Raw genomic sequence first — 68340 nt, 5'->3', positions numbered from 1 at the left:
ATTTGGTCAAAAAAATTGAATTCGTAACATCTTCTTATGTCCTTTTGCTGCTTTTCTTGATCCCTATGTTAGTGCTAATATTCTATTTTATATTCTAGAATTTCAGCCAAAGTTTCAGAGAAGTTAAATCAAGATATGATTTAAGTTTTGTCTCCAAAGTGGATAAAATAAAAAAGGCTGCTGATTTTTTTATAGAGTATATCTATTCAAAGAATCTATGTTGCTTCTGGGATTGTGAAGTGATGTCTCTGTGCCTCTGCATTGATATGTTTACGGCTCTATCAAAGTCCAGAGTACCAAGTGGCCCATAGAGAAAACATTTGTTCCAGATGAATGATGTCCCTCTAGACTTTCAAAAAGTGTGGGCTGATTACCAAACTTGTGGATCCTAAATTGAGTTGCGACTTCGTGCAGTGAGAAGCGTTATTGATGCTGGAAGTGGCTTCTCTATGCCTGGTACGCAAAGAAGCCAGAGAGTGTGCGTGAATTCAAAAGATGCAGTGCAGAAGTTTAAGTTTCTTATTTTTTCCCAAGAAAAATCAAAGCTTGCGTCGTCTCTATGCATTAATAGAAGTAGTTTATGCACAAGTCTAAGAGGGCGGATACCCAAGAATTACGACACCACGCGTTGACACGCAAAAGTAAGATTCTTTCCTGTAATGAATTTCGCAGCTTATGTATCTCCTTTCTTTATGAAAGGAACTACTTGGTTTGGTTTCTTCCATTTCCGGATGCATTGCAAATGATCCTTTAGTACCACCCTTGTTTATTCACTTTTATATCTTCAAAGTGGGCTATTTCTATTATTAATTGTTATTATCAGCTCCTTAGGTTGCCTTTTACCTCCCTCATGCCATGTTCTTCTTGTCAAGTTTGGCATCCTCACTTTCAATCATCTGGGACATTTTACAGTGTCTATCTAATTCAGTGTTGTAGATATTTAGTGCGCAAAGGGTTGCTTTGGCCTCTATACATGTATGTTATGAACAGCATTTGATTTACATGTCATTAGTTGTTGCAGCTAGTGTACAGTCCTGACACCTGAACATGACTACCTATGTGTTTCTGCTCGTTTTTCGCTCTAAGAAAGGATACTTGTCTAGCTTCTTAAGAAGTTATGTAAGATACATTCTGCTCCATCAGATGGTTATTTCATTTAGTAGTTTCTGCATGTTTGTGTGAGACTATGGATGCAGATGGTTGGATTCATGATTCGCTAAAAAATGCTTGCACAGAGTTGCAATGTAAATTGGATGATGCATATTATTGAGCGATACTACTGCTAATTTGGGTTCCATGTGTATTTCATCCAGCCTGTCTTTCACCTACTCCCTCCATTCCATGAAGCACCTAACATAATGTTTTCCCATTTGTTCCATTATATAGCTCATTTCTCATTTACTCCCGCCCCCCGCCAATAACTGTCCACACTCATTTACTCCTAGATCAACTTGGTTGGCCAGGCACTACAAACAAGAGCTCATCTTGGTTGAAGTGCACAGATTTATATGAGCTGTTTTATGAAATGGAGGGAGTAGATAATTGGAATGCAAATCTATTTTATTGAAAAATGACATTAGTCTGGCATGCATTTTTATTCGCTTCAATGGTGGTAAGTTTGAATTACTAATATGTATGTATAATATTATTCTTTTCTTAATTTCATTACAAGTGTAGCATTTCCTTCCTTGTATTTTTGTAGTTTCCATGACTTTGTGGCATAAATAGAGCACAAAACCATGTCTCTGTTTTTCACCAAAGTTGGAACATGCATCTTATTCATTCAATTGTTCACTAATGGCTCTGTTTTGCGATATCTGGTTGTTGTGATAAGATGACTTCTTCCAGGTGAGCCATCTTCTGCTTGAACTTTCCTTAATGTATTATAGGAGTATCTCTACCATTAAATGCAAAAATCCACCAATAATAGTCACAGAAAATTCCCAGCCTAATATTCAAGTAACAAAGAGGGATTGAAGAAACTGAAACAGTTGGTGAGTTGTCAACTTTGATAGCCCCAGAAAATCCTTTCTTAATCTCACTCCGTGTTAATCACTCCTTATATTAATATTCCCCATCTTACTCCATATATTTACTATTCCCCATAATGTGTACTTTTCCAATACTATCAGACAAACATCACGTGGGACTTTATTTATATCTGTGTAATAATGTATTTTAAGTAGAACAAGATGAAGACCTGACTGTCATCAAATTCAAAGTCACCCCCTTGGAGGACTGCAAGATTGATCAAGTACAATACTAGGTATGATGGAGATGTGTGAAATCAATCATGCAGCAGTTGAGGAAATTGAAGAGAAATGTTGATTGAGACAATTGTCCCACTTGACCATGTTGCAAGTCAGTCCAAGCGATTAAGTCATGATTCTTAACTTATGCTTAAGCTTAACCACTTGCATGTACTTACTGTGTTGTTTAACACTTAAAATGCAACTTGATTATACAAAATTAAAAAATACCATACATGTAAGACATTTATATCCTCTCTCATCATCAAGCAGCAGCAGCAGCAGCTTTGTTTCTCTCAGGATCTTCCCCTGTCAATGCACACAATGGCAGCTTCATTTTGGTTCTTGAACCTCACATTTCTTTTGATCTGTTCCTTTATTATAGCTCCTACCGTAGCAGATGTTGGTCGTGTTAACTACCTGCATAAAGGATCTTCACTATCTGTGAAGCATGCGTCCGATGTCATACAGTCACTGGATGGCACCTTCTCATTTGGGTTCTACAATCTTTCATCCACTGCATTCACTCTGTCAATCTGGTTCACCAATTCAGCTGACAGGACCATCGCCTGGAGTGCAAACCGAGATCGCCCTGTGCATGGGACTGGATCAAAGGTCAAGCTGAACAAGGATGGAAGCATGGTCCTCACGGACTATGATGGCACAGTCGTGTGGCAAATCAACGCGTCGTCTGCAGAGGTCAATCATGCAGAGCTCATGGACTCCGGGAACCTTGTCGTGAAGGATCGAGGTGGCAACATACTGTGGCAAAGTTTCGACCATCCGACTGACACTCTGCTGCCAAATCAGCCAATTACAGCCACTGCAAAGCTGGTATCGACTGATCTCTCACACACACACCCTTCAAGTTACTACGCATTGCGTTTTGATGACCAATATGTCTTGTCACTTGTTTATGATGGGCCAGATATTTCTTTCAACTACTGGCCTAACCCTGACCATAGTAGCTGGATGAACTATAGGATCTCATATAACAGAAGTAGGAGAGCTGTGCTTGATAATATTGGGCAATTTGTAGCTACTGACAATACTACCTTTCGTGCTTCTGATTGGGGTTTGGAGATTAAGAGGAGGCTAACACTAGACTCCGATGGTAATCTTAGGCTTTATAGCCTGAACAAATTGGATAGGAGCTGGTATGTTTCTTGGGTGGCTTTCTCCAAGCCTTGCGATATACATGGCCTATGTGGTTGGAATGGAATATGTGAGTACTCACCAACACCACGCTGCTCTTGTCCTCGTGGCTATATTGTCAGTGATCCAGGTGACTGGAGGAAGGGTTGCAAACCAGTTTTCAACATCACCTGCGGCCATGGTGGCCAGCGTATGATCTTCTTGAGCAATCCTCAGACCGACTTTTGGGGCTGCGATCTGAATTACACCATGTCAACATCCTTGCATAATTGCAAGGAGATGTGCTTGGAGAGTTGTGCCTGTGTAGCTTTTGTGTACAAAACGGATCCAAACGGCTGCTTCCTGAAGTCTGCTCTTTTCAATGGCAAGGCAGTTTCAGGATACCCTGGCAAGGCATATTTCAAGGTTCCTGAGAGCTTTCTGTCTCGGTCACACAAATATGATTCTGATCTTTATCATGGTCATGTTTGTGATGCATCGAAAAAGAAGACCTTAAATTATGAGACTACGCACAACCGTGATGGTAAGGGTACAATGTGGTACTACTACTATTGGTTCCTCGCTGTATTCTTTCTTGTAGAGCTCTGCTTCATTGCTTCTGGCTGGTGGTTCATGTCAACACAACAGTCAGCACGATCAGAGATCTGGGCAGCAGAGGAAGGCTACAGGGTGTTGACAGATCATTTCCGTAGTTTCACCCACAAGGAATTGCGGAGGGCTACTAAGAATTTCAAGGAGAAGCTTGGCCATGGGCGACATGGCTCTGTGTATAAGGGGACTCTACATGACAGCCGTGTAGTCGCAGTCAAGAAGCTCAACGATGTGAAGCAAGGGGAAGACGAGTTTGAGGCCGAAGTGAGCGTAATTGGTAAGATCTACCATATGAACCTGGTGAGAGTAATGGGTGTATGTTCGGAGGGCAAGCACCGTCTGCTGGTCTTTGAGTATGTGGAGAATGATTCACTAGCCATGTCCTTGTTTGGTGACAAAGGGCCAATACAGTGGCATCAGCGGTACAAGGTCGCAGCTGGTGTGGCCAAAGGGCTTGCCTACCTTCACCATGGGTGCATGGATTGGATAATTCACTGCGACCTAAAGCCTGAGAACATATTTCTTGACCTGGACTTCGAGCCCAAAATCAGCGACTTCGGGTTTGCAAAGCTGCTTCAGAGAGGTCAGGCTGATTCCAGCAGCATGTCCAAGGTTCGTGGAACTAGAGGTTATATGGCCCCAGAATGGGTGTCCTCCGTTCCCTTGACTGAAAAGGTGGATGTGTATAGCTACGGGGTTGTGCTGCTGGAGCTAGTCATGGGTTGTCGAGTATCCGAGCTGGCTGTTGATGGCAGCGAGGATGCTGAGTCTGCACTGAGGCAGTTAGAGTGCACAATTAGAGAGAAGATGGAAAGTGACGACTTGACATGGGTTGATGGCTTTGTGGATCCTAGATTGAATGGTGACTTTGTGCATTCGGAGGTGTTGCTGGTGCTGGAGGTGTCTGCTATGTGCTTGGAGAAAGAAAAAGGCCAGAGACCGAGCATGAATCATGTTGTGCAGAAGTTCCTGTCATGTGAATGAATCTGGTAACTTGTTCTCCCTCCGTCTGGAAATAAGTGACTCGGATTTGTCTAGATTACGGAGGAAGTATTTCCTTTGTCCCTAGTTTATCTTACTCCATTTCCCTTATATGTTTGTTTGGTGTGTCTCAGTTTACTGTTTCGGAATCATAAATTTCAGCTCTGGATGCCTGAAAACATCTCTTTGGTATAGCAACTTTTGTTTATTGAACAGTTTGGTAGCACACTTAAGATGCTAATGTAAATTTTGTTGTCAGGAGATCCTTGTGTTTGTTATGTTGGCTACCACTTGATAATATATGCTTGCTGTGGCTTAACCTGTGTCTTGACTCGATTACTCCACTCCTTGCCTTGTCGCTCAACTGACATTTCTGCACGGCATTGTTGACAACACTTTCTCAATGTGCCACAAAATAATGTGGTGGTAAATGATAGTGTGGAATGTGAACGGTTTGTTTATCTTGATAGTTTCTTCACGGTTTTCTCGGTGAAAGAGTCCCTTTGTTGTTTATATTGTTGCACTCTTTTTATGTCTGTAACTACTAAAGTGTTCCAATTTTGGATGCAGCCTCCTCTGTCCTAGCTAGCAGAGTCAAAGTTCTATTGTGAAACCAGCTACCGAGAGGTATTACGTGTAACGTCTCGCGCTCCGCAATGAGCCGGGCCACCTCGTGTTTATAATCACAGAGATTGCACAGTTAACACCCGGATTCTATCGGCAGAGATTGGTGTAGGGAATTACTTATGTCCTGCAACTCATATTAGTATTGCTGTTTTCAGTTTGGTCATTTGTTGTCGGTTCTTTCACTGAATTCACTATACTGAATTTATACACAATGGCTTGATTATGGTCTCGATCTCTGGTAAACAGCAATACTAGTAATATGAGTTGCATGACACAAGTATTCCCTACATCTCCCACTTGACCAAAAACAAATACGAAGTCCCGTGGCAGCATTAGCAACATGCTTGCACAATTCTTGACTGACTTGTTTAGTCTGTGGATCTGCTATCATTTCACTGCCAGGTAAGAACTGAACATTAACTAACTTTTGTCTAATGATTACATCCCTAATAAAATGAAATTATCCTTCAATCTGTTTGCTCTTACTGTGGAATCTGGGATCCTTCATCCTTGGACACCTTGACCGCATCCAGGTTGTCACAATAAATATTAATTGGCTCATTCACACTTTCAATTGCCATTACAGTAGCAAGAAAATCCTTCAAGCAGATAGCTTCCTTGCCAGCTTCAGACAAAGCTGGGCTTCCATGGAAGATAATGCAATGGAGTCTTGTTTCTTACTCTTCCAAGAAATAGCTCCACCGGCCAGTGTAAACAAATAACCAGAGGTTGACTTGCGGTGATCAGGATACCCTTGCCAGCTGCAGATTATCACCATTCAAAACAAGACCATAATCCAGAGTAGTACACACATTTATCTCAAAACATGTTCAATTCCTTCCAGTGCATATCTCCAGGATTCTTTTGATATCTTGTAAGTATTCGTACTGCATGACACAAATCAGGTCCCGTGAACTGCATGGCATGCATCAGTGACCCAAGTGCAGAAGAATATCGGGACACATTTTCCTGCAGTTAAAGGTACGTTTGCCTCCTTGCAGTGTTCCATTGAAAAACGTTTGATTACTGTTTTTTTAATAAGCCTTTTGCGTATGACCCAAAAACTTTTTACTTTTTACCCCATGTCCTTCATCTCAAAAGTAGATTATTTTTTACGGGTAATCTTAAAAGTAGATGAAAGCCAGGTTTTAACTTCCTTTAACATTTCTAGGCAATAACTATGTCATCTACATATAAAGACAATAGAGTAAAGGGAAAATTTCCTCCCACTGACTTAAAAATAAATACAGCCATCCATCCACCATTGAAAAACCATATGATGTATTGCTCAAGGCCATAAATGGACCTTTTAAAGCTTGCATACCTTCCCGGATTTCCCTTTTCAATAAAACCACCAGGTTGCAACATATAAGTTTTCTCTTCTAATAAACCATTTAAAAATGAGGTTTTGACGTTCATTTGATGGAGCTCCAAATCAAAATATGAGGCCAGGGGCACTTAATATGCGAATAGAAGTTAATTTAGCCGCTGGAGAAAATGTATCCACAAAATCAATTTTTTTACGTGCATCATCCCTTAGCAACCAACTGTGCTTTATACTGAACCAATTCCCAAAGCTGATTCCTTACCATTGATTTCAATTCCTCTTGCATAGCTGCCATCCATAAATTGGACTCGACACAAGAAATTGCTTGATTATATGTTCTCGGTTCAACCTCTAAATTGATACTCCCTCCAATCCATAATAAGTGTTGCTGATTTAGTACAACTAAATCAGCACTTATTATGGTCCGGACTCAGAGGGAGTATCTTAGAGTGCACTTCTCCAAGAAAAACATAATAGTCATATAGATAGGATGGTGGCTGTGAATTCCTCTCACTTTTACTGGATTCTCTTTACGGGAGTTTCTACGGTTACACCAGAAGCATTATTTTCCTGTATATCAGCTACAGTATTATTTACACCACTATCAGGAGAGGGTTCTGCTAATAATTCCACTATGCCGCTTAGCACAACGTGGTGTATCCTGATCAAGAAAAACAGCGTCTTTACTCTCACATAATTTCTTACTCTCAGGATCACAGAATCTATAATGATACCCTATAAAAAACCCAGGGGTACTCTTCGGTTGCAGCTTAGTTCTTGGCTGGCTAGGAATCCTTATTTGAGAATTACAGCCCCAAACAGCTAAATGAAGTAATGTTAGTTTCCTATCTTTCCACATATAGTTCATATATAGTGAGTAACTTGGATTGCCTTTGATGGAGAGTGATTCAACAAATAAACAGCTGAATTTATACACAATGACTTGATTGTGGAATCGATCTCTGCTTATGGAATATGCATTATTTAGCACATATATTGCTACAGGAATGAGCAAGGAATAGATGGCTTGCTGTAGTTCATATTTGAGAAGACAGGCTTGAATATTAACTTGTAAACATGATCTCTGGAATCCCAGGAAGAAAGGACCATTGGAAACCTTGTTCAGGTATGATATCTGTCATTTAAACTTGGAGGAATTCAGTTAGGGAATAAAAGACTTATACTGTCACGTATGCCTCATGACACATACGGATAAATGATTTGTACAAACAGTTTTCTGTCTGAGATTGAATCAAGCAACCTTAAAATTATACACCCATGAGTTATAAACACAAACACATAACACAACACAATATGAATAGTATATGTACATGACATGACCCATTCGGCATCTATCTGCATCCAATAACCACGTTATAATTAAATTGGTCTGATGGGAATGATTAATTGAACTGTACTTTGCTTGCAAATGTTTGCCCAAACTTCCATCCACTTGGCACAATCTTGTCAAACAGAATCGTTTGCCCATCTGTGTTGGTTATTCTGAACGAGAGTTGTTTCCCGCTGAGATATGCCAATGAGTACCAGTTTGCACCCCAGTTGCGTGACATGGGCGCCCAATCTTTTGAATCGGAGCTCATAACGTCCATCGATTTTATCGAGCCAGCAGCTCCGACGTTGGTGACAAGCACGAGATTGAAGTAGTCGTGGCCGTTGATTTTAAATCGTACGCCACCCTTCTTCACGCATGGAACCCTAATTAAACGATTTGGTTTTAGATTGACTTTGAGCTAATATTACTTACAAAAGCACAATACAATTTGCATGTGTGTACCTCTGATACATGACCGGAATGATGCCACCTCTGTGGACACCGATCTTCTCCCAGGCCGGCTGCGCCATGTCGAAGTGTGCCCTTGGTGTGTTGCACCATCCGCCGTTGTCATTCGGAAGGGCATTGTTGGGTGGGCAGAAGTTTGTAGTGGTGATTGTCACCGTCACGCCAGGCTTGCACCACCTTGGGTCAATCTTGCGATCACATGCAATCTTATAGCATTGTCCGCACGACGCACCATCGTTGAACAGCACCGTGCTCAGCGCCGCCGACCGGGTCCCGTACCCCTCATCGTACAGGTTGCCATACTCACACGCACCACCTGCATGTGTGCGTTGAAGGTAATTAAACGATGTGCTCTTAGCACGAGAGATGCATCATTAATTAGGTTAGCGTATGAGTTTGTAATAAGTTAGTTACCCATGGTGCCGGAGGCATCAGCTCCACCGTAGAACGTCGCGGTCGCCCTCTGCCAAACGAACGGTGCCGAAGGCGACCCGGCCAAAGCAGTATAGCCCGCTGTGAGCAGCACAATCGCAATCACTTGACCTGGAGCCAGCGCCATATATCTGTCGCTGGATGATCGCCTTCAAAAATATTCACAAACTCCTGAGATGATCAGACGCTGCCGAAAGCTAGATGTCTCGGCTCGTTTGTGTTTCTTCTTTTGTCTGTGTGAAATATTTGCTTCAGTGGAACAGACTGAGAGCAACTTTTACATTTAAACCCTTGTTTGGATCTGTTTGTAATTTATTTAAATGCTGCATGACAATTACATTTGCATCCATGCCATGCGATGTCTATTATTTGTGTCACATGAGTTTTAAACTTGCATCTCAAATTGTGGTTTGAATGCTTGTTGTGTAATTTGGCTAGAAGATTCAAATATGAATCACCCTCCTTTGAGTTTGAATTCTTTTCCCTCTATTCTTCAAATGAGATTCAAATGGGTTTTGTTTTAAACCTTAAACCACATTTGAATAATTCCAAATACTAGTACCATATTTGTATTCTACTACTTCTCAGCTTTTCAAAATGGTATTTGAAATTTGAATCCAAAAGCATTTGCAAAAATAGAAAATAGAAAAGGGAAAAAAAAAACCTTACCTGCTCACTTGGCCCGAGTCGGCCCAGCCGCCTCGGCCCGCCTTCCACCCGCGCGCGCGAGCAGACCGGCCAGCAGCGCAAGCCTCGCGGCCCACTTTCCCCGCGCAGCCCCGCAGCCCAGTCGGCCCAGCCGCCAGCCTTCTTCTTCTGCGCGCGCCCGCTTTCCGTCTCCCCGCAGCGAAAGCGTAAAATCCCGGAATGCGCTTTGTCTCACAGCTCTCTCTTCTACCTCTACTTTTCGTCCTTCCGACCGATGAGCCCCCCGGCCACGTCCTCTTCGATAGCGACAGCCACGCCTTCCCCCTCGCCTACATAAGCTGCGCCGCACCTCCTCCTGCCCGCGCCGCCTCTAGGAAACCCTAGTTAGGGTTTTCTCCTTCCCCTTCTGCGCAGCGCCGTCGCCTCGCTCCTTCGGCCGTGGACGCCGCTGCGTCGTGCCACCGTCTCCGGCTGAACGGCGGCAAGCCGACTGCGTCACCCGAACCGTGTTGTCGCCTGCTTCGTCTACGTGCGAGGAATTGGACGGAGGGCACCTACATCGACGTCTAGATCGTCTTCCCCATCTCCGGCCGCCGCTCATCTCCGGCCAAATTCCGGCGAAACCGCTCGTCTATTCCTCGTCAGCTTCCTCGCACGTCACCGGGGTGAGTTGCTCTTCCTCCTGCCTCTTTCCGCGCCGTTTTTCATGCACCCTAGCGTCGTAGCGCCGCCCGCGCGCCCTTCCGTGCCGCCGGCGAGCTTCGGCTCGTCGCCGCGCCGTCGTCTCCTTAAGGACACTATGGTGGCCTTCGTGCCACCTAGGCTAGTTGTTTCCGCGCGCTTCCGTTTTTCCGAGTTAGGGAGTCCCTCCGCCGCTAGCTTGGTCGCCGGCGTCCATGCTCGCCGTGGCCGCCGCGCGTGCTCCCAGGCCGCCCGCTTGGGATGGGTTAAGAGGGCTTGCGCCCTGGATCTTGTAAGATCCAAATCGCAGCCCGCCTGGCCACCTCGCTCGTTCGTTCGCTCGGTCAAACCGACCCGGGTTCGATCTCCCGTGGGCGCAGGGTAAAAACCCCACCTTTTTACTCTTTGGCCACGTCTGACAGGTGGGTCCTGCTGGTCAGAGACCGCGGCAGCCAGCTCAGCGCGCCCCGCCTCGTTAGCTTGTCCGGGCCCGCTGTCAGCCACACAGGCTAGCTGCGCCCGTGTAGTTTTAGTTCTCTGCGTGTTTTCCTTGTTGTAAAATTCCAGAAATTGTTTTGTCTTGTTTAATTCCTAGAAAATGCATGCTATGTCCTATTTGGGCAAACCATATATGTTTTGGAATAAAAAAAGTGCAAGGAATTTTACTGTGCAGCTAGAATTACATTTTGAGGTTTCAAATTTCAAATATGTCCCAGATTTGAAATTCAAACGTATGAACTTGTTTCGCCTCTAGTTTAAAATTGGTAACTCTTCTATGGTTAGTGTAAACATCAAAGTTGATCCCTGTAACTTTTAGAACACAGTAGCATATTTGGTTAGGCCATTTGTGTATTTTAAAGCTGCTGTTTACCATGATCTAGTCACCTACTAGTTAACTTTGTTGCTAAATGGAATCCTTTCATTCGCATATGGTCGCATCATGTTGTCACATGCCATGTCATGTTGTATTGTGCATTGCACCAATGAATTGTTACTTATTCGCGTATTGTGTGATTTGGATCTTTACGATAGCGACTCCGATTTACTCCGTCGATGATCCGGGTTTTCCCACTTCTTCGGATCCCCTCTCTCGGTGCCCAGCGACCGAGAATCCAGGCAAGCAGCCATTCCTTGAACATATTGATTATACCAATGCCTCTCTCTCATTCTTGCATTAAGTTACGTTCTCGGTTCTTGACACGATGCCTCTAGGACTGCATAGCTTTAGTCAGCTCTACTCAAATGCCGGTTGTCTTGTTCCTTATCCTATTACCATGTCACATGTTTGTTATTGTCCTGGTGGGTCATTAGAAGTCTGCATAGATTGCTAGTCTAGTGTGCTTACTTGGAGTTATACAATTGCTACATCCACGTGCTACTTTTCTGTATTTAATTGCAATTATTTAAATTGTGACCTGTTATTACCTGCACAAGGCAACGATGGGAGGCCGTGCTAACGCATTGGTGTTTTGTTCCATTGGCGCCGACCTAAGGACTGAGTTCTCGTTTTCGCCGACCCAAGAAACTTCGCGCTAACCGCTCGTGGGAGAATATATGGGTTCCCCCTCGGCTTAGTACTCGTTTCATAGCTCTTCCAGGGGCCACATAGTTCGGACGTTCCATTTGGCATATCGCATATACACTGGTGTTGTGTTTGGAGACTTGTTGTCACTTTGCATACATATAGGACTGCGGCACACGTCTGGAGTGGTTATTCTGCGGACACTGAACCACTACCAGCTGTTCCCGCAACTCTTGAGTCCGTACAACGCTTCGGCCGGGCTCTCATTTCGGATTAGACTCGGTTGGGTGGTACCCTGGATTAGTTGTGGGGCTTGGAAACGTCGTGTCGCTCAATCCTGCCGGCACATGTTTTTGCGTGTGTTCCATGCTAGTGGCATCAAGGGTTGGACGAACGTGTACGGGTAAATTGGCACACCCTGCAGGGATAAATCTTTCGGAAAGCCGTGTCCGCGGTCATGGACGACTTGGTTGGTCATTACTTGATCATAGAGAACTCATACCAATTAATCAACTTAACCTCTTAAACTTGAGTAGTAATTAGTCTTAATCATGGATATGCCTACAATTGCTTAAGTGTGAGTGCCTTCGGATCATTTCCTCACAAGAGGTTGAGGGGGTGATAAGAGGTTGTGTTTGATTGGTGTTAGTTATTAGTTTATTACCTCCCTTGGTAGACGCTCCTTATCCTCTATCTAGACGATGTCATTAGTGTGTCTCACCAGATATATCGCTGCTGCATAACCCATCTTTTATCCATCCTTTGAGACTTGTTGCATATCTAGTTTAGATCTCCCGTAAGTCTTGCGAGTACTTTGTACTCAGTTGCTTTGCAACGTTGTTTTTCTCCAGAGTTTCCGGAAGAACATGTGAGTGGTTACTTCGTGGAGTTTGACGACGACAGCTTCGACGTTTAGCCAGAAGATTCCAGAGCAGGGTTCTGTGAACTTGTGGTGGCTCTCCTTTTCAGTTTCAGCCTTTTAGGCAATAATTGTAACTTGTCCGTACTCGAGCCTATTTTGCTTCCGCTGGTGTAATGATGATTGTAGACATGTGTCCGTGAGTTGTAATAATTTGGCATTTTGCTCTATGTATGAGTTTGACTTAATTCTTGTGTCTTAGAGTGATGTAATGATATCATTGTTGTTGCAACCTGCGATGAACACATTGCGTGTATGTTGTGAAGTGTTCATCGTAGGGAGGCACTGGGGCTTGATTTATGCGTGAGTTAACATTTGGGGCTAAATTGCATAAATCCAGTCCGGAGACTCACATTCAGCTAGCTTAAACTTGTGTGATGATCCTGCGTTTGATCGTGTCTGTATATATAGGATAGGCTGTACTTGTGGTCGATCCATAGCTGGAGGTCTTAGCATGGTCATAACGAATGAAGAAGCAGTGGTAACTAGCGGGTAGCTAGCGTGCGCGTGTTCATGGTCGTGCAGCCGCACCATGGCTTACGGGCTACTAATCCGAAGATTACACATGGACGCGCAGACACGGTACGAAAGGGCTAAATTTATATTCTTATCTCCTACTAACTTCTTTATCGATCTTGGCTTGACAGTCTCTCCGTGGCTGACCACGTTAAGAGAGGATATATATATATCTGCTTGGTGCTTTCTGAAGAAAATGAACGGCGCCGCTATTTCCATGTTCTGCTGCTCCACTGTCTACGAAACGGATGAATGTATCCTCAGTTCCTTGAGTCGTACGGCTGATCCTGCAGGTGAACCTGGTCTACGTACTGAATGAATATCGTAGGCATTTAGATTTTTAGCCCACTGTTTTTCCTCGAAATCGTACGGCTGACCCCGCATCAGGCGCCGTGTAATGATTAGTTCAGTGAAAAAACGTTCAGTGGTCATCGTTATCGACGGTGTATATTAATATACTAGTACTTGTTTTTTTTTTCAATTGCTAAAAGGTGCCTGCAGTACTCTGCGCGCGATTCTCTCCGAACTGATAGTTGGTCGTTTCAGTCGTTTCACATGAAGTTTTTTTTTCAGGGACGTTTCACATAAACTTGACTATATAGTCAGTTTTATTTTTAATTGTGGAATAAATTCCAGAAAACCAGTTAGGCCTCCTCTATGAAGAGCGTGTCTAGTCATGGGTTCGCCGGCTGCCATAGCCCAAGATCGAGCCCGCCTGGATCGTCGTCTTCGGCATCGACGGTAACATCCCCAAGCACCTGTACCCGCGCTCGGTCCTGGCCGCTCGTGTCGCTCCAACAACGACTCGGGTGAAACCCTATAGCCGCCGCCACCGTCTCCCTACTCCTCTCCCCTCGCCGCCACAAGAGGATACCATCGCAATGGATCGTGGCTGCGGAGTCTCCTTTTTTCTTTCCCTCGTTGGATCCCTCGTGGTGATGGATACATAGGTGACGGCACAAGACATTGGTGGGGGCGTCCTTCTACAGCAACGGCACAAGCCTACTCGACAATGGAGTTCTTCTACGTCGCCGACGTCAGATGGCTGCAATTTTCATCAGGGACACGACCCAGTTCCTAGAGGGGATGCGTTCCGGGAGGTGGAGGCACAAGCCCACATCGCGGTTGGTGGTATCCGGCCCCCTGCAACAGCAAGGTGCTTCTGCAAAGCGTGACGTCGACGGGGCCCTAGCTGCGGATGCATGGTCCCATGGAAGTCAACAGAGTTTCTGGCGGTGTTTTGAGATGCCACTCGCGCGGAGTCATCTTGTCACATCTGTTGTTGGTGTCAATAGGAAGATGTCCCTTTACTGCCGCTGGAGGTGGATCAATGGTGGTGTGACAATAGCTGGAAGCGGAACGGTGACGATTTCTGCTTTTAGCGTCTCCTCTAGCGGTATCTGGCTAACGAGATGTCGTCAGCCAGTAGAGGGATCAATGGCAGTGATGGCTTCGATGGCAAGCATGGGCGTGTTTCCGTGGAAACACAAGATCTATGATCGGGCATTGTCGACGCGCCTGCATCGTGCCCTTACTGAAGGTGGTGGCTCGAAGTTTAGCTTTGAGGATGAAAATCCTGAGATCGACCTACAGTTGAGTTCATCTTCATTGGCGCACGTGCGATGGACCCTTCTTGAAAGCTTTGCCTAGGAGCTTTGTAATTTCATGTTTTCATCATTTGTGATGGGGATTGTGGCACGATGGCAGAACTACTATCACGAGGCAGACATACTTTTTTTGGAGAATTCCATGTACTTTAGTACAACAGTAGTATTGTATTTGCACGCTGACTCACACCACACGCACCCCCGCCCCCCCCCCCCCCCCCCCGCCCCATACACACACATACACACAACACAAGGGCGTAAGCTAGACTACGGCAACTATAACTAAAGCGCGAGCCTAGTCCGTCTCCAGGCTCAACCCCTGTGGTGGTGGGTACACCACAATACCTTTGATAGCACCGCGCGGGGATTATTGGGGGAAGTACTGCTCCTATTGAACAGTATCCACAGTGGGACACCCGAAAATTCGACTACTAAGAGTCGAACCTGGGTGGGCATCCAGCCACCACCCGGCTCTTGCCCCCCTGCGCTAGTGCAGGTTGTCGAGGCAGACATACTTTGTTTGGTTTCCCTAATTTGGTCAACTTGTTTGACTTCAGTGTCATGCATTGCCCCCGGTGCTTTTAATAATATTTGGGTGTGTGTGTGTCGACTAATGCAGAGGCCGGGGTCTTCCCCTTTTTGAAAAGAAACCGGATCGCCACTCGTCATTGTCTCCCGCAGCGACCTTCTCACACATGTAGTGGAGCGCCATGCGAGGCGGCTGTAGAAGTGATGAGACCATGGCGCCACACACCGTGATAGCGGAGGACCACGGTCCTTCACCAAAGACATTGCCCCATTGGATGGAGTCCTTGATCAACACGTGGCAGATGCACAACCGCAGCAGTGTGTAGCACTGTTGCTGCCCCCGACAAGCTAGAGCCTTTTCCATCTACATGAGACGTCCCTGTCGCCTTCTGCCGAATAGCCTTTTCCAATAGGATCTTCCGGTAGAGGCGAAAGGGGGAAAGGAAGAATAAGGGCTAGTAACGGATGCGGTGTCTAGGGTTTTCGTACGTCTCACCCTTAGAGCGGCAAGAGGGCGGCCCACGGGTTGTCAATATTGGTTCTCCTTAAGCCACAACAATTGGGGCATCTATAACAAGAAACAACGTATACCACACTCTAGACTTCCATTTTGCAGCCATTGAGAGGAAATCAGACACGTGAGGTCCACTTGTCAGCTCATACATGGCAATTATATGCCACGTGTGATAGATTCAGTCATTTATTCAGTACATTAAACCACACTCTAGAAGCTCCCTCACACCTCTAGGTACCTGGTTTGACACATCGCACGGTTCGGATGACTTTGACCATTTGATATCCTTTCAGTTACGAACTTGGATCACACGTCTAAAGGGAGCTATTTTGGTGGACAAACCAAACGATGTCAGTTGATTGTGCCGTGTGCACCGCAAGAACCCATGTACTGTCGTTTGTGGTAAGCATGATGACCCATCGAGCCGATTCTCTTGAGTCAAACTATTGGAATTAATTCGATAGATCTAGTGGAGTTCTCTAACCAGGCTGTGGACAGGCGGGAGCTTACGCCTTCTGGGTGCAATAGGCTAGAGATGGTCACATGGGATATATCCAATCTAGCTGGCTGGCTGACGGCCTGTGGCTAGACTCAAGGATGCATAGACGTCGTCAGGATATTTGGTTTTCTTGGCTTATTTTTGTATCCACTCTATGTGATCCGTGATTTGTGTAACTTAGGATGCTATAACTTTGCAATAAAATGACGTGTGCATCGTTTTGATGCAGAGGCCGGGGAACCTCCCCTTTTCGAACAAAAAAAAAGTGGAGTATCTAAAAAAGATATAGCTATATGAGAAAAGGCCTAGCTGTAGTTTAACTCTTATGTTTCTTGCATCCATATAATTACAAAAAACTAAGATCCTACAAACAAAAAGGATGGGAAGACCAACATGCTTTCATGATCTAGTTTATGATAAACACAAGGGTAAAAAACATGTACTGCCTTATAATTTAGTATTCAGTTTTACCATTTGGGCCTGTAGGATCCCATTCTTAGTGTGAAAACATAACACAGTATTGTGTCAAACGCCTAAAGAGTAACTCATTCATTGTCAATTCCAAAAGCTTTGAATACAAGAAAATTGAAAGTAACTCATCAACAGAATCAATAGTATCTTATTTACACCTTACAAATTTGTACAAACACTACATACCACAAGATGTTAGACACACAGTAGAGTTACAGCTGTAACCGAAGAATTTGTATTTAGCTATATACAAGTAATTAAGCACCACAATATCAGTAAATTCCAAATTATTCAATCTGTGAAAATCAATCGTTGAACTGCACTTTGCTCGCAAATGTTTGCCCAAACTTCCATCCACTTGGCACAATGTTGTTGAATTCAAGTGTTTGCCCATCAGTGTTGGTTAATCTAAACGAGAGCATTTTCCCGCTAAGATAGGCCAGTGAGTGCCAGTTTGCACCCCAGTTGCGTGCCATTGGCGCCCAGTCTTTTGAATCGGAGCTCTTCACATCCATCGATTTTATCGAGCCGACGGCTGCAACATTGGTCACAAGCACAAGATTGAAATAGTCGTGGCCGTTGATCTTAAACCGCACGCCACCCTTCTTCAAGCATGGAACCCTACAATGATTTGATTTTAACTAGATTGACTTTGAGCCATTATTAATTACAAAAGCACAAAATTCAGGATAAAATTGTATGTGTACCTCTGATACATGACCGGGATGATTCCACCTCTATAGATACCGATCTTCTCCCAAGCCGGCTGCGCCATGTCAAAGTGTGGCCGTGGTATGTTGCACCAACCACCATTATCATTTGGAAGGGCGTTGTTGGGTGGACAGAGATTTGTGGCCGTGACTGTCACCGTCACACCAGGTTTACACCAACTTGGGTCTACCTTGCGGTCGCACGCAATTTTGTAACATTGTCCGCATGCCGCTCCGTCGTTGAACAACACCGTGCTCAGCGCCGCCGACCGGGTCCCGTACCCCTCAGAGTACAGGTTGCCGTACCCACACGCACCTCCTGTGGTGTAATAAATAGAACAAATTAATGGCAATTAGCACAGGCAGCAATACAATTGAATTAACGCATGAGTTTATATACAATACGCTAGTTACCCATGGTGCCGGAGGCGTCAGCTCCACCGTAGAAGGTCGCGTGCGCCCTCTGCCAAACGACCGGTGCCTGAGGCGACGATGCGGCTACAGCCAAAGCAGTATACCCCACTGTGAGCAGCACCACCGCTACTACTTGAGCTGGAGCCGGCGCCATATGTTATCTGTCGCTGGATGGCCTTACAAAAGGAATTCACGATCTTCTGAGTCGAGACCCGGCCGAAAGCTAGATGTCTCTGCTCCTGTGTGTGTTTTCTTTTGTCTATGTGGAATATTTGCTTCTGCTGGCTTAATAAAATCTGTGTGATGATCCTATGTAGACCGTACCTGTATATATAGCTGGAGGTCTCTTGGCATGCATGGTCATTACGAATGAAGAAGCAGGTAACAGCCGCACGCCTGCACCATTGCTTACGGGCTAATCCAAAGATTACATGTACGCGCAGACACGTTTGGGCTAAACTTATATTCCTATCTCCTAAGTTCTTTATCGATCTTGGCTTGACATTTTCTCCGTGGCTGACGTTAAGAGAGGATATTTGCTTGGTACTTTCTGAAGAAAATGAACGGCGCCGCGATTTTCCATGTTCTGGTGCTCCATTGTCTACGAAACGGAAGGATGTAGCCTCAATTCCTCAGTTCCTTGAGTCGTACGGCTGATCCTGCAGCGAACCTGGTCTACGTACTGAATCGGACGTACGACGGCCCGCGTCCAGGTCGTCGTGTAATGATTAGGTCAGTGCAAGAGCAATCAGTGGTCAGCAATGATATCAACCGTGTATATACTTTCTATTTCCTCCCTAAAAGATGCCCGCAGTCATGACGCCATTCTCTTGGAAGTTCCAAATGATAACCGGTGGTAGATTTAGAGCATCTTCACTCGTCCCTTCCTATATTTCATCCGGCACATGCTCATATGGGGAGTCGCCGGCGCAACAATTTGTTTGGGGTGGAACCGGCACCCAACCGCATCCCGAAACATCGTTTCCCTAAATTTAGTTTGTCTTACTGATAGTGGTGGCCCTCGCTGCTTTTCAGCTTTAGCCGGTTCCCCGCTAGGCCCCCTGTGAGAAGAGAGTGGATTGGAGGCGCCGGCTAAATTGATGTGCCAGGCCGGCTACTTTTTTTATTTTGGGGGAGCGGACTGGGTCAGTTTTTTGGCGCCGGCGCCCCCATAACCCGTTTGGGGGGCCTTTAGGGGACACGGCTAGAGATGCTCTTGGATGTTCTGGTAAATTTGACTACATGGTCATCTTTTGTTTTTTAAGCTAGTGTGGAGCAAATTTCAAAAATCACAAAACTCACAATCGAGACGCTTTTTTAGTTGCCCACTTGTCAACGTAAGTTTTTTTTCTTCACATAACTCAAATCGGTCATTTTAATTAAGGCATTAATTTGACAACAATTTTTGAAGGAAAAATTTGACAACGTTCATCTGCCAAAACACCGTAAAATTCCCTATGATCGTAGATGCAAAGGATAAACGTAGGATTTTTACAATCCACTTTGACCTCTTTTTGAGAATCCTTTGCATGAGAAACAACCAAATGTGTTCACTGAAGTAATAATACTAGAAATTTGTTATTGCATCTGATTTGACTTAATTTGACCATGCTTATCAAGATTTCTATGTTTTTTTTCTGTTTCTGCGAATCAAAAACCAAATTTATAAAATTCCTGTGTTTACAATTCCCTGTTTTGCGCATACATTTCTATCATGTTCCTATGTTTTCAGAATCGTGTGAATCAAGGAGACCCTGCATGAGTTAAAACCGGAACAGTTTTGTGTAACGGCCTTGACGGAAGACGGATAGGCAACACGCCAACACGCTCTCCTCGCCGACCGCCGCGCGGCGTGTTCTCACCGCCGATCCCGGTGGCGCCGCTCTAGAGAGGCGAGGAGATCTCCTCGCCGCCTCTCATCCTCGAGCATCGCCTTTCCCCCTTTTCCTCGCTGATGCTTGTAGGAAGGCTCTCGACCTACTCTGCTCGCTGATGCTTGTAGTTGTAGGAAGGCTCTCGACCTACTCTGCTCGCCGGGCCGCCGCAGAACGAGCGCACGGCCACCTCGTCGCGGTGCCGCTCTGGTGGAGGTGCGTGGTCTGTTCCTCGTGGATGTGCGACGATCCAGCTTGCACCTCTTGCTAGCACCGCCGTCCGTTGCCATCGACGACGAGGCGCCCGCCGGTCAGTTCATGTCTCACATCCCCTCATTTAATTTGTGCGTGAATTTTTCTGGAATCGGATGCGAAGTTTCATATGAGTTAGTATTCTCATTGATTCATACTCCCCGCCCACTCTATCATTTGATTAATTAAACTCCGGTGCGTGGATAGTTGCTGCCCACCAAGTGTTTGTTGTAATGCCTATACCCGCGGTGGTTTCGAATTTGTGTTCAAATAGTGTCATCTACTTGTTGAATTAGTACGTTGCGATGATAATGATCTAAGCTGTGGTATGTTATTCACTTTTCCAACTAAAAGGGAACTCAAGCTATAGAGGGACATATTAACAACTTGCAAACTTTCTGAAGAGTATTTACGAGTCAACAACATGCACAATTAGAGTTACATCAGTCATCAGTGACCAAATTAAAATATGTTCAGCTATATACAAGTAGTTAAGCACCACAATATCGACATATTCCAACAGAATTATGTGATCTACGACAAATCAATCAGTTGAACTGCAATTTGCTCGCAAATGTTTGCCCAAACTTCCATCCACTTGGCACAATGTTATTGAACTCAAGTGTTTGCCCATCAGTGTTGGTTAGTCTGAACGAGAGCATTTTCCCGCTAAGATACGCCAACGAGTGCCAGTTCGCACCCCAGTTGCGTGCCATAGGCGCCCAATCTTTTGAATCGGAGCTCTTGACATCCATAGATTTTATCGAGCCGATGGCTGCAACATTGGTCACAAGTACAAGATTGAAATAGTCGTGGCCGTTGATCTTAAACCGCACGCCACCCTTCTTCACACATGGAACCCTGCAACGATTTGGTTTTAGATTGACATTGAGCCATTATTTATTAGTTAAAAAAGCACAAAATTGATGATAAATTTGTGATGTACCTCTGATACATGACAGGAATGATGCCGCCCCTATAGACGCCGATCTTCTCCCAGGCCGGTTGCGCCATGTCGAAGTGCGGTCGTGGTATGTTGCACCAACCACCATTGTCATTTGGAAGGGCATTGTTGGGTGGGCAGAGGTTTGTGGCCGTGACTGTCACCGTCACACCCGGTTTACACCACCTTGGGTCCACCTTGCGGTCGCATGCAATTTTATAGCATTGTCCGCATGCCGCGCCGTCGTTGAAGAGCACCGTGCTCAGCGCCGCCGTCCGGGTTCCATACCCCTCAGAGTACAGGTTGCCGTACCCACACGCGCCGCCTGCATAACTTAGTAATTAGTTAATTGACAACATGCTTTTGGCGCAGACGTATAATTGAATTGACCATGAGTTTATACTCCTACTTAATAAGCTAATTACCCATGGTGCCGGAGGCATCAGCTCCACCGTAGAACGTCGCGTGCGCCCTCTGCCAGACGACCGGTGCTTGGGGCGACGATGCGACTACAGCCAAGGCCGTACAGCCCACGGTGAGCAGAACCACCGCAGTAACTTGAGCTGGAGTCGGTGCCATATCTGGCGCTGGAAAGCTAGATCGATGGCCTTGAAAACTAATCTGACGAAAGCTAGAAGTCCTTGCTCGCTAATGTGTTTGTTCTTTTGTCAATGTGGATTTGCTTCTGCTGCCTTTGGTGATCTTGTGATGATTCTGTGCGTGTGTGTGTATATAGCCTTCGCTTGTGATCAATACGTTGCAGGAGGGATGAAGAAGCAGCTAGCGTGCGCATGTGCTTGGTCGTGCAGCCGCACCATAGCTTACGGGCTAATCCGAATATAATTTTTTTTCCGAATATTAAATGTACTTATGGGCGAAATCTATATTCTTATCCCCTTACTTTGTGGATCTTCGCTTGAAATTTTCTCCATGAATGACATTTAGAGAGGATATTTGCTCGGTACTTTTTGAAGAAATGAACGGCGGCGCCCGGGCGCCGTGATTCCCATGTTTGGCTGCTCCATTGTCTACGAAATGAAGCAAAATCTCTTCTCTGTTGCTTGAATCGTACTACGTAGATCTTATCCTGCACTGCACCTGGCCGGTCTACACTGACTGAACCGTAGGCCGGACTACAGGTTCCATCGGCCGGCGTGCGTGTTATGATTAGTTCGTAGAAGCAACCTTGAATTGTCATGCATCAAGGCAGATCCCTCTGTAGTGTTGATGAACTCGACCGTCCGTCTGTATTCAGGGTTATGGGTAACTGGGTTACTGGCAGCTTCATCTATCATGGTAACTGATATAGAAAAGAAAAGTTCTGGTTACAACTTACAAGAGATGTGATACTTCTTAAATTAAAGGTGATCGAGTGGCACCCTCGATTTCTAAATTAAGGGGTTTTAAATCATCTTTCGTGTAAAGCTTTTCATCCAGATTAACACTTTGATCATGCAGCATCTGCATTTGTTTCACCGACGGTATATTCTTATGCTGGACGTAGGGTTTCAGCCGTCAATCTCTCCTCGATGAAAGAGATTTATTTTGTCACAAGCTGAAAGACAAATCACTTGCGTACCATAAAAAAGTTCACACTCTACTCTGAGTAGTTCTTTTACAGTACCCTCAAGAAATCAACGGTGGGATGTTTCCTGTGATATAAAAATATACTAATATCTACAATTCTCAAATAAATGTATATATATAAATATACTAATATGATTCTATACGGTCTAGGCCTCTTAAAATTCAATATAAGACTCTTAAAGTAAGATGTTTTAGGGCTCTTATAATAAGATGTTTTAGCTTTGTGCTAAGTCAAACTTTAAGATTTATATAAAATATGCTAACATTTACAATATCGAATAAATATATAGGCGGAACTAGAGTTGTCGACGACTGGAATCAAAGAAGAGGTCGCTTCGAAGCGAGCCCCAACTACTCAAAGCTGCCACACCTGGCCAAGCCCAAACTAGACTCACTACAGCAAGCATCCTCCGCCGCCAATCGAGGGCTCCAAAGGCAGCGCCTCCAAGGAGGTCACAACGTCCGCAAACGTCGCAGCTGCCCAATCTAGATAAATCAGGTTTGAGGTTTCACTCGGAGACACCTCGATCATGTGGATGGGATGCATTGGGCATGCAAGGCGACGCATTCCAGAAGGGAGCGACGTCCAAGGAAGTCGTCATCGCCCACATCGATGAAGTAGGTGCAAAGTTTTCACCCGCGTCCACCACAAACCCACCAGGAAGCCGACATAGCAACGAGCCGAGGGGCCGAAGAAGCCCGAACAGGGGGCACCGCACCACCATGCTAAGGGCGTCGATCGAACCAACTGCATAGAGCTCGGCGACCGCCGGACCAGGCACCGGAACCAACCATACATCGGATCCGACAACACCAACGACACGTCACTGCCGACCGGGATAGGGTCGCGCTGTGGAACACCCGGCGCACCACTGTAGGAAACAACCCACACCGGATCCGGAGCCGCCCTCTACGGATCTGGCGGCCATTCACGGTTCCCATGCCGCCAGCCGCCAAACCTCTTGGAGCATAGATGTGTCTCCATCGGAGAACGAGCACAACAAATGAAGGCCCCGCCGCCACCGTCCCCACACGGAGATGGGGGCCGGTGGGCCGGGCTTGGCTGACGTCGAGCATGCAGGGGCCCACGTACAGTGGCAGCACGGTTCAGGCAGGTCAAACAACCTTGGTGAAAGGTTTGACGGTGAAGGGGTCCTGCGTGCAGATTTGATTTTCTTCTTATTTCTTGATTTATTTATTTCCGACATTTGTTTTAAACATTTTGAGACCCAGATCAACTCAAATTTAAATATAGGTTTGGAAACATCTTATCTACATACTATAAAAGTTTCTAACCATTTTGAGCACGTATGAAATATCTATTAATATTTGAATTTCATAACGCACTATTGTGTCAAACGCCTAAAGAGTAACTCATGCATTGTCAGTTTCCAAAAGCATTGAAAACAAAAACTGTGAAGGTAACTCAATAAAATCAATAGCATCTTATGTACATCTTACAAATTTATACAGACACAAGTGTACAAACCACAACATGTTAAGCACGCACAACTAGAGTTACAGCAGTGACCAAATTGAAAAAAAAAATGATTAGCTATATACAAGTAGTTAACCACCACAATATCAATATATTCAAACAAATTATGCAATCTACGACAAATCAATGTCAGTTGAACTGCAATTTGCTCGCAAATGTTTGCCCAAACTTCCATCCACTTGGCACAACGTTATTGAATTCAAGTGTTTGTCCATCACTGTTGGTTAATCTGAAAGAGAGCATTTTCCCGCTAAGATATGCCAACGAGTGCCAGTTCGCACCCCAGTTGCGTGCCATAGGAGCCCAATCTTTTGAATCGGAGCTCTTGACGTCCATAGATTTTATCGAGCCGATGGCTGCAACGTTGGTCACAAGTACAAGATTGAAATAGTCGTGGCCGTTGATCTTAAACCGCACGCCACCCTTCTTCACGCATGGAACCCTGCAACGATTTTGGTTTTAGATTGACATTGAGCCATTATTTATTAGTTAAAAAAGCACAAGATTGATGATAAATTTGTGATGTACCTCTGATACATGACAGGAATGATGCCGCCCCTATAGACGCCGATCTTCTCCCAAGCCGGTTGCGCCATGTCAAAGTGCGGGCGTGGTACGTTGCACCAACCACCATTGTCATTTGGAAGGGCATTGTTTGGCGGGCAGAGGTTTGTGGCCGTGACTGTCACCGTCACACCCGGTTTACACCATCTTGGGTCCACCTTGCGGTCGCATGCAATTTTATAGCATTGTCCGCATGCCGCGCCGTCATTGAAGAGCACCGTGCTCAGCGCCGCCGTCCGGGTTCCATACCCCTCAGAGTACAGGTTGCCGTACCCACACGCGCCCGCCTGCATAACATAGTAATTAGTTAATTGGCAACATGCTCTCAGCGTAGACGTAGAATTGAATTAACCATGAGTTATAATTTATAAGCTAGTTACCCATGGTGCCGGAGGCATCAGCTCCACCGTAGAACGTTGCGTGCGCCCTCTGCCAGACGACCGGTGCTTGGGGCGACGATGCGACTACAGCAAGGCAGTACAGCCCACTGTGAGCAGAACCACCGCAGTAACTTGAGCTGGAGTCGGTGCCATATCTGGCGCTGGAATGCTAGATCGATGGGCTTGAAAACTAATCTGACGAATTTGCCAGATGATACGAAAGCTAGAAGTCCTTGCTCGCTAATGTGTTTGTTCTTTTGTCTCTGTGGATTTGCTTCTGCTGCATTTGGTGATCTTATGATGATTGTGTGCGTGTGTATATATAGCCTTCGCTCCTTTGCAGGAGAAATGAAGGAAGCAGCCAGCGTGCGCATGTGCTTGGTCGTGCAGCCGCACCATAGCTTCCGGGCTAATCATCCTAACATTAAATGTACTACGCGCAGACACGTATGGGCTAAATCTGTATTCTTAGGTTATTCTTCTCCCATTGCTTCTTTAAGGATATTTCGCTTGAAATTTTCTCCATGATTGACATTTAGAGAGAATATTTGCTCGGTACTTTCTGAAGAAATGAACGGCGGCGCCGTGATTCCCATGTTTGGGTGCTCCATTGTATACGAAAAGAAGGAAGATCTCCTCTCTGTTGCTTGAATCGTACTACGTAGGTCTTATCCTGCACTGCTCCTGGCCGGTCTACACCGAACCGTAGGCTGAAAACATTGAATTGTCATGCATGAAGGCAGATCCTTCTATAGTGTTGATTAACTGGACCGGCCGTCTGTATGCAGGGTTATGAGTAATTGGTTTACTGGCAGATTCATCGATCATCGTAACTGATGTGAAAATGAAAAGTTCTGGTTAAAAGAGATGATTAAGGTTTTTTTTAATCATTTTTCGTGTAAAGCTTTTCATACAGATCAACACTTTGATCATGCAGCATCTGCATTTTTTCACCAACGGTATATTCTTATGCTGGACCTAGGGTATCAGCCGTCAATCTCTCCTCGGATGAAAGAAATTTATTTGTCACAAGCTGCAAATCACTTGTGTACCGTCAAAAAGCTCACAATCTACTCTGAGGAGTTCTTTTATAGTACCCTCAAGAAATCAACAGTGCGATGTTTCCTCTTATATAAAAATATAGAGTAAAGTTCATTTTAAACCTTAAATTTGTGACCTATTGTTTCATTTACTTTGATGTTTATTTTATTTTATTCCTCATTCTTTATTTACTTTTTATTAAAGTATTTCTTTTTCATTTTTCCTTTCTCAGATTTTAGCAAATGCATAATATATTTTTTAAATACATGGACATCTATATCTATAATCTTTATAAAGTTGATCCTCACTAAGAGTCATTAATGTTTACAAGCTCAACATGCAAGGTGTCCACATCATCAAGTTGATCTCCACTAAGCACAACATGCAAAATGTTCACATCATCAAGTTGGTTTCCAGCAATCGCAAAGTGTCTATCACCATAAATAACATATGATGTAGCCCCAGTAGCAATTCATTTTGATGTGTCTTGACGATTCAACATTTTAGCTCCTAAAATTTTTCACCTTCATGTTGTATATAAATAGTTAACCAGGTACGCATATTTTCATGATATGTATGTCGATTCTTCTGAGAACTTCGAATATTCAGGTTCTTGAAACTTTTCTGTTCGGCTTCCCCGAAGTTATTGATGTTTATGTACATCAAAATTACTTCTACGTTTTGCTGCATATTTCTTATGGATGATAAAGTCGCTTGGCCCGTGGTATTCATATTTCTTTTGCATTTGATCATATTATTAGCATTTGTTCCTAATATCATGTCCAGATGTTCAAATAGAATTGTCCGTCACAACACGCCGGGAATCACCTAGTAATCTATAAAGTTGATTCCCACTAATTGCAATTAATGTTTGCAAGCTTCACATGTAAGGTGTCCATATCATGCACATCATGAGTATGCAAAGTGTCCACATCACCATCCACATCATGTGTTTTAGCCCATAATGTATAAAGTTGATTCCCACTAATTGCAACTAATGTTTGCAAACTTCACATGTAAGGTGTACCCATAATGCATATCATGAGTATGCAAAGTGTCCACATCACTATTCACATCGTGTATTTTAGACCACTAGGAATCCATTTTGTGGTCCCTTCAATGACTTAATATTTTGACACATATAATTTTTTACCATCACATTGTATATAAATAGTTCACCAAGTACACATATTTTCATGATATGTATGTCAACCCTTCTAAGATCTGCAAATATTCAGGTTGACAAAGCTTCACTTTTTGGTTTTCCTGAAGTTGTTAATGTTCAAGCACATCAAAATTACTACTATTGGTTGCTGCATATGTGTTATGAATTATAAAGTCGTTTTGTCCTACAACATTCATATTTTTTTTTGCATTGAATCATATTATTATCATTTGCTGCTAACATCATATTAAGATGTGCATATAGAATTTTCTGCGGCAACGCACGGGGAATCACCTAGTTTCTTAAAGTACATGAACATTTCTTTTCAAAGTCATAAACATCTTTTCAAACACATTTTAGAAATTCACGAACATTTTCGTGCAATAATTATGAACATTTTTTGAAGATATTTACCTAAAAATGTTCGACAATTTATGACTTCATATTTATAAAACAATATTCACTTGTACAAAAAGGTTGAGAACAAAATGACTTCTTCGTGACTAGTAAATAAAAACAAAGAAAGAAAAGAAACAAAATCAAACCTACGACATACTTATCCAAGAAAAGAAAACTGTGTCTTCCCTAATGGGCCGGCCAGCTGGGGAACGACGCGGGAATGGGTTCTCAAATCCCAAGCAATGAGAGAGTGATAAAAGTTTGCGGGTGCTAGCTGCTGACCATGTCCACCCGCCCCACCTGGTCCATGGATCATGGCCCGTGACAGTCAGGCCCAACGCGCAGTTCCCAGATGCATTTCTCGCGCACGGCGCGCGCTCCAAAAAAAAAGAGCACGGCGCGCGCCGTTAACATGCACGCGCTCCGCGAGGCTCAACGGCCACATCTCCCACACGAGCAGTAGAATCGACGAAACAACGCTTGGTTCCCGCTGCGCATTGCCACTTTTGCACGTACGTGTGAGCCGCGGTGTCGATCGGATCGATGTACACAGGAGAGACGCAAAGCAAAGAGGTGCGGAGGTGATCAGTTACTTTGAACCAGGAAAAATTAACGAAAATATAAAGATGTCCACATCTTTGCAAACCATCAACCATGCACGGCATACACGCGCGTTGCTTCACGTTGTAGAGTCAACACCCGCGTGACACGTACTGTTCAAGTCAGGGGGCTGTGGCGCCTCCTGTGATTTACCCCTTTGACTTGCACATTGCGGTTCTTTCAACAAAACGCTACCATGTCACCGACCTAACAGATCAATTCCTTCAAATATATCCTCACAAAACGTAATATACCTTCTTCATACATAAGCTCAATCAGTCCATCTCTAGCTTTATGTACATCACACATATCAGCTAGCCTGGCCGGTGTGTACATGTACGTTCAAGCAGGTAATTAATAAGCTGGTAAATTAAACAACAGACAAAACTCACACACATATATAGCAAACAACTTGGACGTCTAATAAGTAAGTCATTCATCTTCTCAAATCTCACCGTACGCCAACCAACGTTGCCCGATTCACTTGAACTGCAGGTTGCTGGCAAACGTCTGGCCGAACTTCCAGCTAGGCGGCACGACATCAGCAAACACAATCGTCTGCCCATCAGTGATGGTCACCCTGAAAGACAACCCCTGCCCATTGAGATACTTCAGCGAATGCCAGTTCGCGCCCCAGTTATGCGCCATGGGCATCCAGTCGTTGCTCCCGGCCTTGGACCCCTTCACGTCCATGGCCTTGACCGACCCCGCCGCGGCGACATTTGTGAGCAGCACGAGCTCGAAGTAGTCGTGCCCGGCGATCGTAAACCTGACCCCGCCCTTCTTGACGCATGGGACACGCTGGTAGATGACGGGGATGATGCCGCCCCTGTAGACGCCGATCTTCTCCCATGCCGGCTGCGCCATGTCGAAGTGCGGCCTTGGCGGGTTGCACCAGCCGCCCTTGTCGCTGGGCAGGTCCCAGTTGGGCGGGCAGAAGTTTGTGGCCGTGACTGTCACGGACACCCCGGGTTTGCACCAGGAAGGGTCCGTCTTGCGGTCGCAGACGAGCTTGTAGCACTGCCCGCAGGACAGGCCGCGGTCGAACAGGACTGTGCTTAGCGCCGTCGTGCGCGTGCCGTAGCCCTGCGCGTAGAGGTTGCCGTACCCGCAGGCGCCGCCCATGGTGCCCCCGGCGTCGCTGCCGCCGTAGAAGGTCGCGTGCGCCCGAAGCCACCCGCTCGGCTCCAGGGCGCCGCCGCCGGTGGCCATGGACAGAAGCGCGCAGACGAGGGCTAGCACGTAGGAGTAATAAGCTCCAGCCATGGCAATTAACTTAGTGACTAGTGACCAATTGAATGGTGTGATGGATATTGGATACAGATCTCTGTGAGGGAACTTCAAACACATGGTATATATACACAAAGAAAGGCTGGTGTACGCGACTTGAAGATGCGTGTGTGAGTAACACGGCCACAGCCAGAAGTGAATCATCTTTAACTGCCTTTATTTATGTGTATCAACCTTCAACCCTCCTGCTCGATACGGAAAATATTCCACAACTGATCTTTCCCTGGATGTGCATGCATTAAATTGGTTTGTTATCGACACTTCATATATAGGGATACAATGTACTTACACACCGCTGGCAATTCGACTTGCAGTTTCTGTGTATTTGATTGCCACGGAATTGAGTTAAAGGGGGAGGTTTCTTTGGTTGCATGTACAGCCAGAAGAGACGGGGATCGGACGTACGTGGCCATGTTGGTGAGTTTGCATATGCACTCTTGCGGTTGCTAGCTGTTTGGGAAAGGAATCTGCCTAGATATGGATTTCAGTTTGTTTGGTACCGCGCTTCACAAGCAAATGCAGCGGAACTGCGGAAGTTACAGCAGATTGCTATATTGTGATCAGTACTTCCTTGTATGAGTAAGTCACCGCGTCCGGAAGGAAAGGGGCAAAGGGCATTCGATGCCGCTAGCTAGAACGTGTCCGTGGGAGTGACCGAGAATTGGTCCAGAATATTGTAAAAATATACCTTCAATGATATATATAAACTCTTTGTTCATACTGTTTTTCTTGTAACTTCTCGATTGTTTGTCTCAATTTTGTCTACTTTCGGTTGCGAGAGAAGTCTATTTTACCATCCCTAAAACTTGTCATAGGCTTCTCTTGTGTTGCTGACAAGTCCAATTTTAAGATAATTTGAAGTTGCAAATTTGAATTATAAGCCATCCAGGAGTAAACTGGTGAGCGGAGACCAGTGGCCAGAAAATAATAATCAGGCAAGAGCGATATGCAAGGCAGTCCGAAGTCAGATCGGCACAAAGGCAAGTAAAGTGGCATTCAGTTCTCTAATATCTTGTGGTCAGCTTTCTTCTTGCAGTCTTGCAGCACTAAGGTGATGTACACGACAGAACTTGATGATGAATAGCAGATTTTTTTTTTTTTTGCATCACTAGGATAGGATATAAACAACAATTTTCCTTAATATACAACAAGGGCAGGGGGGCAGAGCAACCAGAAACCTTGGAACAAAATGGTTTCTATGCTTGTGGCCATCTAATTTCATGGGGAACCAAAATTGTTCCCCTCTCTGATTTCTAAATACTCCCTCAGAAATATATTCCTCAATGAATTTCTAGAGAAGAGGAAAAATCTAAAATAGGACTTCATGTGAAGGTTGAACTTTTTTTGACTGAAAACTGTAGGGGAAAACCCCTACAGCGTGAAGGTTGAACTTACTCCACATTAACTAATTAAACTTCTACTTTGTCAATTTGGCATCAACGAGTGAGTCTGGTTTCGTTTCAGCATCGTTCGTTTCAGCATCGTTGCAACCAACCGTAGTACTCCCTATTCGACCAGGAGGCCAATACCGAAAAATGGATCTTCCCAATATGTTCTTTGCAGGAAGAGGGCCCCTGAAAAGAAAATGGTGCATTTGAACAGGCTAATTAAGTAAAACTACATACCAAGATAAGCAGTAACAGAAGGAAATCAGCAGACAGAATAATGAAGTTGGCAGCATTACCACACATGGGAGTCATAACTGTTATTTCGGTTATCTCCCATTACAAAAACTGAATTTTCAGGCACTTGCTGCAAGTGTGGAATAAAGATGGTTAGCTAACTGAAAAGAACAACATGACCAAAAAGAAACAACCAGAGTTCATGTTCAAGCATAAGCTTGAATTCACATTCATATACAACATTCATAACATGCATACAACATAAAAAATTGTTTTCAGAGTAAGATATCTTTTCCACAAGGATTGGAACATAAATCAAGCATGATTACTCATGCCGCCTGGGTGCATGATGAAATTCCAATTTCTGAGTGATTTCTGTGCATCACCTTATTTAGAGTTTTCTTTTACAGTTCATCTTATTTAGAGTTGGTCCCACACATGATTTGGCACAATACAGGAATCCTCGTGATGTGTCAATGCTGTCAAATGGCTATGCAGATCAAATGTTCGAAGTGGGTCTTACAACCCTCAATATTCATCAACAAACAGATATACTGCCCCTGCTGGATATGTCAAGTTCGATAAAACAACCCCTATAGGTAATATTCACTATTTTTCCTTTTGCCATAACAGGTCAACGTTTCAACAACGAATTCTAAAATTATCTGGATTTCCATCGCTAACTGTCAAAACCAACGGGCACCAAATTCGGGGTGGTCTTGAGCTGACTTTACTGCCATATGCATAATCTCCTTTTCCCATTAACCCGACTCATGTCAGTGCCTGCCCGGTATAAAATCACTGAAAAACGGGATGACACGAAAAAGTGTCCAAGCTGGCGGAAAGGTGTAACACACTGGCTCAGTACCCCCAGACCAGACTGATAGGATAACAGGTGCTTTCAATAACCATGCCAGACTTCAGGGATCAGGGTTGAAAGTGGAATTCTTTTTAGCCCTAGAAAATATATGGATACTGTTCTTGCGATTTGCGAAACATTTCAGGACAACCACAAATATAGCACTCCAGTAGATAGATGTATAATGCAACCCCTTTTTTTTTTGGAGGGAAACAGTAGATCAATTTTTTTAGGGAAACAGTAGATCAATGATCTACTGCAATTATATTAAAATAAAGTGATATGAAACTGATAATCAAAAATTATCAGGCCAACACACAAACATCTACCTGAACCCCATTCCTGGTGGAAGAAAAGCACACAATGGAGAATGGACCCATACAAAACTGAAGGTAACAAAAGGTAAGAACATGCCCATGACATATCTAGGAGTTTACTCTAGGAACCTTAGCAAAAATTTCTCTGAAAGGTATAAGGTTCCTTCTAACATATCACAAAAAAAGGTCCGTGAGACAAATCAACAGTGTCTCCTAGAAAAATAGTCATAAAAGGATGCCATGATTTATACAGGGATCTCAGGTATCATTCATGGATAGCGTAAGAAATGTCTTACCACTGGGTTCATGTCATAAGAAGGTGGCTCAAGAATGAATTCTTCATTTCTAGCCTCACCATTCACAACTAGTTTTCCTTTATGAACCTGAAGCATCACAGGAAATGAAACATAAGATGTTTTTTTTGGAGAATGTTCTGCTGTTTCCATGAGAACACCAACAAAGAAAACTTACAATAATTAATAATTGCACACAACACTTAAATGTAAACTAAGTTACATTAAAAGAAAATCACTTAAGTGTGGGCATGTCATTCTGTTTACACCTTCGCATCCTTACCTGTGTTCCTTCTGTCTCTCCTAAAGATTGCAGACATGCACCAGTTTTCAATTTTCATGAACTGGATCCTAAACTTGCAGTATACAAAGTCAAGCTCTGCAACATCAAGAGATTTGGCCGGATTGCATTTGTTAGATGCAATATGGCCACTTTGTGATTCTTTGAATTTATTTATTCTAATCATTCTCCTCTCTTAGCATGTTTTGTTCGAATTAGGCTGTGCGAAGATCTGTGTGTTACCAAATACAGTTCTTGATGGTACTTGGGTTTATTTACCACAAGACTTTGATTTCCCTAAATAATCGAGGGTAACCAAATATAGATTTGAATTTATTTTTTACTGCAATACACAAATGGATGTTTTCGCTGGAACACTATAAGCAACTGGTGAATTCAACAGTCAGCCAGCAACTGTTGCCTGTTGATAACATCCTATTGCTAAACAGTTGACTGGAAATATAACTCACTATTTCTTTGTCGTTTAGTCAAAAACTAGTTCAAACTTAAGGAAAAAAAACATACATAGAGGATTTCATGGATAGAAAGCAAAAATGGACTGCATCAGTGACAAGATGCAGGTAAGGAGACAAATGAAAGTTCAATCTGATTCTGAAACTAACCTCAACAATATCTCCCGCCCTGGCAACTACTCTTTTGATGAAAACATCATTATCGGTATAGCCGACCTCCTGAACAGGAAGAGTCACAATTTCATATCAGGAAACAGCATACCATCTGGAAACACTGCACATGAGGACGATATGTAAGTACCTGTAGCACTGGCGGACTTTTGAAGATTACAATATCATTTACACAAGGCTTTCTGAAGTAGTATGTAACCTGAGAAATATTTGCATTGGTGAAACCATGCAATTAAGTGAATACAAAATTTTCTTGGTTTCACACGAATATAAATAAAGCCAACATGGATGAGAACATAATCAATGAAGGCATGAAGGGGTCATAGTGATAGTGGTCAATACAATCAATTACTTGCATATTTAAATAAACTAGATAGCATTATGTGCTGCTCGACAAACCAGAACATCTTGTCGTGGTTTTCAGTATCCCAACATCTTAGTAGCGTGCAACCCCACAGTCTAACCACAAGGAACTGCTACTACTTTGTGGATCATATTTTGATGGTACCGTTGTCACGTCAGACATCAAAACCAGAGGTAGAATCACTGGGATCGCAACATTGACGTTTCCAAACGATATTACCACAAAACTGAAAACATCAGGGTTGGTCTCAATGGTTGCATGCCATTCTGGCTATGCCAATGTGCCGATGTGGTACTAAACATAATCTGTTGCCCCCTTTTCCTTGTCCACCTGTGTAGCAGTCAGCTGATATTTCCTTCTCTTGACTCATAGAAATTTAATGTTGTATTCACGTTGCAGGCCTGCATGTGAATTGGGCTTCATTTATTTCTGTACTAGTATTTATTTTATTCCCTAAAAATAGTTTTTTTATTAAGGGACACTTTGCACTGCTTCACAAACAAATACAATGCTACTAGGTAGTACATTTTCATAGAGAACGTGTATATGTACTTTGTTATCATTTTGATGTAAGTAAAAAATATTTTTGTTCCACATTAAAACGTCTTCCCACAAATTTTTTTGTTTTTGCATACAATACAAATTAAATATGTTTAAAGTAAAAGGCTCATAGTATCCTGATACTACGATGCCATACTGCGAAAAGAAATGATACTGCCTAGTAACCTGATACAGATTAATCTTGCATCCTGTCATGGCGACCACACATTCTTTGTGCTAGGATCAGTTAAAAGCGTGTTGCAATTGAAGAAGATGCTTATTTCAATGCCTTTTGCAGAGATCTTATACATTTATCGCATACTTTTTATAACCAATCAAAATATGGTCAAAGTTTGGTAGTGAGTTACATCCCAGACTAAATAGCCTCATCTCAGAAATTCTATATTGTTGACAGAGGACATGCATACCATATACCAAAGCATGTTAGCTAGCTCAGAGATGATTTGTTCTTATATATTTCATATACACAACTATAATCTTGGCGCTGTCACATAATGATTTTCTTTATCTGATACTTCAAAGGACAACAGAACACTTACAGTAAGGCCTAGTATTTTTTTAAATCACTGGTGCATATTTTCCCTATTATAATTGCATGTGTTTAGATATCATTCCATAATACCAGAAGAAACAAGCCGTTGCCTGCAAGGCTAGTATCCCAATGTGCATTTAGATCTATTTGAGGTTGCAGAAAAGGTTATCTGGTCTGTAGTGTTCTGTTATTTCCTAGCCAGCAGCAAGCAAGTAACTAATCTGTCATTTCAAACACACCACATTTACTACTGCGGCAGCAGCAAGCGCCCTTTCTGGAACAATATAAAGAACCAATTTTTAGAACATAAGACCAAGCAGAGCACAAGTCTGGTTGAACCTTACACTTGGAAACTACTTTCTTGGTGGAGTGTTCAATATTTCAAGGGGCAATACTAAAACTCTAAAAGACTCAGCTTAAGAAATCATTTTTCTTGCTGTAGTCTGAAATCGGCATGTGACACTGAGGAACAGAACAAAATAGAATAATTTCAAAACAGCAGGTTTTGTCAGAGGGTCTTAATGTGCACCAAATCCCTGTAAACATGGAACTGAGGTTATCAATCTCTAAGTAAATAAAGTTGTGCCTTTTGCTAGAAAAGCAAACAGGGCACCTCAGCTTTGGACTAAAACTATAAGCTCAAGGGGAATGAAATGGAGAACTTATTTTCCAAGTTCAGCACAACGATGCTGTCCTGAATAAATCTATGGACAACTCACAACCCGCTCATACAGAAAATGAAATGGAGAATTATGTCTTACTTTGTCAATTTGCAGACTGAAATTAAGCCATGACCATAATAACCATTAACGAAAAAGAAAAATCTAACAAGAAGTTCTTGATCACATTCCCAATAAATTTGCAATGATGATGACTAAGATGGAGATACCAGGGCCTTTGAGCTATCGGAGTTCCAAGTTCCAAGCAGAACTCAGCACACAATCTAATAAATGAAGGAAATTGTACAATCATCCAAACGAAAAGAACAAATAACGGACGGCGCCCATAAGAACGAACCTTCTCCGCGACAATGCGGTCGCCGACGTCATAGGTGGGGAACATGGAGAGCGAGGGGATGAAGCGCGGCTCAGCGACGAACGAGCGAAAGGCGAGGGAGATGGCCACGGCTGCCAGCACCGTCTTCGCGTCTTCCGTCGTCACGTTAAGCCACTCCGGAAGCAACCCCTTCTTCTCCCCCTCTCCATCCTCATCCCCTCCACCTCCACCCCCATCCCCTCCTCCGCCGCCGCCGTCGGGGCCCACGGGCGGTGCATCGGGCGGTGTTTTCGCGGTGGAACGAACTCGCCTCCTGAGGCGGAGGTGCGGGATGCTCTGTGCATTGCTGCGGCGGAAGGCGGCGGTAGCCAAGGCGGGGTTCTGGAGGGGAGGTTGTTGGGACGGTTTGAGAAGGCGGGCGGCGGCGGGAGGCTGCGAGGTGGCGGGAAAGAAGTGGACAGAAGACATGGTTGCGGAGGAAGAGGAGAAGGTGGTAGCGCGCGCCTCGCCGGCGTCCGCGTCGGCCGATGTGGGCTTGTTGGGGCGGAGGGACGAGGATAAGCCTAGTGTCGACTCGACTGTCGACGACTACGGTGCTTGGTCCCTGTGGTGAGAGTGAGATGGACTTACATGGATCTAACGAACTGTTAGTCTGTTAGAGATGATTATGGTCATAAACAAACCCCAAAAGCCTAGTCATTCTCCCTCAAAAAGGAAAAAGCCTAATCATTTTTTAGAGTAACAAGCATGGCATGTGAGCAAATGCTCTTTTTTGTTGAGAGGGCACGTGAGCAAATGCTAAGAAGGGCTTGCTTGGTTAGGAGAGGACAAGAGGTTTTTGAGTAATTATCTTGTGTAATAAGAGCATCAAGTAGGTTTTCTAAACTCCATTTCCTATATCATTTGACACATCACCCTGCACATGGGCCCACATGTCATTGACATCGGTATGTTTCTTCTTCTCTGTCTTCTCCCCCAAATCCCACTGCCCATCGATGGAGCCGTCGATCTGGCGGCAACACACCGCCGCTCGCTCCACCTTAGCTGTCCGATTGCACCCCGGCATAGGCCCGCACGCCGCCATCTGCTCCCACACTAGCGCTCGCCTGCAGGGCGCGAACCTGCGCGCCGCCATCCCCTCGTCGTGGCACTTCGCCGCCCCTTGCCGGCCACCCAACTTCAGTTGTTGCTCCTCCGGTGAGCATCCTCGACGCGGCGGCGGTTTAATCAACGGTCGCACCGGCCATAGATGGTGGCGGCCAACGACAGCGCGGACTCGATTTAGACACCACGAGCCTCAATTCAGCCCGGGAAGGGGTCGGGGTACGTCATGGTGGGTGCGGGATGGGCATGGACGACCGAAGTTGGCCGCCATTGGCGGAGGGCGGCGGCGCACGACTGGGACGAGCGAAATCGGCATGAAACCGGGCGGTTATTTTCCCATGTGAGCATTTGTCGTTTTAGGGAATGGGTTGGTTCCCTACATTTGGGAAAGAGGAGAGAAAATAGAGAATTTCCTAAAAAATAATAGGGATTGGGAATGGGATAGGGAACTTACCGGAGCAAGTTTTGGGGCTTTTTAGAAAATGGTGGCAGTTATTTTAGGGAATTAGTGATTTTAGGAAACCTGCTGGCGATGCTCTAACTACTCGGTGTAATCTTTGCACTCTAAGGTACTCCCTCCGTCCGGGTTTATAAGGCCCGCACGGAATTTTATGCGGAACTTTGACCACAAATTACATTAGTAATATAAGGTTATTTTGGCACAAAAGACTGTTGGGTTCTATTGGAAAACTTTTTCTAATGGTACAATTTTTATATACATATAAAAAACATAGCCATAATTGGCAATGCTAATTCGAACCAAAGAACGGACCAAATACAAGAGCGGATGTACAAAAAGTACTAAGACTTCGAGCATCTCCTGCCGGCGGCCCCAAAGGCCCCCCAAACAAAATTTGGGGGCGCCGGCGATCAAAAACGGGCACAACCGGGCACCCCATTCTTAAAATTGCGCCGGCGCGGCCCGATAAATTAGCCGGCAGCCCCAGGCCGAACCCAACCCACGAGGAGGCGAGCGGGGACGCCGGCGAACCGTTTTATTGTGGGCCAGCCCTGTCGAACGCCATTTATTACCATCACCGGCATCGCCTCGGCTTCTCAGGCGAGTTATGGCGGTCGCCGGGTCAAACTCCCGTCTTGTCTCCTCGGCTTCCACGCGACGCGTCCCCACGCATTCCCAACGCAGTTTCTCGCCGTGTTCACAACCCCGGCGAGTGATCTTCCGCGTCCATAAAAGGCAGCGCCAGCCCGGAGAGCTCTCCATTTTCCTCGCCAGTTCTATAGCCCTTCCCCTCGCCGGTTCTCTAGCCCTTCCCCCTTCCCTCCCCATGGCCGACGGAAACCAATGGATCCGCCAGTGGCTGTGCCTCGACGAGGCCGAGGTTTTGGCACGGGCTGGCTCTCCCGCGTTGCCGGACTGCCAGGGCGCCTCCTCCAGCGGGCGGCCGGCCGCCACCGCTGCCTGGGCGGCTGCTCTTCATCCTCCTCCTCCTCCTCGGCGGCGCGCACCCAGCGCTCTGGCTCATCAAGGATGAGGAAGGCTTGGGCTCCTCCTCCCAGGCGCAGCGAGCCGCGTCCCTGCCGTGCGGTCACCTCCGGCTAGTCCGGCTGAAGTCGCAGCCGGAATGGGGGTCGGAGGCCGAGTACTAGCGCCTGACGATCGAGTACCGGCGCGAGGACGACCGGGAGGAGTTCCTGAGCTTTCGCGCTGCCCGATGCGCCAGCCAGGAGGAGGTGGAGCAACACCGCCACGGAGGCTGACATCCAAGGGTGGCTCAAGGACGAGGCGGCGAAGGGGAAGGCACCGACGGCGAAGAAGAAGGCGGCGGCGACTTCAACTTCGACGACGACAGCAGCAGCGACGGCTCCTGGATCAAAAGCCTCGACGACTAGGGTTTTAGTTTTTTTTTTAATTTTGTGAATTTTCACAAATTTTAATGAAATGTCGCCGGGCTTAATGAAATGTTGCCTTGTTTGAAGAATTTTCGCCAAGTTTGAAGAATGTTCGCAAATTTCAATGAATTTTCGCCAAGATATATTGGGGGCATGGCTGGGAAGGGATGGCCCCCCAAATTAATTTTTGCGCCAGCACCCCCCATACGGCCGAAAAAACTGGCAGACCGGACGCCATATGGGGGGACGGCGACCGGAGATGCTCTTACTCGGTTTGATTGCGACACAAGTTTGCCCCACTTAAATTTAGGCAGGGATGATTTTATTCGTACAGTGGTTGCTTGATCATCGTTTTGCCACAGTGTGTATATAATCTAGACTAGAACAAGTACATCTTAATCCCTGTATGGTTGGTGCGCGATGCTGAACAGGATTTAAGTGGAGATAAGCACACTTGCGTTTCAGGACAGGTATTCTGATCTCCAATCCTTTTTTTTTCTCCGGACACGGTCACCTACATTATACTGCAGCCAGGATCTGGTTCTTGTTGCTGCTGATAAGGAGAGTAGGAGTAAACAGGGTAAGACGGCACGGTGTTATACTGCTGCTGGTATGCAGGGTACGGGACTACAGGCGACACCGCGTTCTGATGGTGAACGCCTCCAACACCAGCACCGCTGCTACCACCCTTGGAGTGTGAGCCGCCGCTGTCCTTGGTGCCGTCTGCTCCGCCGTAGCCATAGCTGCCGTCCTTCTTCTTTTCTCCGCCGACGTAACCGTAGCTGTCCTTCTTCTTGTCATCGCCGGACGATACGCTGAGGAGCTCGGCGTAGCCAAGGCCGCGCCGGAGCATCGTCGTCAGCGTGATGGGATCGACCCCATCGCCGACTATGATGATCTTGTCCCCCTCCAACGTTGCGGATGTCACACCTGCGGAATTGATTACACGATCGTAAGGGCCAAGGAGACGAAGATAAGTAATACTACTCCGTATAAGTTATATTGCTTAAATTTCATCACTGACTGCTGGTTCATATATACCTGTGGTGCCAACGGCAGCCTTGAAGGCTTTCCTCCTCTTCCTCTCGTCATCGAGTGCCAACCTGAGAACAATCTTTTGCTGCAACGACAAAGAGCAAATCACATTCAGATGAATGCACAGAATGAAGCCTATAATAATTAAAACGATCTTAATTAGTAACCAACCTTAACCATCTAGCAAATTGAACCAAATCTCTCACAAGCTCTAGTCGTTTGATTTCCTTACTAGTTTTGACAGTACTGGAGGAGCCTTAACTCTGTGAGACAAGATATTAATTCTGCTCTTTTTATAGGTACGCAGAGGGAGAGAGACATGAGGAAGCAAAAAAAAAGTAGGCGAGAGAGAGAAAAAGAGAGTGCTTGCCAAATTGAATAAACAAGTAATCAGCCAAATCAAACAGCTCATTGGCTACTGAATCGTGTGAATGATTGACACGCCAGGCCCTGTGCCAAGTGCTCAAGCTGGTTGGTCCTCCCGGTGCATCGAATAAGTGGCTGGTACGCTCCGGACGGTGCTAGTGCGGCACAAGTTTCCTTTTCCATGCATTTGGTCCAAACACAAGACAATGTCCAGCCAACACACGACGGCGACCTGCAGCTCGCCCCTGGAGCCTCCACGGCGACCATATCATCTGTCCTCCACCCCCGTTTGGGACTTACGTCCTCTCATTTGGGTGAGTTCTTCGATAGGTCTAGGCAGCAGGCTAGAGAACAGATGATATGTTTTGTATGTTGTTCCTATTATTTTTTAAATAACTTTTGAGTATGATATGTTCAACGAAGACATCTAGCTCATATGCATAAACAGTAAAACACGAACACAAACCTAAAAATACAATGAGTATTGGTGTAGGTTCGTTGCCGCTCATGCTGACGAAGACTAGACGGAGCAGCGAGCTTCGCCGCGCACGCCAAACCTTGCGCGATATAGATGGCACCGCCCGGGGCAAAGAATATCGGCAAGCATTTTATACGAAAGAAGTCCAACAAAGTCTCACCGCTCCTTCAAATCCTAGATCGAGCCCTATCATTTTGATCCCATCATTGTTTCCTGTATCTCCGCGTTTTTTCGCATCTTGTTTCCCAGAACAAATTCCACCCGTTCCTCCAAATCCCGGATCGGATTACGCCCATATTTTCCGTACCCTGCGTTCTTCCGCATCCCGCGTCCCAAAGCTCAAGACGGGACCCAAGGCCAGTTCTTCGGTGCACCGACGTGACCTGTCAGACTGCACAGCCACACGGCCCACCGACGTCAGACACCGGACTGTCACAACCACGTTTGACGGACGCGCAGACAGACACGCGTCACGCCCGCCTTCGTCCTCGCATTTACGGCCTGCCGCGCGGGCGTCTGGGCGGGGTCAGCAGCGGAAAGTCACGTCTATGCGCCCTTTCCCCAAGTCGGCACGCGTCAGCGCCGCGTCAAACAAACGTTGGGCTACACGCCGGCGCAGCATGGGTTCCCGATGGCGGCGGCCATGGGAATCCGCATCACCAGCCCGACGCATGGCTCACGGCTGGACAACGACGCGAGGAACGATGGAGCCCGGACAACACCACATGGTGGCAGTCCGTGCTCCGCCAACGTCGCGCGGAGCAGCTGGGGCAGGGCAATGGCGGGCCCTCGCACGGCAAGAACGTCGCGGGGCGCGCGGCGTTCTGGGGTGTGCAGAGGCGAACCCTGCACGCCGTCATGGAGGACCTGCGGCGCGGCACCCCTCTCCCCGGCGAACCAGCCCCCGCCCGCGTCGAGGCCATCGCGGCGGCCCCGCCACCGCTCGTCCGCATGGCGGTGCGGAAACGGCCAACGCCCCGGCACGCGGGTGGCGTTTGTCATCCGCCAGCACCTATCGGAGAGGCGCGATGCCAACGTGCCCACTCCGTCGTCAAGGAAGAGCCCTTCGATGAAGAGCCGGCGTGGGTGGCAGAAGAGCCATTACAGCGCTCGCTCGCCGCACCCGGCGACCCGGATGACACGCCCGGCCGGGCCGCCGCCATGGCCATGTTGTTGGGTGACCTCCGGCCGACCCCCGACGACGAAGCCCGCCAGTGGCCAGGACTACTTAGCAATGAGGGCGGCGACACAGGCGCCGGCCCCAGCCACACCACCGACGACGACGACGACGGGCATGGGCGATCCCACCTCAATTCTGAAAAAAAAATTGAAAATATATACTATGTACTCTAATGTAAGCACGTAGACAGTATTTTTGGCTAAAACACAAAATATTCAAGCACTGAATCTAAAATGCACTAGGCATCTATCTTCTGTTTCTCTGGAGTTCGCCTAATGGTCTAAAGCAGGATTTTAGATCGCTTAAAATTGAACCGTCTACTGGATAGTCGTAATTTCATACGACCTGTTATGAAAATAGAGATTAAACTAGAAACGAGAGACACGAATTTAACGTGAAAACCCTCGCGGGAAAAACCACGGACGCATGAAGGTGCAACTTCACTATGTTGGAGTATTACAAGCACGAGACGACATGCCGTCTTTAGGTGTGACTGCATAGGGTATATATAACGGGCAATAAACATGAGTTCTAATAGGACAAGAAAAACGAGTTCAACTCGTATACCAACATAAAGCCCAAACCTATCCTGCTACGTCTAGCAGAGTTGGTAACGGATTCGAATCATATTTCAACAATTTCCACCTTGAGTTGAATCCCCTCCAGTAGTCGAAGAAAGTAAACACTTCCAAACAAATGAGCATAAACTTCTTGTGCGTCAACGTCCATAGGACTAGTGAGTAACACCAATTAAGCCTGAGCAAAGCTCAAACTTATTGGCAAAAACTGGCTTTGTCATCGTATCAGCATTACCAGTAATTGTCGTACCTCGAAGGTCATAAAGGTTTGCAGCCTTCATATCACCTTTCATCACAACAAGAGAATCTTTTTGTGACCTTGACGATCCCATCTCCACCTGAATACTTGTATCCTTTATTGTCAAGAGTACTCAAAGAGATAAGGTTTTTCTTCAAACTCGAAATGTGGCGAACATCCGATAAAGTTCTGATGGTGCCATCAAATATCTTGATTTGAATGGTGTCAATGCCTGCAATCTCGCACGGCGAATCATCGCCCATAAACACAGAACCATTTGGCATCGCTTCATACGTTGCAAACCACTTCCGGTGCGGAGTCATGTGAAAAGTACATGCTGTATCAAGAACCCAAACATCTCTCATTTTGGAATCACCGGTAATGACAACGAGAACACCACCATCAAAATCTTGTTTGCTAACAACGGTGGCTCGGGCATCATCCTCTTGTTGATCCTTCTATTTGAATTTGCCATTCCTTTTCTCCTTGTTCTGCAACTTGTAACACTCGGAGATTTCATGCCCGTCTTTCTTGCAATATTTGCAGAACTTGTATTTGCCTCTATTTCCATTATTTGAGCTCCTCTCATTTGTCCTGCCACGAACAGATAATCCCTCACCCTGTGACGAACTTGAACCAACGTGAGACACCATATGCTTCATCTTTTCCTTGGAATGTAAAGCTTCATAAACCTCATTAAGGGTGAGAGTATCACGGCTGCATAATATGGTATCTCTAAAATTGGTATAAGAACTTGGCAATGAACATAGGAGCATTAAACCCATATCTTCTTCATCATACTTAACTTCCATTGCCGTTAGGTCAGATATAATCTCCTTAAACTCGGTGATGTGATTTAACACATTACCTCCTTCTTGCAGTCGGTGGAGAAATAACTTTTGCTTGAGATGCATTTTACTGGTGAGATCTTTTGACATGCAAACCTCTTCCAACTTTGACCATAAAGCGGCGGCTGTTTTCTCAGCCAAACCTTCTTGCAAAATATTGTTGTGTAGATGAAGTTGAATTTGGGACAGAGCTTTGCGATCCTTTCTCTTCTCCTCATCAGTCCAGTCAGCAGATTTCTTTTTTGCAAAACCATCCAGTGCATCGTCATAATCGGCTTGTGCCAATAACACCCGCATCTTGACTTGCCATAAGGAAAACCTTGTGTCACGATCCAGCAGCGGAAGGTCGTATTTCATGGTAAACTGGGTGCACAAAGTAGTACAAGCCGGAGATAATCATTGATTGAATTAATTTGGGGGACAAAAAACTGAATAGATAACACCTGGCAGACACCGTGTGGACTTAGCAATTTTGATAAAAAAAGTGATCTTTTTGATTCACGTGAGAGAGCTGGGAGCTTGCTGTATTGGGACTTGCACCCGTTGATTTTCCCTGCTCGCTATGCTTCGCTGCTTGTTTCGTACCGATGATTCTGATACTCCGCCTGCTGCTTCGGACGGTCGAACCGACGGACCGCTTGATGCTGTTGTCTGCCTCTGCTTTAGTAATCACTTCTCGGTCGGCTTGCTTCTGTGTCTGACCCGGAACACGTAATACGAAATCGAGTAGAAGACCAAATCAGCAGCGTCTTCGATTCGGCGATGGGCAGCGGAACGGGATAAATCCCGTCAAAACCAACACTGGCAAGATGGCGGACTCGGCGGAACGAACTCGCCGAAGTGGCTCGTAAATTTAATCTCAACAACGTGGTTCTGATACTACTTGCTACTTGTTACGAAAATAGAGATTAAATTAGAAACGAGAGACACGAATTTAACATGAAAACCCTCGCGGGAAAAATCACGGACGCACGAAAGCACAACTTCACTTATGTTGGAGTATTACAAGCACGAGACGACATGCCGTTTTTAGGTGTGACTACATAGGATATATATAACGGACAATAAACATGAGTCCTAATAGGACAAAGAAAACGAGTTCAACTCGTATATCAACACAAAACCCAAACCTATCCTGCTACGTCTAGCAGAATTGGTAACGGATTCGGATCATATTTCAACATGACCTATATATGCTTGCACCTCGTGCCTCCTCGCCTCCTTTTAAATCTCAAAATAAACATGTCTGAAATCCAACAACCTAGTGAATTCTCTTCTGCTCCGCGGCGTCCCCGCTTTTGGGCGTTGGTCGGCCAGACGGGCTAGCTGATGTACTGTGCTTTGGCACTTCTGTCGTAGAATAGCTACACACATGTACTGCGCTACAACAACAGGACAACACCACGTGGCAAATGTGGTTAGCAATTAAAAATTCAATTAAAAAAACACCTCACGATCACTCGATTAGAGACGCAAAATTTTCACCAATGAATTTGAAAACAATCTTGAATACCCAGTGTCAAAATCCTGGGACCGCCCCTAACAACGGGTCCTTCAACTGGCAACCACCGGTGACAACGAATACGGTGCGAACAACGGTGGCGAAGGCGGCGCTGACGTCGGCGACATGGAGGAAGAAGCCGAGAACGAAGACGACGGCCTCGACGAGGATTAGCCCACAATCCGTTTTTTTTCTTTTTTTAATTTCGCGCAAATGCATATCGAGAACTTATCTCGAATTATATAATATATAAATATGCCAGCTTAAACATGGCCTTCTGATATTTTTCTCTTTTTTCTAATTTCGTGTGAATTCGAGTCGACAACTTATTTTGAATTATATAATAATATAATATACAAATATATAATCTTAAATATCGCCTGCACAATAAAAATTCACACGGCAGATATCTTGCCGAGGCAGAACGCTAGTCTACGCCGTGGCAGAAATCATACCGCGGTAGGAAATATCGCTTGCACAACGAAATTGGCATGGCAGAACGCCAATCTACGCCACGGCAGAAACATTCCGCGACAGCAATCCTGCCGCACCAGATATCAGGACGCGGCATGGGCCATGCCGCGGCAGAAACAACGCCGTGGCAGATGGGTTGCCGCGCCAAAGAGACTACCACAGCAGAAACGCCGCCACAACAGCAAATTTAGTGCATCACGTAGCTCCCACGGCATAATTGTGGGAAACGACACCATGCCAGAACGCTTAGCGCGATGGATGGCCTGCCGCGGCATAACGATGCCGCGCTAGGACATTGATAGTAACGTAGCATGCCAAATATACTTATTAACCCATAGAAACAACTAAAATCTACATTCGTTTGGATTAGAAAGGAGGCAAGCTAAAAACAATACAACTATTGAAGCATCCATCTGAAGAGTTAACGGTGGATGCCGAACAGCTGATCAAATTATCAAAGTTTATTTATTAGGAAAATCATCAAAGTTTTGATCACAGCACTCGCACGACCCTCTGTGTAGTTGATGCCAGATTGCCAGGGATAGACAATGACCGCAGAACTGTAATGGTACTGAGTAAAAACGCAATCCAGCAGTGTGTTTCGGCAAAGGCCGTAAAATAATGGTGTCCAGTAGCCAATTTTCAATCTTGGATTCCATTGAATGGGTACCATGTCAATTTTACTTTAGGCTATCATTTGTCTCAGAACCTTTTATTCAGTTTACAAATCCACGTGGCAGGCAAACATTACTTTTGAATTTGGAATTCAAATCAACCAATTAAAATCAAATCAAAAATTTGATTTTCATTTCTACCAAACGAGGGGGTGACAAACAAGCTCTTATCGCAAACCTGTGCAGCTTCACTTTTCGGCTTGTATCGCGGTGAATTGTGCACTTGGAAGATGTTGTCAAACTGTGTTCTGTACTGCGAGTTCAATCATTGAGGAATCCAAATATGCGTATCTGCACTCACTCCGTATTTGAAATGTGTTTTCTCCATTTCGGTCATGCATGTATGTAACTAGTGCAATTTGTTCTTCCTAAAAAATGAACGAATTAGCAGTTTGGTCAGTTTTCAGATTGTCATGTTTTTTGCAACAAAGATTGCAGACTCATACGGCCAACCTTTTGAAGTTTTTATTTGTAAAAAACATGTGAATGCATATCTGTTCACAATATTATTTCATGATGCACGTTTTAATTATTTTGGTAACTGTAATTCTTGCTAAGGAGGGAGTGAAAAGTAAAAGAGCCATTAAAGTTGTGGACATAGGTGAATCATGAATGCAAACTGAATTTCTGTCAATGTCATCTCAGCAGATCAAAGGCAAATTAAATTGAACTTCCCAAAATTAACACAAGAAATTGGAGGGAACGGAAACTAAAAGCTCAACATTTGCATTTGAATCATACATGCACAATGCCTGGCTATTTTGCATTACTCGGCAAACTGCACATCCCAATTGGTATACGAACTCCAAGAAATTGTATTAGTTTCTAAAGTAGAGTAAGATGTAATGCGCATATTTAAAATTTCTCTTCTCAAGTTTCAGTAGAGATAGGCATGTTATAATATCATCAGAGAGCAACCCAGCGGATAATATGTGCCCATGGCATTAAGTTTAAAATACTGATAACTCTCACCCCTGTGAGCAATATCTTGTAGCTCAACCTCCTCTGATTATCTTTGACGATCTGCACATCTGGCACCTGCCCTGTTGGCAAAACCAAATTGCCAACAAAATCATCAGCACTTCGACAGTGCCTTCAACATGAACACCAATCAGCATCCACGAGCCCACAACGGTTAGAGCTGAAGTTGCTATTTTTGTCATGCTGAACACCAATCAGCATCCACAAACCCACAGCGGTTAGAGCTGAAGTTGATATTGTCATATCTACATGGTCTTCTTTCCCAAACCAACCGTCAGATTGCAAGTTTCACCGCCCAGTGTTTAGCAGGTGTCCGTATCAAATCCAAGAGAGTCCAGGACAGTATGTAGAACTTCATTGAAGAGATAAATATTTACAAGCACAACAGGACCAACTTCACCTCTAATTGCTGTAGAGATTCATCAAAGCAACTGGATATTTCATTTGGTATTCCCATTCTAATTAAGCTTGCCAGTGTGTCTTTTGAACTATTATACACCTTGAATCTTGACCTCACATACATAAGTTCAAACTATTGCGCCAAAAGAGGACGTTCCTCAGGCATATGATCTATAGCAATCCAAGTTCGACACCGGGATGCAGAAACTATTCATTTAGCAGTTAGCACTCAGAGTTGCCAAGGTTTGGACAGTTTAATTGGAGTCGTTCAGCATCTGAAATAGGTCCACAAGATTATACAAATTAGCATAATCACACTGCACACATGCTGAGTTGAGAGAAGTCATCAAAAATATTGTCTGAAGGGTATCCATGCAGTTACTTATACCTCAACAGCACATATGTGCTTGATATTTCGATTTTTGCCAAAAGTAAAGCTCAAACCATCATAAATACGAAACATATCCCCCACCAAGTGGTACTCTTGGATGAAATACTGCTTTGATTGATAGGCTAGGGCAACATCGGAAGCCAATGCTCTAGTAAAAAAAGGAAGAATATTAGCTCAACAGTGGTAAAGCCACATTTGCTATTGTATATTTCATACAGGTGATGTTTATATTATATATCATGATGCTACTGACATTTCTAAGTATTATGGGTGGAAATAGCAGGTAAAACAATGTATATACTCCCTCCTTTCTGAATTATAAGGTACCCTCGAATTTCGAGCTTCAACTTTGATCAACAATTAGACAATTAGTACATGAATTATTCACCATAAAAATTGTACCATTGGAATCTCATTTCAGATATGAATTCAATGGATAATTTTTGTTTTGGCATATAACACACATTTTTTCAGTCAAATGGATGGTCAAAAGTTTAATCTCAAAAATACTTGGACACCTTATAATTTGGAAAGGAGGGAGCATGTTGTAGATCAATAAGAGGATGTTGTGTTCTGGTCAATTGTACCACTTGGTACCATGTGTCACTGAACAGGTGCCTTTGGCCATAGTTTACCACTGCTTGTCTGATTGATGAAAGAGCACCTGATTCTAAACAAAACTGCAATTTTAGGGACACTAAAACTAGGCATCAAAAGGATCGATGAATAATTCAATTTCTCTTAAAATATCATATCTTGGAATCATTAAAAATAAAGGCAGGGAGACAAGCTAAGGTGATTTTGAGTGGAATACTTACCGGTATGCTCAGTATGTCACCTTGAGAATTGGTAAGTACTGGCAGTGTTCGTCTTGCAGAAGCTGGAATAGATCTCAGGATCTCAATGGCTTTTGTTGCTGACAATTGCAAATACCTATAGTGATTCAGGAGTTCATCATCGTCCAGTTTCTTACTGAGAACTTTTGAGACATTCTGGTTCTGTTCGACTGAATGGATTTTAGAAACTTCAGCAAGGAGTAACCAATCGGTATCATGCATGCGCCGAACTGTAAGACTTCCATCCTCATTCACTACGCAATGCTGGCATAGACTTTTTTTACTGTCATGTGAACATATTCCATTCGCAAGAACTTTCAAAGCATTCCATGTAATCAAGAACCTGCTCAAAAAGTGACACGTTTCACCAGGCCAGAGGCAGAGAACTTTTGAATCACGAAAGCTTGTTTTCTCCAAGTATTGGTCTTCGTGTCTATGTTTTGTTGTAGTAAATTTCTGAAGTTCTTCTGTTTGCAGGTAGGTGAGTTTTTCTAATGTAGAATCACCTATTATATTGAGATCCTTCGCTCTATCCAGAACATCACTAGAAGATCTATAATTTACGAAAGGTATGTTTGTGCACTGTAGAAATTGGTTAGAGTATGAGTGTGCTTCAAGTACTATCTGCTCAATCTCCGGCACTGGTGGTGGCTGTTCTTCGTAGGAACACTTATAGGACATCTCAGCAGAAAATGACTCCATCAAGTCAACAGAGCAACAGACTAATATTTTCGCACCTTTAGATCCCGGAAAAGCACAAAGATAACAACCAGCTACAGTAAGGGCACCCTGCATGAGATTCAGGTATTATTTAATGAGTCAAATAAGATTCCCCTATGCTAGGGTCAAAAGCATATACTCCCTTCAAACTTTTAGAACTTTGACTGGTAGTATCATTTTTAATATTTAGATTGAAAACTTGAAAAATCATATGTATAGATTTGTCTGGAAAGGTATTTCTGGAATTCTATAATTTTCTTGGGTTTGTATGTATACTACAATAGATACTAGTAGTCAAAATTACACCTTGAAAACCGTGGCAATGTCTATCGTCACTTATTTGTGAACTGGAGGAAGTAGCTGATTATGATGAGCACAAATGCATTATGCACCAGAGAGCCGGCATGTAGAGGTCGATACTGTTTTCCTACATAGAATATATCATGGCTTCGTGTACAACTACATAATCTTTCTGTTAGAACATATTAGAACCTAGATTATAACCTTAACAGCGTAGCAATAAAACACAGCATATGCAGCTATATAACAACTGAAAGGGTCTAGAGTGGTTCCCAGGCCTTGTTTTCAAGTGAATTACTCTTCCAGTTAATTGCGGTAGCCAGTAAGAGAATCTAACAAAGACATAGAATCAAAGTATGCACAGTTCGTAAGTTTGCAAGCCAACACTGAAATAGGTAAGCAGAAAGAACCTTGCAAGGTGTATTACGGATGTAGTCCATGAACAACTGAGCAGATCTGCCACGAATTGGCCTGTGCCTTTGTGAGACAAACTACAAGGACATAACTGAATATCAATACCTCATCACCATGACAAACTCCAATGGAGAACTTTTTGACAATAGGTGCTCGAACTAAATCCAAACAAACTGATGAATTTAAGATATACCTGTAATACACAGGCTAAATATCGTGAAAGACAAAGATCATCAACATTCTGTGGGTCAAGTTTCTCCAGGTCAATGACAATATAGCCATACTGCAACATATCAAAGAAATTTTAAGGGTAAAAAGTGTGAGCTAAGAAATTTAATAATTACATGGTACTAGGAGACTTCAAATCCAGGTCATAAGACTAAACCTCCGTTATTGTTACGGACTTCTTGACGACCAAACTGCAGGTATTGTCGACATGTGCTCGTGTCAACTGGCATGCATAGATCAATCTCTGAAGTTCTGACAGAAAGGTACCTGAAGGTAATGAGAGCATAGCTAATGAATCCAACTTTATGTATTTCTATGATAAGGCGTATGTGAAACATTTCTGCACACAAGTTCATGAAGACAGAAGTGGTGAACCTGATGTTACCTCCAAGTAAAAATATACATCCTGTTAGCCTTCCTAACTCTATTCAAAATTGAAGCTGTTCTAAATTTAACCATTCTTGCCTATATAATTTTTAACTATTAACATGTCTCTAACTAATAGGTTTACTTCCTGTAAAAGAAGCCATACATCTACGAAAATCATCTTCCTAACACTTATAGCATTTCGAAAATAAAATAGGAAATAAAATGTGCATGAAAAAGGCAACCAAGGTATACGTAAACAAAGTGGCAACTTTAGTGCAACTGCAAACCTTCTGCAGATAAACATTTCAAAGATGCCCGAATTCGATTCCTAGCATACTGCATACTAGTATTTGTTGGATCTTCAACCCACAAATTATTACTTCCTTGACATATCTGTGGATTATGAGGTACCAATTAGAAACAAACATAAAAGCTGTCATTTTAAAACAACTGAAAGCTCGATTTGATGCAAACAAGGTTTATGTTTTCAACGCGGAGAAGAAGTTTTAGTTCCCTTCTAAAATTACTAAGGTACCATTTTACTTCAAGTATTTATGAAATTCAAAAAAGATAGGCTGACAAAATAAACTCCGGAAATCAGAAGCTTTGTAAAATGTTTGTCTAAAGATGAAAGTTTCACTCTGATTTTTTTCATAATGTGTACCTGTGGATATTCCTAAATTTGTGTTACCTTGTTAACTAGGTCTGTAAACTTGAGAACTGCACATTTAAACCTCCAAAATTTATATAAATGTGTCAATAAAGGCCTAAATATTTTGTTCGCGACTAATGATCATATTCATATGATACTACATGGATTATCAATAAGGGTATTCAGAAGCTCATAATAGCTGTCAAAAGTTCAATCAAATACTCAAAATAAAATATAACAATTTTCCATTGGTATCAAATTTTGATCTCATGATCAAGTTTTGATTTAGCCCGAGTATCATGCCATCCCTTATTACGGAAGAATAGGAGTTGGAGCTTGTTGGTCCACTTATACCAATTGATGGACTGAAATGATGTTGTCCTCAAGTCCAGGGACCAAAGTGACTAATAAGAAGAATGTGCATTTTTTATTATATAAATCAAGCCTCCACTGCTAAAATGAATTACTTATTCCAAATAGCATGAGATGAGATCACCTTATACATGTCGTCTTTTGAAAATTCAAGCATGGGGCGAACAAGAAGGATGCCATAGCGACTAAAATTATGTCCATCATATTTCAAATTAGGTGCAAACAATTGGGACACAAATGCTGTACCAGCAAGCCCTAGAACCCCGCTGTTGCGAGATAGTCTCAGAACAAAGAGCTCGGCCTGCAAAAAGAAAACTGAATACATTCAGATAAATATATATATATATATATATATATATATTATGCAGTTGCACTGAATGACATATAGATTATAAAAAATGGGAAGACGCATGTATACATTATCCACTGCTCAGAAATCACAACGAATATTTCTATACCTTCAAACTAAAAGGCTAGCATGTATTGACTCCAAAAATTCATCCATTCAATCAAATATCCATGCATAGCCTAGAAAGTAAGTGGGAAAGTCAAGATACAGTAGCAGATGAACGCACAATAGTATGCTCATTGCGTACAAGTTCAAACGGAATTTGTATTAGTGTAAGCGGAAATTTCAAAAATACTGCACGTCTTTGACTACATTATCAGGTGATATTTAGTTCCATGTTCTTTAATAAGAAGCAATCCTTTGTTTTATCACAATTCTAAAGTTGGACATCTTCCTCATCAAAACCTCCCAAAAAAAAAAACATCTTCGTCTAAAACAGACCTGATCATCAGAGTGATGTGCAATAAGCAAGACTCCTATTCGTTGCTTTATACAAATGTCCAACAGTTTTTGGTACCTGAATTTATAAGAACATGAGGCTTTATCAAGATGGGCTAAGATATTCTGCACTGCGAATAAAAGGCACAGCAAACTGAAACAGCATACATTACACTGTGAAATTATCTATGAAATTATAAGGAAAGACACGGTGAATTAGCAGCAGCTAGAACTATTTAGACTACTGAGCCAGGGTAGGGTCCTTTTATACTAACCACAGTATTGAAGTGGGGAATATACTACAAATCTGATGCTTCTCTAGCACATGTATTTGCATATTTGGATATCGTTAACAAAGAAAACAAGCATACATGACAGAGTAGAATACCAAAGCTAATAACTCTCTGCTGTTGCCAACATTAAAATAATCACAAGTAGTGAGTATTGCATCCAGTGTGTAATGTCAACGGAGGTAAAAACAGTACAGATCAATACCTAATTTCGCGGGCCGCCTCTTGAAGATGTCCTAGCTTTGGTCGCCCATTTGGCCATTCGCATTTAGCAATTTCACACAATACACCTACAACAAAGCCTTATGACGCTTGTTATGGATCGGAGGGAGCACATCATATTTCAGGTCTTTTGCAAATGCAGCCAATGCAACAAGTGTGGCTCTAATCATCAGCGGCTCATCGCAACTGCTGGTTTGCAATGTAGGCAGGTGCTTGTGTTAAACAATGCAAAGTAATTTACAGAAGCTGTATCTCATAAGCTTACCCATGCCGTGCACACGGTCACGCACTACCTGTGCCTCCTCCGCGCTCTCCGGCCGCAGCCCATGGTCGACAACGACCCCCAGGAGGCCGTCCACGAAACCCGGGCCGACGGAGCCATCTTCCCCGGACTTCCTCCCCGGCTCGCCATCCACCGCCTTCTTCCACGCTGCCACGAGCACGCACAGCGCCATGGAGTCAGGTCCGCCGGAGACCCCAACCGCTGCAACGAAAGAGGATTCTGCAGTAAGTAAGGATTCTAGATATAACTAAACAACGAGGCACTTGTAGCGAGTGGAGTCGGGGAACGGCGTACCAATGCGATGTTCGGGGTGGATGCCGGCGAGGGCCATGCGACGGGCGAAGGATTGGTGATACGGAGCGATAGGGGAGGGGGCGGAGACGGAGGAAGAGGTGCAGCAGCATCGTAGGAGGCGGCGGAGGGGGAGGCAGGGAGAGGGGGAGGGGCGGCAGGAGAGGAGTAGGAGCATCGCCGGAGTTCGAGGGGGGAGAGGAAGATAATAACGGGAGGTTTGTCTATATGCAGCCCACGCGACGTATAGCCCAAGCGTTACTCACAGGCCGGGCCTGAGGGCCTCCCACCAGGCCGCCGCACTTATTTCTATCGAAAATCCTAATAATCTAAAAGGAGTAAAATGGACCGCATTCGCCGTACTTGATTCTATTCTCACTGTATTTTGAAAATCAAAAATTTCGGTCACTGAACTTGATGAAATATCTCACATACGGTCACCGGTAAGGTATTTCTATGTATTCATACGTCTCACGTGACAGCTCGGGGTGGTTATTTTGCAATTCGGCCCTTCTGACGCACGGGGCATGACCAATCTCGCGTTGCTGAAGCAGACCGACTTGGCCCTTCTGACGTGCTTCGTCATCGACCAACTCAGCCCAGCCGACCGGCTCTCCGTGGCGTCCTCCTCGTCCCATGCGAGCCGCCTGGCCAAACTCGTGCGCATGTCGGACGCAGGGAAGGCCAAGGACAAGGCCGCCGTCGAGTCCCTGATAGCGGGCGGCAGTACCAGGATTGGCGAGGGCCTCCGTGTGGCGGCAGTACGAGGATTGGCGAGGGCCTCCGTGTGGCCGCAGACGTGCTCGGGGCCCATGGCCCACCATCACAAGAACGTTGTCGCCAGCCTCATCCTGCTCTCTGACGGCAAGGATGACACGCTAGTAGGCAACAACGCCGCGGCGGTTAATCACGCGAGGAGCCTTGTGCCGTACTCATTCGCTCATGCCGGCGCTCGGCCTGCATCGATCCACACGTTTGGTTTCGGCAGCGACAACGAGTCCACGATGCGGCCACGATGCACGCAGTCGCGGAGGCCACGGGCGGCACCTTCTCCTTCGTCGAGAACCAGGACTAGTTGGCGAAATGCATCGGCGGTCTCCTCTCCATCGTCATGCAGGAAGCGCGCGTAGCCGTAAGGTGCCTGCACCGGGGCGTGCGCCTACAGGAGATAAAGTCCGGCGGGCGACGGCTACCGCAACAACGTGCACGCGGACCGATGTGCCAGCTCGATCGACGTCGGCGAACTCTACAAGGACGAGCAGAGGCGCTTCTTGGCCACGCCTCTGCACCGGGCGCAACGATCAAGAGGCTATTTGAGCTGGCCGACATGCCGTCTCCGTGCATGGATGAAGAGCGGGAGCGCGTCCGCCTTGCGGCGACAGAAGACATCGCGCGGGCAGCGCTTGGGGCATGAGCTTGCAGCCTCGCACTCGCAGCAGCGCGCCTCGGCCCTCGGCGGTGGAGCTGCAGTCCTCAAGCAACTCCACTCGGGCATACCTGACTCCCAAGATGCAGGAGATGATGGACATGTCACGTGAGCAAGAAGCGCACCAACTGCTAGCAGCCAGACGGTGATTAAACTGATTAGGGCTGGCGGATGTGGCCGGAGTGCAGAATCGGGAGAGGAATGGCAAGATCAGGGATTTGACAGGGGTGGGGAATTTTGTCAAGGCAAGGGGGTTTGTCGGCCCGCACGCCAGAAGGGCCGAATTGCAAAATCGCCACGCTGAGCTGTCACGTGAGACGTACGAATACACAGGAATACCGTATCGGTGACCGTACATGAGATATTTCGTCAAGTTCAATGACCGTAGTTTTGGATTTCTAAAATACGGTGACTAAGTTGAGAATACGAATCAAGTACAGTGACTGCGGGTGCATTTTACTCATCCAAAAAATACAAAACGAAACGAGAGAAGGAAATCCTGGCCGTCGCCGCCTTCTTCGAGAAAGCTTCAATATCCTCATCTGTCACGGCCGATCTGACGTTGAAGGAAATCCAGTTTGCTATCTTCTTTTGCTAGGTTTGTGTGTTATTATCGGTGGCGTCTTGAAAATGGAGACGTCGTCATTAGAAGATTGATGTCATGACTTTTTTCTCGTATGGGTGTAGGGGTTACAACCTATGTCATGAAGTCAGTGGTTGTCATGACACGTCTTCGTGTTTTTGGTCTTTTTTCTTGTTGATCGACAGAGAAGCATTTTACAGCTTGTCTTGCAAGGGCCATGTGCGTTCAATGATCTTAGGTTCTCACCGTTTTAAGTGGGCAGCTCATGCGGCTTTTCAAAACCTTTGCGGTTAGTTCAGCTTGTGCAAACATGATATTCTGCAATTTTCTCAACGAATACATGGAGAAGCATCAACATGCGAAAAGGTGAATCGAGAAAAGTTTACTTTGAGGTACTACAACAAAGCTTTTAGTTTTATAGAGTATCTTCGTTATTGTGTTCGCTCGTTTATCGATCTTTTGTATTTTGTCTCATGAAAAGCCAGATCGTTGCTCTAAAAAAATATTCAAAAAATACTGAAAATTGGAAGACATTTTTGAGAAATATTGTTTAATTCTTAAATTAGAACTTTTTTCTGAAAAGGACAAGTTCACCACGAGTAAAGAAACCTTTCAAACATAAAGAAATACACCGCCCCTAAGGACCAGTGTCTCGGAGCCGCGGTCGCCGTTGTCAAACCCTTGAATCGGTACGAAGTACATGACACCATGTCTCGCCGGCGCACACGCACGGCTAGAAACCCTAACCTCGCTACCCCAAGGGGACTACATGAACCTACGCCGACGCTTCGCTTATTTCCTCTTGGCAGATAAACTCGAGGGGAATCGTATCTTGGAAGATCATCTCATCAAAGAAGCGTCACCATCCGCCAAGCACCGCCTCCACGAGAACCACGCCTTCTTCCACATTCCTCCTCCCGACGGTACGAAGCACCACACGAACGAGGCCAAGGCAAGGAGAACTTATTCCATCTCGATGTCGCCACCACTGTCTTGCCACCATCAATCCTTGACAAATGTAGACCGTACCGATCAAATCCTTGAGATGAGAAAAGCTACAACTTCCACCGGTAGATCAGGACCTTCTTGCACACCCCCACCAACGGAGCCGATGCAGCAAGAGAAGACCCATGATCTACCGACGGAGGCGGGGGTAACAGTGGAGGTGAAACCCTAGATGAGTTTTCTAGCGGAAGATGGTTTTCTTTTGACTAGTCGTTGTACTACTTGTCACTAGATCCTTAAACCAAGGCTAACCAGTGCAGTTGCACTTTTAGCATCTCACAAGTGCACACCCGAAATAGGAAACAAACTTCGCACTCAACACGTCCATCCACGGTAGTCCATGTGCAGTGAAAATTAAGCGTGATCAACGCGCAGTACACGGCTACACGCCATGCCTCACATGCATGCACGTGAATTTTTTGTGTGTGCTACCTCCACTAATGGTACGCTTAATTTTGTTTCTTAAATATTTCAAAACGCAATAACTTTTGAACCAGGCATCGGAATTACGAACCGTTTTCACCGTTGGATCACTCGCAACGAGATCTTCAAAACTAGACCACAGATGGGCGCATTTCGATGAATATTTTTTGAAAAGCAACTTTTTATTAAGAATTAGCAATTTTGACTCAATTTCTGCAACTTTTGCTCCACTGCAATCTAGACAACCACATCGCAACATACAACTTTGATTGTACTACAAACAACTTTGGCTTCTCTGCATTCAATATGGGTTACCAACTTTCACTCCTCTTATGGCAACCTTAGATTCACTACACAACAGACAACGCTGGTTGTTTTGCTGGCAACTTCACGCCACAACAGGCAACTTTAGTACTAGAGTTGCTAGTACGAGAGCAACAGTTGTGAGTATAAGAGTCAAAGTTGTATAACAGAAGGCAAAGTTGCATGCATGAAAGTTTCCAATGGATCAAAAATTGCTACCGGGCGGGAGCCAAAGTTGCTTTTATGTGGATCAAAGTTGCCAGTAGAGGAACAATAGTTGCATATATGGAGTCCGAGTTGCCTATAAAAACCAAAGTTTCTAGTACGAGAGTCAAAGTTGCTAGTATGGGAGCCAAAGTTGCTAGTATAAAAGTGAAATTTGTCGACATAGGATGCCAAGAGCCAAAGTTGCTCGAATGTGAGTAAAAAGATGCTAGTATCAGAGAAAAGTTGTTAGTATGACCATTGCAACTATGAAAGCAATAGTTGCTAGCACGAGAGTCAAAATTGCAAGCATGACTATCAAAGTTGCTAGCACGAGAGAAAATAGTGGCTAATATGACTATCAAAGTTGCCCTCACATAATACAATTTTGCAACATATTAGCGAAAACTGCTACCGGGGCACACCAAAACTATTTGTGATGGAGCGAAAGTTGGTAGAAAGGAGCCAAAAAAAGCTACTTGGTGGGATCCAAAGTTGCTAATATGAGATTCAAAGTGGTCAGCATATATAGAAGTCAAAGTTGCGCGTATAGGAGTGAAAGTTGCCGGTATAGAAACCACAGTAGCAAATGTGGGAGTCAAAGTCACAAACACAAAACACATTTGTCATAAGTTAGTAAAAATCGCGACCGAATGCACCAAGATGTTTTTGATAGAGTGTAAGTTGTCAGTATAAAAGTCAAAGTTGTCCGTATTATAGTCAAAATTGCTCGCACACAATGAAAAGTTGTCGGCACAAATGACACAGTTGCCCACACGTTTGCGAAAGTTGTCAGCGGGCACACCAAAGTTGTTGTAATGGAGTAAAAATTGTTATAGTGGATCAAAAGTTGATACCCGTCAGAGAACCGAAGTTGCTACTATGAAGGCATAGTTGACAGTGTGGAAGCGAGAAAGTTGCAAAAAAAAGTACGAGAAAGTTGCATTGTTTAGCATAAAAGTTGCTTTTCAAAAAATATTTGTCAAAAATATACCCAAGTGGGATCTAGTTTTGAAGATCTCGTCGCGATAGAGCAAACAGTGAAAATGGATCATAATTTTGACGCTTGGTTTTGGAAGTTATAGCATTTCAAACTTGTTTGAAAAAGAAACGAATCACCTACTGTGAGAACTGCATGGGAGGAGAAGAAATGGTTCACATACCTACGTGCGGATGTTAGGTTTTCTAAGCGCTTGCCTACGACAAGTTCGGAATCGCATGCGTACGAGAGAAGCACTACTTTTAGATGGACCGCGGTTTTCTAATCGGTCGTTGGCTGGCTGACCTTAACCAGCCAACGGCCGCTACCTAGTCTTGTCCATTCTTAAATTATACTGTATCAGATCAGCAGAGAGGTGATTTCAAAAAATAAAGGTTAGTACAGAGGCTATGACAGTAATTTCGAAAGATATTATAACATTGACGCAACTTTCTTCTGATTCCGGAACATGTAATCCAAGAGGAGAGAGCTTGAACTGTAATCAGATAACTGAGCCTCTTTCGTTCACTGTCTGTATTACCAAAACATTGTGATGATGAAATTACTTGTGCAATACCATACCCTTACCTGTTTTTTGCCTACTTGTTACTTATACTCATACGTGTCAACGGATATAATTGTTTTCCATACCCATCACCTGTCAGATAGACAGGTAACCGCGGTAAAAATATCAATGTTAAAATTTGATCAAATATAATAAATAACAATACATTACTCAAAAACATCCACAATCTTGTCATAAACAACGCTACATCAACTCATTTTAAACAAGACAACACATCAAACAAAAATATATCTATACCTATCTAAAAAATACGGACCGTTTCCTTCACCGTCGTCTGTCAAACTTTTCATAAAATTTGTGGGCCCTCAGAATTGCATGTATATTAGGTCTATTTAGCCAGCTGGCCCATACCTACACCGAATTTATCTATATATATCCCATAAAATTTGTAGACCTCCAGAATTGCATGTATATTAGGCCTACTAAGCCGGCTGGCCCATTACCTGCACCGAATCTATCTATATCTATATCTATATCTATACCAATGTAAAAAATACGGACCGTTCCACCTTTTTTCCTCCCTTTTTTCGTCAAGCCCCCGAGACCCACCTCGTCCGCCCGCACGCAAACCACTCCTTCGTCCGCTCCAGACGGCCGAGCTCCTCTCTCCTGGCGCAGCCCAAAAGAAGACCCTTCCTAATTCAACACAAATACTTCCCCTGACGCAGCGGAGAAAACACAATTAAAGCCCAAAGATATCTCTTCATACATTCGACCTTACTCTCCTACTTTGGTGATGCTCGTTATCTGTAGGTGCAACGGCAGATTGATCCTGCGATGCAGCATATGGTCCAGCATGCGGTGCCTCCTTCCATCCGATAGCCCGTGGCTCTGGCATACAGGCTCCATCTTGTCATACACCGTTTAATTCTAGAGAAAACAGGGGAACAACCTCGTTCTCTCGGCCCCCGCCGTGTTGATCTGAGCCACTCTGACTCAGTTTGCATCCCACTGGTTCTTTTCGGACTGAGCTCGTCTCTGACTAGCTTAGACCCTCACATAGTAACAGTAAGATAGGTAGAGCTGAGAGACTCTTAGGAGTTCAAGTAGCTAGCCGGGGAGCCACCCCGGGCAACCTGTAAACACCCTTAAATCAATGGAATCCAACCACAAAAGCAGGACGTATGGTATTACAGTTCTGGGTGGTCCGAACCTGGGTAAACTTCTTAGTGTCACACTCCGTGTCTTCGGCACGTTGGCGATCACTCGGGAGCCGCTACGACAATGCGCGCTAAGGCGGTTCAGCCGTGATTATGGGGAATGATTGAGGAGGGGAAAATGAAGGGAAGAGCCGTGGGATACGGTTCAGAGCACCTGGACGGGTCACGGGCCGAGGAGGCATCGTCGAGGGCGGAGATTGCTACGGCCGGCGCGTGTGTGTGCTCCTTTTGGCACGAAGAGGAAGACGGACACGGGCGCTCGTCCGGGCATGGCCTGAGCGCTTTCGGAGAAGCTGACCCAAGAGAAAGAATGGGTGTGGCCCAAGAAAAAAAAAATCTAAAAGTGGCTTGCTTGGGCCGTGGCAGCGTACGGATATTCTGCTAGCAGTTAAAAATAACAACACATAATAATAAAAACTGTAATACGATGGGCACATGTATATGTGTTACGTGTTCCTGTCCTATACTTGTACCTGATCTAACCGAGACATGAAGTTTTCTTTCATTTGTTTCATTTTTACCAAATCCGGGTGGTTTTCCGCGTACGCGTGTACTCCGTATTACCGATTGCCATCCCACCGGACGTCGAAAGCTGGCGAGGAGCGAGCCGCCCGGCGCTTCGGCAGGCAGCGGCGAAAACCAGCTGTGCGACGCGGCTCCCCACGTGCTGCCCACCGACAGCAATGAATGGATCCCCATCCCTGGCCCCCGTCCGTACCTGGTCCTGGCTAGTCAAAATTGACAGGAGCATATAACAACTCATCGGTCATCAATCTCTTGAACGCGATCTGTGCAGCCATGTTATCCAGAAGATAATCCGGCCTTGCGCCTCGCCTCCTCTGTGGCAACAATTGGCAAAGTATATTTCAAAATGGCCTTGAGCCTTTGATTATGTAACGGAATTTTGAAAAAAAAAATTAACCACTCCATTTCTTATTTTGCACTAAAACCACGACAAATATTTAGAAACGGAGTGAGTAGAAAGTACAGCAACATTGGTGCGTACATCCAACAAGTGATACCATGAACTTCTCCAAATGTCACTTTTTAATTTGATCTCTTCATCACCCTACACGTTAGGGCCTATTTGATTGACAAGGTCCCCAATACACACAAATGAATTGCAACAGAATATCCCTTAAAATTTGTTCGAACCCATCAATAATAATACGAACACCAAACAAGTCTTAGCTGGGAAATACTCGTACATTAATACTTTAACCGAGTTTGATCTAACGGCTATAGGTTTTAGCTGTGATGTGCCTCCCCCCCCCCCCCCCCACCCCCCCTTTTGTGAGGATTATTTACAAGTGAATGCTATATATCCGCTAGAAATGCAAAATGATCCTACATACGTGTGGAGTCAAAATATATTGAAATGGAAACGGGAATGGAAGGAGGTAAATGACCTTTTTCTCTATCCAACGAATAAAACCACATGTTCCGGGATACATGCCAAAAATATAGCAAGAAGCAACTAAAATTAAACCCGGATAAACGAGACGACAAAACGCCGAAGCAAACTGGGAAAAAAAAGGAACAAACTTTTGAAGGGGAGGGCAGGAACAGCGGAGGGCATTGGTCCCCGTCGGCCCGTCCTCCTTCCCCTCCCACACGGCTTCTTCCCCTTCCTCATCGACGGCTCCTCCATACACCACCACAGACAGGCAGAGGAGCGCGTACACACGGAGGGCCGTACGGTGAGGGAAGGCGGCGGCAGATGCCGGGCAGCCAGAACGGGCGGCCGAGGCCGGCCAAGGCCGAGACCATCCACGGCCTCGTGCGCGCCGGCGACCTCGCGGGCGTCCAGAGAAAGCTGCAGGAGAACCCCGCCCTCCTCAACGACAAGAACCCTGTGGTCCGTGCTTCTCGCGCTCCCTCCTTCCTTGCATTTCTTTAGCTTCAGAATGCGATCTTTGCTCCTTCCTGCGGTTCTTGACACATGTAGTGTGGAGTGAGCATACGAGATTCGTCAGAAAAGTGACCTTTGTTGGGGTTGTGAAGATGTGATTTTGGCGGCTTGTTTTTCTCGAGCTGGTTCTTGGTTTTCGTTCAGAGTTTCTGCTGCTTTCTTGGAATTTGGACATTTTTAGTTGTGACGCCGTTACCTTGCATCGCCGCCTGGTCTTCTTGGTTCTCTTCATGTGCTTCTTTGCCCCTTCTTTCTTGCATTTTGGTGCATAGACAAGTTCCTTCCCGAGCTCGTTCTCAATGACTCCCAAATTTGTTTGCATTTTAGAGTTCTAATCCAGCCGTGTTGGATTTTTCTTGTTACTGTTTTTCTTTCCTTTCTTTAGCGTATTGCTGGCTGTCCTGCTTAATTCGATTTGTCCGCCTTGATTCGTTTTAATGCAATATTGATTTGCCTTATTTATTTTGATCCTTTAATTGCATGCTTGTTTTTGGGTTTGATCCTTTAAGAAATGGTATGTGACCAGTTGGGTCGCTTTCGTATGTACGTTATGACAGGGCATTTTGAGGCCATTTATGTTTGGTGAACTGATTAGATTTGAACATCCTCTCTTGTGCCCTGTGACAAGAGCCTTGACATGTTGACAACCTGCAAAATAAATTAGCAAGGGATCTTCTCATATATTAGTACGCCAATGTTTTAATTATACCTCAAGGGTAATTTGACCTCCCAATTCAACTAATTTCCTTGATGTGCTCAGTAAGGGTGTGGTCATGTGCAAAGCTTCCTCGAAAATGTGCTAATAGTTTTTTTTCTGGTAGCACCGTATAAAGGAGAACCTGCAGATATGATAAAATTACAATAATAAACATTTTCCGAAATGCCATGTCTTTCGACTTTCGCTGTGACTGAATATACAGCTTTTATACGGTATTATGCAGATGTCCCAAACACCACTTCATGTCGCAGCAGGATACAATAATACTGACATAGTCAAATTCCTGCTTGATTGGCAAGGTGCAGATGCAGTTGAGCTGGAGGCAAAGAACATGGTAATTTACGCACCACATTTGCTAGCACCTTATTGGCTCCTCTGCTAACATATTTTATATTAGCATATAAACTACTGACTCCATTTTTCTGCAGTATGGAGAGACACCCCTGCATATGGCAGTTAAAAATAGTTCTTGTGAATCGGCGAAATTGCTCCTTGAACACGGTGTATATACAGAAGCCAAAGCAAATGTAAGATCTATCTGTTTAGTTTGTTCTAAGCCATCTTAGTTGAGTACATACACAAATTTAATAAGTTTAACTCACGTTGTTGCAGAATGGCATGTCACCATTGCATTTGGCTGTCTGGCATGCACTTCAAACTGGAGATTGCAGCACCGTCACTGTATTGCTAAGCTACAATGCGGATTGCTATGCAAAAGATGATGTATGCACATTTGATTACGAATAATGGTTTAATTGCTTTTGGTACCACTATATTAGATATACTGAACATACTTCTATCACATGTTGCCACCAGGAAGGTAAAATCCCCTTAAATCATATCCCAGGAGGAGCTGGCAATGAGAAGCTGCTGCAGCTTCTCACTCGCTATATGGAAGAACAAAGAAAACGGAAAGCTGTGATGTCATGCCATGAACAACAGGCAATGGCAGAGTTTGAAGAAGCAATTTCACAAATCGTGGGATTGCAAGAGCTGAAAATGCAATTACGTCGATGGGCCAGGGGAATGCTATTTGATGAGAAGCGACGGGCCATGGGCTTAGGCATTGCTAGCAGAAGAGCTCCCCATATGGCATTTGTCGGCAATCCAGGAACAGGTAAAGAACCCCACATAAGCCCTGAAGCTTGCACAAAGATGCTTTTAGGGTATGTTGGTTCGTGCCCTATGCAGCCCTGCCAAATCTGAGAAATAATTGGCTTGCCAATTTTTTGGCCAAATATTCTTGAGCTCTCACTTGACCAAAGATTTGGCAAAATCTGTGAGCGGTATGGTTTATAACTCACCGGCAACCAAATTTTTGGTAACAAACCAAGCAAGGACCAAATTAACATGGGCTGAAATATTTTGGCGTGGCTAGTTTTGGCACCAACCAAACACACCCTTAAACCTTGTGGGCCTAAAAAATGTGACCATTATAACTGCCATTCTACATTTTACACTTGTAAATGCACAAAGCTATATACTTCATTCAAGTGATTTGAACTTTTTAATACTCCCTTCGTCCAACAAAAGATGTCTCAAGTTTGTCAAAATTTGGATGTATCTAGACATGAATTAGTGTATAGATGCATTCAAATTTAATCAAAGTTGAGACATCCTTTGTTGGACGGAGGAATACAAAACTCAGTGCCTAATATAGGAATCTCTAATGTAGGTAAAACAATGGTTGCTCGAATTCTTGGGAAGCTTCTATATATGGTTGGAATTCTCCCCACCGACAAAGTTACTGAAGTTCAGCGAACTGATCTTGTTGGAGAATTTGTGGGGCATACTGGACCAAAGACGAGGCGAAAGGTATCCATATTTTTCTCTTCATCTGACGTCTCAGTTTTCTTTCTGCTGTACCTACCTTGACATACACAAAACTCTATCCTTGATTTGGGAGTAGTGTTACAAGGTCAACAGTTTTCTTTCTGTTGTACCAAATACTAGTGATTTTAGCTGTTTCTGTTTTTTTTTTCCTAATAGAAGCACTTAGTTCTTTGACCCTTATGTTGTACAAATGCTTTTTTCTGTCAGAAATTTGTTCAAAATCTCAGTTAACGAACTGAGAAAAACTGGACAATAAATTAATGAACATGGAAGAAAGATGAGTTATATTGGGGCATTCAAAATCTTCAACCCTTAAAGTTATGATTTTTAGCCTTTTTTCTCTGTACTTAATTCATTATCATCATAACAGTGCCTACACTCAACAGATAAAGGATGCTGAGGGAGGGATTCTGTTCGTCGATGAGGCTTACAGGTTGATACCAATGCAAAAATCCGATGATAAGGATTACGGTCTGGAGGCCTTGGAGGAGATAATGTCTGTAATGGACAGTGGCAAGATAGTTGTCATATTTGCTGGGTACTGTGAGCCAATGAGGCGTGTCATTGCCTCAAATGATGGTTTCTGTAGGAGGGTCACAAAGTTCTTTGATTTTGATGATTTCACCACGGCGGAATTAGCAGAGATCTTGCATCGGAAGATGAATAGCCCGAGCGACACTAGTTTGCTTTACGGGTTCAAGCTGCATCCGAGCTGCAGCATCGAGGCCATTGGAGAGTTGATTGCCAGGGAGACCACCGTGGAGCGGCGTAAACAGCTGAACGGAGGGCTGGTTGACATACTGCTCATCAATGCCCGTGAGAACCTGGATCTTCGTCTTGATTTCAATTGTGATGATGCCGATACCATGATCACAATCACATTGGAAGACCTGGAAGCAGGCCTCAGGCAGATCTCAAGACAGCGCCAGTTGAGATGACTTACAAATTTGGAAAACTTTTTTTTCTTTGATAAACTGAGGGTGATAGGCAACAGCCCAAGTTACATAGATTTATGTGTTTTGACAGAAGTTACAGGATTCAGTGCATTGTTTTGGGTATTCTTTCTGTTGTATCTCTTCAACTTGCTAGATTGCTGCCCTTTTACAACAGTAGTTGTACCATGTAGTTCCTTCTGAACTCATTATTATTTCCCAGTGAGGTATATAGAACATGTGTATATACATTCCTTTTACCATGGAGAAGTTTTTAGAGAAGAGACCCTCGAGTCTTCTGCACAAGTAATAGATTCAATTCCTGATAAGATTGTTTTCTGCCTTTCCAGTTCCTAGGAGATGCATTACAGACCATTGAGAAAAGCACAAGAAACTGTGACAAATGACCACAAGGAATCTTCTGTTGCATAGGCAGGAACCTGCCACCGGAAAATTTATTCACACCACCCTGTTATTGTGATTTGTGACAGATGTTATGATGCATTGAAAAAAAATGCAGAAACCTGGCATGTGATGGATTTCACTTTCTAAGAACAGTAAGCTCATACATATGCAACGAGCTGTGCTCAGGTGCATAAAGGTATCCCCACACAAGTACTCAACAGTTTTCAACAATGAGAAGTAGGTGTCCATGAAGAACTGTTGTTAAGGACAGTAGTAGCTAGAGGCTTTACACTAGATCAACAACTTCTACAAACACATATATGCACCATATGGCCACCACAAAACTGGATTCTGGACTTCAGTTTCAGAAAAGAAGCCTGGATGAGGTTACTGAATTTTGTAGATTCTTCACTGGTTTTGGAAGGCAATGGCAGTCTGCAGGTAAGCTCCTGTAGAATGTAACAGGAAATATTCAGCACATCCGCTAGCAGTGCGACTTTGAAAGGTTGCCAGTTTCTCAAAGTCCAAATCCACCATGTTCCTGTGAGAGAGAAAGTGTGATAAATACAAACCTGGGTACTAGTAAAATGTGGTCAAACTACAAGATGTGCCCCCCCCCCCCCCCCCACCACACACACACCATGCACGCACACACAGAGACACAAAAGCTTGGAAAACTACGCATACAGAGAGGAGAAATGGGTACATCTACTACATACTTTGGTTATGTACTACAACAGTTGAAAATATTTAAATGGCCAAACAAATAAGTATCATATACTTACCACTGGTGGTAGCTGAACAACTCTAACATAGAGTTGCACCTAAATGGTATCAACCTTTCAGTAACAAACTCTCATACCTTTGCACCTTAGCAGCAAAGTCTTTTTTCGACCTGTTCACAAAATGGAAGATTAAATATTAAGCTGTAAGTATCGTTGGGGAAGCTCTAGATTATCTAAAAGCAAAGAGGACAGAAAAGGGGATTTTGTTGACCTGTTAATAAAATGGTGTAATACACACCTAAGTTTGACTCACTGTTGTGGTACACTAATTACACAGTACAACGATTCACTTGAGCGGCGCAAAAGGAGGCATAGCTGTTGTCGACCAGACACAATTCTGGACAAAAACTTGGAAGAATCTATAACATTTTAAAGCTTGGAAGCCTTGGATCAAGATCTTTTAGAACACTAACAAAATCCATGTATCCTTTTTCTTATGTGAGCCCTTCAGTTTATTCGTGATCAACCTTTCCAATCGCCTCAAGTATAGATGAATATGTAATAAGATCATACTCAAATCCCAACACATTCATCTCTTTCATCAATTTAGCTGCCTCCTCAAACAAGCCTGCATGACTCATGGCACCAAGAACAGTATTATATGACACAGCATCTGGTTTTATTGCAGACTGCTTCATGTTAGAAAGCATCTCCATTGCACGATGAGGACCTCCCGTTTTTGCCAGTCCATTCAGGATAATATTGTATGAATTTATATCAGGAATACACCCATGCTCTTGCATTCTTCTCATTGTAGTAAGAGCTTCATCAAGCATACCTGCTCTTGCTAACCCAGACATGAGAGCATTGTAAGCATAAACATTTGGAGTGCAACCAAGTTTGTTCATCTCATCAAAAAGATTTACAGCATCATCAAGCCGCCCAGCCTTCCCTAAGTGTTTTATCATCACTGCGTACACTCGAGCACTGGAGGAGCCGCAATTTTCTTTTAGTTCCTGAAATAGCTCATG

The 68340-nt window shown here is 44.5% G+C and overlaps 10 protein-coding genes and 1 long non-coding RNA gene across 17 annotated transcripts in view; 3 read left to right on the top strand and 8 right to left on the bottom strand.

Annotated features, from left to right (window-relative positions):
* LOC100844181 (putative receptor protein kinase ZmPK1) overlaps positions 1 to 5307 on the top strand; it is a 6104-nt gene extending 797 nt beyond the window's left edge. The window contains exon 2 of one of the 3 annotated variants that reach the window (XM_003571144.4): positions 415 to 5307. In XM_003571144.4, coding sequence (XP_003571192.2) covers positions 2565 to 4979 — 2415 coding nt within the window. In that variant the 5' untranslated portion in view covers positions 415 to 2564 and the 3' untranslated portion in view covers positions 4980 to 5307. Of the gene's footprint in view, positions 1 to 98 lie in introns of all 3 variants that reach the window. The other 2 variants (XM_024460445.1, XM_024460444.1) reach the window with 2 other exon arrangements.
* Positions 5308 to 8333: 3026 nt separating this feature from the next.
* LOC100843880 (expansin-A24) lies at positions 8334 to 9290 on the bottom strand. The gene is made up of 3 exons (XM_003571143.3): positions 9146 to 9290; positions 8726 to 9047; positions 8334 to 8646 (listed from the first exon to the last, which is right to left on the bottom strand). The coding sequence occupies exons 1-3, from the start codon at positions 9288 to 9290 to the stop codon at positions 8334 to 8336; spliced, it is 780 nt and encodes a 259-aa protein (XP_003571191.1).
* A 7876-nt stretch (positions 9291 to 17166) lies between these two features.
* On the bottom strand, positions 17167 to 21877 carry LOC100833595 (expansin-A24). The gene is made up of 4 exons (XM_003572242.4): positions 21687 to 21877; positions 21265 to 21586; positions 20893 to 21179; positions 17167 to 17402 (listed from the first exon to the last, which is right to left on the bottom strand). The coding sequence occupies exons 1-4, from the start codon at positions 21838 to 21840 to the stop codon at positions 17374 to 17376; spliced, it is 792 nt and encodes a 263-aa protein (XP_003572290.2). The 5' UTR covers positions 21841 to 21877; the 3' UTR covers positions 17167 to 17373.
* On the top strand, positions 19969 to 22225 carry LOC112272046. Its single transcript, XR_002965729.1, has 2 exons — positions 19969 to 20376; positions 21281 to 22225. It is a non-coding gene; the product is annotated as an uncharacterized LOC112272046 (long non-coding RNA).
* Positions 22226 to 23139: 914 nt separating this feature from the next.
* On the bottom strand, positions 23140 to 26394 carry LOC100832347 (expansin-A24-like). Its single transcript, XM_024462591.1, has 3 exons — positions 25291 to 26394; positions 24875 to 25197; positions 23140 to 24788 (listed from the first exon to the last, which is right to left on the bottom strand). The coding sequence occupies exons 1-3, from the start codon at positions 25306 to 25308 to the stop codon at positions 24476 to 24478; spliced, it is 654 nt and encodes a 217-aa protein (XP_024318359.1). The 5' UTR covers positions 25309 to 26394; the 3' UTR covers positions 23140 to 24475.
* Positions 26395 to 28694: 2300 nt separating this feature from the next.
* LOC100843268 (expansin-A13) lies at positions 28695 to 30107 on the bottom strand. Its single transcript, XM_010235822.2, has one exon. It carries the CDS (start codon positions 29927 to 29929, stop codon positions 28976 to 28978), a length of 954 nt encoding a protein of 317 aa, XP_010234124.2. The 5' UTR covers positions 29930 to 30107; the 3' UTR covers positions 28695 to 28975.
* A 748-nt stretch (positions 30108 to 30855) lies between these two features.
* On the bottom strand, positions 30856 to 36880 carry LOC100828102 (chloroplast processing peptidase). The gene is made up of 6 exons (XM_003572229.4): positions 36275 to 36880; positions 33931 to 33999; positions 33780 to 33848; positions 32880 to 32966; positions 31470 to 31537; positions 30856 to 31359 (listed from the first exon to the last, which is right to left on the bottom strand). Exons 1-6 carry the CDS (start codon positions 36719 to 36721, stop codon positions 31203 to 31205), a joined length of 897 nt encoding a protein of 298 aa, XP_003572277.1. The 5' UTR covers positions 36722 to 36880; the 3' UTR covers positions 30856 to 31202.
* Positions 36881 to 39486: 2606 nt separating this feature from the next.
* On the bottom strand, positions 39487 to 40573 carry LOC100826249. The gene is made up of 3 exons (XM_003572223.4): positions 40415 to 40573; positions 40250 to 40328; positions 39487 to 40138 (listed from the first exon to the last, which is right to left on the bottom strand). Exons 1-3 carry the CDS (start codon positions 40421 to 40423, stop codon positions 39723 to 39725), a joined length of 504 nt encoding a protein of 167 aa, XP_003572271.1. The 5' UTR covers positions 40424 to 40573; the 3' UTR covers positions 39487 to 39722.
* A 6700-nt stretch (positions 40574 to 47273) lies between these two features.
* LOC100842962 lies at positions 47274 to 54318 on the bottom strand. Of its 3 annotated transcripts, none has more exons than XM_010235820.3 (12): positions 54119 to 54316; positions 53807 to 54025; positions 53525 to 53609; positions 53033 to 53108; positions 52367 to 52543; positions 51506 to 51611; positions 51007 to 51116; positions 50815 to 50904; positions 50618 to 50698; positions 49170 to 49976; positions 48349 to 48499; positions 47274 to 48235 (listed from the first exon to the last, which is right to left on the bottom strand). In XM_010235820.3, the coding sequence occupies exons 1-11, from the start codon at positions 54291 to 54293 to the stop codon at positions 48407 to 48409; spliced, it is 2019 nt and encodes a 672-aa protein (XP_010234122.1). In that variant the 5' UTR covers positions 54294 to 54316; the 3' UTR covers positions 47274 to 48235; positions 48349 to 48406. The 3 variants fall into 3 exon arrangements, with proteins under 3 accessions (XP_010234122.1, XP_010234123.1, XP_024317804.1); XM_024462036.1 differs by lacking the exon at positions 47274 to 48235 and adding an exon at positions 48870 to 49021 and having other exon boundaries at positions 48357 to 48499; positions 54119 to 54318; XM_010235821.3 differs by lacking the exon at positions 51506 to 51611 and having other exon boundaries at positions 52489 to 52543; positions 54119 to 54315.
* A 7992-nt stretch (positions 54319 to 62310) lies between these two features.
* LOC100823785 (ESX-3 secretion system protein EccA3) lies at positions 62311 to 66461 on the top strand. The gene is made up of 7 exons (XM_003572215.4): positions 62311 to 62642; positions 63638 to 63748; positions 63843 to 63941; positions 64027 to 64137; positions 64231 to 64531; positions 65090 to 65229; positions 65634 to 66461. Exons 1-7 carry the CDS (start codon positions 62505 to 62507, stop codon positions 66183 to 66185), a joined length of 1452 nt encoding a protein of 483 aa, XP_003572263.1. The 5' UTR covers positions 62311 to 62504; the 3' UTR covers positions 66186 to 66461.
* Positions 66462 to 66683: 222 nt separating this feature from the next.
* Positions 66684 to 68340, bottom strand: part of LOC100842347 (pentatricopeptide repeat-containing protein At3g16010) — a 3598-nt gene continuing 1941 nt past the window's right edge. The window contains exons 2-4 of one of the 3 annotated variants that reach the window (XR_002964630.1): positions 67581 to 68340; positions 67370 to 67479; positions 66684 to 67125 (exon numbers count right to left, since the gene is read on the bottom strand). The exon at positions 67581 to 68340 is cut by the window's right edge and continues 1298 nt beyond it. Coding sequence is in view for 1 of the 3 variants with exons in the window: in XM_024460811.1 (XP_024316579.1) it covers positions 67822 to 68340 (519 nt within the window). In the remaining 2 variants the exon portion in view is untranslated. Of the gene's footprint in view, positions 67126 to 67369; positions 67480 to 67577 lie in introns of those variants that run through there. The other 2 variants (XR_002964631.1, XM_024460811.1) reach the window with 2 other exon arrangements.

The sequence above is a fragment of the Brachypodium distachyon genome, chromosome 3 (assembly GCF_000005505.3).
Source record: "Brachypodium distachyon strain Bd21 chromosome 3, Brachypodium_distachyon_v3.0, whole genome shotgun sequence".
Lineage (NCBI taxonomy): Eukaryota > Viridiplantae > Streptophyta > Magnoliopsida > Poales > Poaceae > Brachypodium > Brachypodium distachyon.
The sequence above is the reverse complement of the archived record's forward strand: the minus strand, read 5'-3'. Positions and strand labels throughout refer to the sequence as shown.

What these genes read in the sequence shown, in the direction of transcription:
- LOC100843880 (XM_003571143.3), bottom strand. Translation starts at nt 9,290, where the DNA reads ATGGCGCTGGCTCCAGGTCAAGTGATTGCGATTGTGCTGCTCACAGCG. An exon ending in TGATGCCTCCGGCACCATGG is followed by an intron (nt 9,048 to 9,145) that starts GTAACTAACTTA and finishes GCACACATGCAG; the next exon opens with GTGGTGCGTGTGAGTATGGC. An exon ending in ATTCCGGTCATGTATCAGAG is followed by an intron (nt 8,647 to 8,725) that starts GTACACACATGC and finishes TCGTTTAATTAG; the next exon opens with GGTTCCATGCGTGAAGAAGG.
- LOC100833595 (XM_003572242.4), bottom strand. Translation starts at nt 21,840, where the DNA reads ATGGCACCGACTCCAGCTCAAGTTACTGCGGTGGTTCTGCTCACCGTG. An exon ending in TGATGCCTCCGGCACCATGG is followed by an intron (nt 21,587 to 21,686) that starts GTAATTAGCTTA and finishes TAAGTTATGCAG; the next exon opens with GCGGCGCGTGTGGGTACGGC. An exon ending in ATGGAAGTTTGGGCAAACAT is followed by an intron (nt 17,403 to 20,892) that starts TTGCGAGCAAAT and finishes TTGGGCAAACAT; the next exon opens with TTGCGAGCAAAGTGCAGTTC.
- LOC100832347 (XM_024462591.1), bottom strand. An exon ending in ATTCCTGTCATGTATCAGAG is followed by an intron (nt 24,789 to 24,874) that starts GTACATCACAAA and finishes AAATCGTTGCAG; the next exon opens with GGTTCCATGCGTGAAGAAGG.
- LOC100843268 (XM_010235822.2), bottom strand. Translation starts at nt 29,929, where the DNA reads ATGATTCACTTCTGGCTGTGGCCGTGTTACTCACACACGCATCTTCAA.
- LOC100828102 (XM_003572229.4), bottom strand. Translation starts at nt 36,721, where the DNA reads ATGTCTTCTGTCCACTTCTTTCCCGCCACCTCGCAGCCTCCCGCCGCC. An exon ending in AAAGTCCGCCAGTGCTACAG is followed by an intron (nt 33,849 to 33,930) that starts GTACTTACATAT and finishes CTTCCTGTTCAG; the next exon opens with GAGGTCGGCTATACCGATAA. An exon ending in AGTTATGACTCCCATGTGTG is followed by an intron (nt 31,360 to 31,469) that starts GTAATGCTGCCA and finishes TTTTCTTTTCAG; the next exon opens with GGGCCCTCTTCCTGCAAAGA.
- LOC100826249 (XM_003572223.4), bottom strand. An exon ending in GGCTGCCGTTGGCACCACAG is followed by an intron (nt 40,139 to 40,249) that starts GTATATATGAAC and finishes TCAATTCCGCAG; the next exon opens with GTGTGACATCCGCAACGTTG.
- LOC100842962 (XM_010235820.3), bottom strand. Translation starts at nt 54,293, where the DNA reads ATGCTCCTACTCCTCTCCTGCCGCCCCTCCCCCTCTCCCTGCCTCCCC. An exon ending in CCACCCCGAACATCGCATTG is followed by an intron (nt 54,026 to 54,118) that starts GTACGCCGTTCC and finishes CTTTCGTTGCAG; the next exon opens with CGGTTGGGGTCTCCGGCGGA. An exon ending in CACATCACTCTGATGATCAG is followed by an intron (nt 52,544 to 53,032) that starts GTCTGTTTTAGA and finishes TTCTTTTTGCAG; the next exon opens with GCCGAGCTCTTTGTTCTGAG.
- LOC100823785 (XM_003572215.4), top strand. Translation starts at nt 62,505, where the DNA reads ATGCCGGGCAGCCAGAACGGGCGGCCGAGGCCGGCCAAGGCCGAGACC. An exon ending in AGCTGGAGGCAAAGAACATG is followed by an intron (nt 63,749 to 63,842) that starts GTAATTTACGCA and finishes ATTTTTCTGCAG; the next exon opens with TATGGAGAGACACCCCTGCA. An exon ending in TGTCGGCAATCCAGGAACAG is followed by an intron (nt 64,532 to 65,089) that starts GTAAAGAACCCC and finishes TCTCTAATGTAG; the next exon opens with GTAAAACAATGGTTGCTCGA.